General features: G+C 41.0%; 4 protein-coding genes across 5 annotated transcripts; 2 read left to right on the top strand and 2 right to left on the bottom strand.

Moving 5' to 3' along the window:
- Positions 1-12,909: 12,909 nt before the first annotated feature.
- aldh1a2 (aldehyde dehydrogenase 1 family, member A2) lies at positions 12,910-33,448 on the bottom strand. Of its 2 annotated transcripts, XM_071525511.1 has the most exons (13): positions 33,300-33,448; positions 24,025-24,129; positions 23,465-23,605; positions 23,022-23,151; positions 21,419-21,480; positions 20,479-20,607; positions 19,453-19,566; positions 16,199-16,301; positions 15,209-15,393; positions 14,796-14,960; positions 14,485-14,642; positions 13,265-13,339; positions 12,910-13,032 (listed from the first exon to the last, which is right to left on the bottom strand). In XM_071525511.1, exons 1-13 carry the CDS (start codon positions 33,414-33,416, stop codon positions 12,960-12,962), a joined length of 1,557 nt encoding a protein of 518 aa, XP_071381612.1. In that variant the 5' UTR covers positions 33,417-33,448; the 3' UTR covers positions 12,910-12,959. The 2 variants fall into 2 exon arrangements, with proteins under 2 accessions (XP_071381612.1, XP_071382366.1); XM_071526265.1 differs by lacking the exon at positions 19,453-19,566.
- A 3,830-nt stretch (positions 33,449-37,278) lies between these two features.
- Positions 37,279-47,024, top strand: LOC139647068 (aquaporin-9-like). Its single transcript, XM_071523266.1, has 6 exons — positions 37,279-37,380; positions 38,312-38,438; positions 41,193-41,330; positions 41,599-41,717; positions 42,628-42,845; positions 46,862-47,024. Exons 1-6 carry the CDS (start codon positions 37,279-37,281, stop codon positions 47,022-47,024), a joined length of 867 nt encoding a protein of 288 aa, XP_071379367.1.
- A 5,546-nt stretch (positions 47,025-52,570) lies between these two features.
- On the top strand, positions 52,571-61,131 carry lipca (lipase, hepatic a). Its single transcript, XM_071530486.1, has 9 exons — positions 52,571-52,652; positions 54,603-54,790; positions 55,688-55,867; positions 56,016-56,133; positions 56,277-56,510; positions 58,123-58,365; positions 59,477-59,591; positions 60,094-60,312; positions 61,017-61,131. The coding sequence occupies exons 1-9, from the start codon at positions 52,571-52,573 to the stop codon at positions 61,129-61,131; spliced, it is 1,494 nt and encodes a 497-aa protein (XP_071386587.1).
- Positions 61,132-64,815: 3,684 nt separating this feature from the next.
- Positions 64,816-69,768, bottom strand: LOC139647982 (disintegrin and metalloproteinase domain-containing protein 10-like; the record flags this gene model as incomplete). Its single annotated transcript, XM_071524355.1, has 8 exons — positions 64,816-66,394; positions 67,412-67,538; positions 67,718-67,938; positions 68,396-68,507; positions 68,649-68,832; positions 68,947-69,115; positions 69,254-69,437; positions 69,605-69,768. Coding segments are annotated over 8 exons (1,268 nt in total), but the record flags the coding sequence as incomplete, so codon positions are not given.
- Positions 69,769-72,089: the final 2,321 nt, after the last annotated feature.

The raw sequence follows: 72,089 nt of genomic DNA, 5'->3' as shown, positions 1-72,089 counted from the left end.
AGCTAGTGATTGTTTATTTTGTTTCTCTATCTCGTCTTAGCAACCCGTCTTAATGAGAATGTGCAGTTGCATGTGAAGCTCTGGTCCCCCCTCTTTTCTCGTCAGCTGTCACGGATAGGAAATCAGATGCAACGCTACTTTTGAGGGTTTGAGAGAAAGATAAACAGTCATCTAATTCAGTTTGTTTTTTGTAGCTTCACGGGTGTCATTTTGGAAAAAGGTATGAATCTCAGGTTATACAATTTACAGGCAGAACATATAAGCAGCTTTAATGTACTCAAATCAACCACTCAGAAATCCACTTACTTTTTTATGAAGTCCCATAGTCTCTAACTTTCAATTATTATTTATATCTATTTTAATGTTCTTCTTTACAACTGCAGAGGTAATGTGAGCCATAAATATCCCAAGTGTAATACAAAAATCAACATAAACGTTTCCCTAATTCTACACACAGGCCTAATATATGAAACATGATATGAATAGACAAACATCCTTCAACAGCTATGAGATATAGACGACAAAGCAGCCTGAAGAGTCCAATAACAATTCAGATGAGATGGATGGGTGGAAATGTAGACAGATATATGGGTGGAATAGACGAATGAACGGAAAAAGAGGTACAGTAGATGGATGGGCAGGTGGAAAGGCTATGCATGGATGAATGGACTTAGTAATGGATAACAGCTTTATCATTTCGACGAAACTGAAAAGAGCAGTCTCTATTTCAGTGTTTCAAAGAATCCTCTGAGCAGGGACCAGTGAGTTGGGACATGTAACAGCCTGTTACTGTGTATAGTGCGTGCGGTTTGGTACGTCAAAGCAGAATAATACATGTTAACTCACTCTATAGGAGGGGGAGGGGATATAAAGAACATTCAAATGAAACTGCTGTCACCGGGACAGAAAAAGACACAATCAGTGGTTTGGAGGCAGCAGTGTGTGTGTTCCCCAGGCACCGGTGGGAGGTCAGGTGGTCTTCTGTGCTCTCCAATCAGGCATCACACCACCCCGCCAACCGCCCCGACGCCATTGTGGGACACAGAAGCTGCATGACTGATGCGACAAAAGAGAAGACATTGATCTTCCGAGACAAGTCCTGCTCTCACCGCACTGTGTTGCGAGGTAAAGGAAATGAGTCGATCCTCTCGAACAGACCGCAACTAAGCTTTGCCTTTTATAACAGCATAGTAGCGCTTAATCCACAGCTCCGGGAGGAGGGAAAGCACGGGAACAAAACTCTATTTGTGTATGAGGCCTTGTAAGATCCAGGGAGAGTGTGGTAATAGTCTCTAATAAAGACTAATAAAAATATCCTCATCTTTTACAGCGTATACGTAGGGGCCTAAAAACTGTAAGTCGATTTGTGAAACTGAAATATGAATGTCGAAGGCCATGTTTGATGGTTAGTTAAAGTATCCTGCTAGAGTTTAACATTTCTAAAGAACGTGTGGCCAAACCCATCAGAGCCCACAGCACTGACAGGTGTGGCATTTCTAGTGTACCCTTGAGCATGGTACTTTAGCTCACTTATCACAACTTAATTCAATTGCTCCAATAAAACAATCCAGCTGCATAAACATGTTACAGAATGTGTGAAATCTAAAACAGAGAGCATCTTTAACGCTCCCTGGATAACGCCGTCTGCTACAGGGGCCAATAAATCATTTCACTCTGTAATTTAATGATTTAAGAGCTCACTATTCGTCACATTGTCAAGTGGCACCATGCTGGGCCGAGGTGTCGCTTTCTTATGTGTCCATTACCGTGAAAGTCCACTCTCCCAAATGGCTGGATGGGAGGCCCCATTTGGGGTGCTTGGTTGAAGCTGTGCCGGCACTCCAGTCTGTGCTAAAGGCCTGGGCTTTTTACACCTGCGTGTGACACAAGGGAGGTTCTCCAACGAGCGGGAGAGCCAGCCAGCTGTGCTCTCTTGTGGTAGCTCCAGGGATAGCCTGGAAAATGTCACTCCTACAATCTCCTTTTCTGTAAGCTGCCAAAGTCACTCTATCTGTTCATAATTCTCTAAACTTTTATAAAAAACGTTTTACAACTCCTGAACCTCACAAACATGTTGTGACTCAAACTGAAGGTCCTGATTCAGCTACATTTGTTTTTTTGGGGTTTTTTTTTATGAAACTGCAGATGTTCTATCATTGTTGAGTAGGCGCTCTCACTTAACATGCAAAACTTTACTTCATGAGGAGATGAGGTCACGAGATGAACATTCCAGCCGGTTTTTTGGGTGGAGAGGGGGTTGGGGAGGGGAGGGGGGCAGGAGGGGGTCCTGTGAGATGTAATTGCTGGCTAAATCACCGTCTCTCTGGGGTGGCCAGCCTGCCATAGAGCAAGGGTCTGCACAGTGTCCTTCCCTGCTCTGGGGCCAGTCTAACACGTACAGTGGCTTTCCTCTGTCTCCCAGGAGAAGCTCCACCAGCCGCTTCATCAAGGCTGATTGCTGGAGACGTTCCATCCACAGCAATATTTTCACCTGATGCGAAGCAGACCGGTGTCCTGCAGACTGACGGAGGCAGAGAAACGAGAAGATTCTCCTTGTTTTTGAAGCTGGAGGGTCCAATTTGGCTGGATAGCATGGTGAAAGAGTTTGAAAAATACGACTTTGTTGCTGATAGCCATTCCCAAACACATACATGCACACACACGCAAACACACACACACACACACACAGACACACACATAGACGGAAACATATAGATGTATATGTTGAACCATGGTGTCACACAGGTCTTTTGGGCCTTAGCTGAGCTAATCCTCAGCTTTGTCACTTTGATGTGGCGTGAACACCCCAGCCAGCCAGCCAACACTTCAAATGGACACAGCAGTCCTTTGGGTTACAATAAAAATGAATTTTCCAAAAAAGTTTTCTTCTAAAATGTTTGGACCCCTGAGAGACGCCCTGTAGCTCTTCTTGTTTACACAACACCTAGAGTTGCTCCAGCCTTATTTACACAGAAATCATTTCATCAGAGCACAAAAAATCTTTATTTATGACCCCGACAGTGACACAAGAATAGGTTCAAGCCCTTCTCCATCTGTTTGCAATCCCAGCGTAATGCTATCATCACCTGTTTCCATGGTCCCGGCTCACATCTGGCTTGCATTAAAAAAATCACACAAGGTGCATTTTTTCTTCCCTCTTTGTGTGTGCTTTACTTTAGCATTTGGCTCATATTTCTGAAATAGGCTACAACAACAAATTAAGATCTGAGACATGGAGAAAAAACACTTATTTCTAGCAGCAATTTGCTTTAAATTTTAGAACCAGACTCCCTGGGGGTCTGAATATATTAGACACAGGAGTTTAAGCGCTCACTAAGGTTTATTGCAATGTAGAGCTTGTATAGTAAGATAACAGGGGGTTCAGTGCTCCAAGCTGGCAAAGAATGACTCCAATTTGTTTGTAGTTAAATCCATTTGCTTGTAAATAAACCAGAATCCCTTCTAACGTATGTCTAATTTGAAGGTAGTGCTCTATCATAAATAGTAGTACCGATACATCTATTTAGGGAACAAAATGCATTGTAATTAACATTGTAGCAATGCCAGAGTCTTCTGTTCTAATGTTAAATTTATAGATATACAGTATATATATATTCAGCTACAACACGAGAGTGGTCATGCAAAGTTAGATGTTGTTAAATGATATAGTTGCATGTTTGTGGTTGAGGAGTAAGGGGAGCAGTATTTGCTATACGATGCCATAATAGTAAGGACACACACCATAGGCTGCAAGTGTACTGTAAGAGAAATCCTGCCCAAGGAAATGTATTTCCCTGGCTCATAACTGTCTGGAATTTGTGTATCCGCTCTGTCTCTCCCATGGACACCAGCTGTGCAGCTGGTGCTTGCTGGAAACTGCAGTTAGCCTGTAGTCGAGAGGGATTTTTAACACAATTCTCCCATGTGCATTCAAGGAAGCAGTAATGTCATGCAATTGGGGCCATATTATCATTGTGTGGATCCTGGAGAGTGATGTCAGAGGAAAAAGGAAACTAGCTAACTCCCAAACCAAAAGAGCAAAGGTTAGAGTCAGGTTGGCAGAGACCCAGATTGGCTTAAAGACTTTCCTTATTCTCTTCCCCTTTTGCTTTCCTTAAAAGCATAGTCACTCCCTCCAAATGGGTTGCATGGACAGGATGCTGCTTCCTTTGGCATATCTGGTTATGAGCTGTAATTTATTATAATGGAGTAATAGTTGTCATTTTGGGGTTAAAGATAACAGCTTTTTCAAATGGAACATTCTGTGAGATGGCTCTGCATTGATGGGACACACTGTAAATGGATGAAATTGAGACAAATGGATGGATGGACAAACTAATTCATTCCCTACATTAGCGTGAGCTTTTCATCATCTGTAATGAAAAATCAACACTATCTAATCTATCAGGCGGAAGATCGTTTTGGATCGTTTCAAGATGTTAATATTGTATGACTATTCTGGAGGGAAAGATCAAAGCTGACTTTTTTTTTTTTAATTCAAAGCTCAATCTCCTATAGGAAAAGTGTTCAGCATTAATTTATCTGAAGGAGTCTGCTGAAATGTAGCCTACCATATGCTACAGCAGAGAGATGAACCATACCATAAAGTACAATGAAACACTCTCATAAAAGTACAACTTAACAAAATCAATCCAGAAATGATGCCAGTTCAATATTACCCTGGGACGTTTCATTTAAATTTCACTGCTATCCATTTTATAGTTGTGAAATCACACATGAGGTATCAAACCTTGGAGTTTTGTTCCATTTAGCACCATCATGGTTTCGGTTGAATGAGCTGTGGCAGTGACTCAACCTATCCTAACCTTATCAGTGACCAGTCATGTTGGAATTAATGTTTCTTACCACAGATGCATTGCAACAAGTCCAGCCCAAGTTTGACCCTGGTTAGGGGAAATGAGACTGGAGTTACAAGAAGAGAGATTTTAGTGAAAGTATGACTGTGTCTTTGTGTGTGTGAGTGTGTGTGTGTGTGTGTGTGTGTGTGTGTGTGTGTGTGTGTGTGTGTGTGTGTGTGTGTGGGTGTCCACTCCAAAAGAGATGGTTCCCTTTCAGTTGGTGCCAGACAGCACAATGCATAGGAAGGGGTTTGAACCTTTGACTCCATCAGTTTAAGTTTAAGTCTCTACAATCACACCAATAGGCCCAATCTTGTATTGAACGTCAAGAGTTATTTTATATTTATTTTTTGAAATTGTACTTGTAATTGCACTTTGGTCAGTTATAGTTGTTTTTTCAATGTGCTTTATAAATAAAGTTGACTTGACTTAACAAAATGCGCACTGATACCCTTATTCATTGTGTTCTTTACTTCACTTCAGGCCCTGCAGAGACTTACAGATTTTCTTTGGTTCCTGCAGCCGGCCTGTTCCATTGTTGTGAGCGTACTCCATCAGCAGGACACTGACAGTTTTGCCTCTGTGATTTGGTGTTTTGGGTGCATCTCCTTGTGATACTACCTAGTTGTCTGCTGATTTGTCTTCTCGTAAGAAGACACGCCTTGCCAGTAATACTAACAATGGACACTGCTGTGTGTGTTCCTAGACAGGATGCCGAACCCTGTCCAAGAATCGCACACACGATGTCTGCGCGGTCTGTCTTGGCCAAGCCCACATCCAGCGAATTCTCACTGATGCCTTCTCGTGTTTCCATTACGCCTGCCTAGGAAAGAGATATACACAAGCCCTTGGACTTTGTGCTTTGTGAGAGACAGCCAGCTCCCTTCCCAGTCCCCGTAGCCCCCATGTTTGTAGAAGAGATGTCCGAGCGTGCCGAGGCACCAGGAGCTAGCATCAGATGGAACTAGAGTCCTCTTGTTTGAGATGAGTACAGCTCTCAGCCTCACCAGGACGAATGAGTTTCATCCTGATTTGGCTTCCCAGGTCAATGGCGCATCAGACTGCTTCACAAAGCCAGCTCAGGGCAAACTGTAAAACTTATGTCATTGGACTGTGAAGGCTATTACCAAAGCCTACAGTGTGAAAAGATGTTGGGCTGCTTGGTAATGTACTGTATGTGTCCAGTCCAGTGATGTTACAGTACACGCAGGAATGTAGACTCTTTCACCCAGTGTGAGGAGGCTGATCCATCAAGATATTCTTAAAACAGATTTGGTGGTCTGAGAGGGAATTACATATCAAAAATATTATTCAAATGCTCATACATCTAGGTCTGGATAACTGTCACTCCTTATTTGCATGTAGTGTTGTAAAATGCTTGTGTAGAAGATTCATAGCATCATGTACAGCCATAATATTTTTGACTAACATGCAAACCCCTGGATAATCTAAATGTTAAAAAATCCAAATGTAACCATTAATCCACTCTAATCGGTAATTAATCGGTAAATTCTTCAGCTCCACTACAACCTTTGTTTAAGATATGGTTTGATTTTATTTATTTGCATAAAGATCAATGAATTCTACATAATTTTGAGGCTTTTTTTTTGTGTCTTTTTGAGTCGTGATGTATTTTAAGTTTTACAGTAGATGTAGATAAATTCTGGCTTTAAGTGTTTTCATACAGTGTTTTCAAACAAATGGCTCTGTTTTGTGTTAGAATGCAAACTACACTGCATTTTAAGAAGAGACAGACAGACAGAGAGATGATTCGTAGGCTACATCACACTTCTATCAGTACGTCCTTCTTGAGCCGGGGATGGAAACTATTTCAACATCATCAACTGCTGTGAAAATTGTGATCATCACATTGACCACACATCACCACACCATCATGAATGGAAACCACAGACTCAGGGTTATTTTTGGAGATCCGTCTTGACCAAAATAACTTGAAACATCTACCTCTTATTTACCCATTCAAGAGTATGTTATACTTTCAAGTTTAACAGCCATGCGATCAAGCCAGGCAGCCTGTCTTTCAGTCAGAACCATGTGAAGTGCATCTTGCTGAAGGTGTACAGGATTAGGTGTCTCCCCCTTGAGGAGGGAAGTATTAAAGCCTCTCCCGGGGGTCAGTCTGATGGGTGTCATCTCCTACCTCTCTGCCCCCATTGTAGTGAAGAAAGCACTGCTCAAGCTTGGCAATAGACATGTCAAGCACAAATTTTATGATGACATTCAAAGCTGCAATGTCACCATCTCATTTAAGTCCTTATGGTACAAATGAGTCATTTCATTAGTCCCAGAATGTATTTGGCACACCATGGAAAACCGATAGATCATTTCAGTCATTTTATTCTTAAGGAAGTTATATCTCATTGGTTGGATCTAAGAAATTGTGCTGCAAAATTGAACCCTTAAGACTATTGAGCAGATGGAGAGATTAGCATGCAAATGGCTCCCATAGATCATTTTTCTGAGCATAGGGTAATGGTTAGTGAATGATACTTATCAAGCTCCATAAGTGCTCCTTCCAATAAATACATAGTACAGGTCATTTATATTGGGGTTCAAGTGTTGATGGATATGGGATTACCACTTAACCTTGGAGTAATTCCAAGACACCGCTTAAATCATCCAATACATTATATATCCCATAACGGCTTGACCAGTCTTTAAGGATATCACTTCTTAATGCAAAATATGTTTTATGTTATAAATTAAACTTGAGGTGTTAGTGACCTATTAATCATATAGATGTACTCATGACAGGGGATCACTGTCCTTTTATTTTCATAAGGTTGTTACCAATGGTACCTTTTACACATAACAATGGCCGTATCATGATTATGATTAAGATTATGATTATTATTATTAGGACTCTTCTGTCTGTTACCCCCGCACACTCGGGAACACATTTTGTCTTTATTTTGTCCATTCAGGAAGCACAGTGGACTTAAAAATACAGCAAATGGGTTTCTTGAGTGGGAATCGTTCCAGCTCAAACAGGATCTAATCTATCACTCCCAGGCTTCACCACTTGCTAACAGAACAGGGCATAGATACAGGAAAGTTGATTACATAGTACATTAAGGAATGGCCTTTTATTCAAGACATAATCCTAAGTCAAAAAGTAGCTTCAGACTGTTGACTACTGACTAAAAGCCTGTCTAAATCAGTGGGATTTCAAGCATGATGCACAATAAAGTGATCAATAGTCTCCACTGTTAATAGAAAGCATTCTGAAACACAAAATTGGTAGCAGAGCTGCCACCAAATGAAGATTCAGTGTTGTTGTTGTCTTTTAGGTGTGTCATCAAACCTGATACTAATTTTTCAAACTCCTTTTTTGATCACCACAATTCAAATTCAAGGCTTTGTTTTTATATATATCCTTTTTTCCCCAAATTTTGTGCTGCTCACTCATGACAGGATATAACTTCAATCGCTTTGCAAATATCAGCTCTCAATTTAGTTGTATTGCTTTTCTGGGTTTCAAAACCATTAAGAACTGTTTAGAGCCTCTAAAGCCTCTAATAGCGCACAAAGGAAAAGAAAAAAACCCTCACATTCCATACTGTACATTCACTGATTTAGAAATATTTTCTTTAATTTCAGTCTAATCTTGTCATCTTCAGTCTGACGAACACATTCTCTTGTCACCGCATCACTCTGTGGAGGAGTGTGTGCTCTGGAGAACCGATCGCTCAGTGAGCCTTGACTCACGCTACACTGGAATGAGAGGTATGTACAGAGACTGTTGCACAACGTTTCACTGAGGAGGATCAGACCTCTCCTGCAAACACACACACACACACACACGCACACACACACACACATAGTGCTGCAATGCAATACATCTCACTAAAACTCGGTTCTGCACACCAGCCAAGATGAAACAAAAAAAAAAAAATCCTAGTGACAAGTGAAGAGGAGCAGAGGGCATTGATCATGATCGACCAGACACAGAAAGACATCACTGTTTGGTTTGCTAACTCGTGTGAGAAAATATTATGAAAGAACAGATAATAAGAAAAGCATCACTATCTTGCTGGAATATTAACTGAAGCTATAAACATGGCTTTTGAAGGATAAGGGTCCATCTGGACAAAGGGTGAATGTCCCTGTCAGTGTGTGGTCTGTTTCCAAGCTGATGTCCTTAACTGCGGGGTTATGCTTGTGCACACTAAAAAATAAGGCTTCCAGAAGGGTTCCCAGTCAGGAGGTGCGGTTCGGCTTTCGTCTGGACAAGCGTTTGTGCTTGAGAGACCGGAGAGAAGGCTCTGGAAGATCTAAAAACCACTGTTTCTAATTATTTACTTCAACATTACTCCAGAAAGGTTAATCAAGATATTCTGCTCATCTTGTATTATTTTAGTGATTCTAAATAATTCCAGTCTCCACGTTGAACTTATTATAAGAACGCTGAGGAAAATGTGATGGAAAGTATGTTGTTTATTTAGGTCATCAAAACAATGAGTTGTCTTTGAATTGAGAAGATCAAAATACATTTGCAACTTAATTTTATTTTGCAATTCTTTTTTTCTTGGTATTCTTAGTAATCCTGTGCATATGAGCCCTCTAAGAACTAAGGAGCTTCACTGTAGTGGTTCTTCATTTCACCTACATGGGTTCTCCTACTGAGGCAAGCCGGACAACACACAAAAGGTCTAAGATGCACTTTTTTACTTGAGAGTGTGTGTCCATAGTTTGCGCTGACATTCCCTGTTGTGTTAACAGAGTGCTGCAATAAGGCGATCACTTTTTCATCTTCCCCTTGGAAAGACTGCAGATACCAACAGGGAGAGGAATTGTGGGAAAATCGACGCTGATAATTCAAAAGACAATTGCCAAGGGAAGGCTGCAGCGCGGGGTGCTCACATCTGCACAGCTCCTCTCCACCAACACGACTCATATTTCTGTTGTTTTATCCCTTCTCATTGGGCGCTTGTCCTCACCTCTCTCTTTAATCATTAAATATTAAATTTGCTACATGACAGATTGCACTGAATTTATCTGTGTGTGTACAAAGAGCAAATTTAATTCCTTCTTGTGAAGGAGCCCTATTTTAAGGCCTTTCTCCCAGTAATATACATTAACAAGTGTCCTGAATGATCCTTTAATACAAAATACTGTAGAAGAGTGTTATGATTGTCTTTGAACTGATCTAAGTCTCAATTTTAAACATACAAATAATTGCCACTGTTTGTCTGTTGCCTCTGCAGTTTAGCTGTCTTCCAACAATATAAACTACAGCTACATTTCTTGTTATTGATGTGTGTGTGTGTGTGTGTGTGTGTGTGTGTGTATGTGTGTGTGTGTGTGTGTGGAGAGAGGGGTGTGTGTGTGTGTGTGGGGGGTGGGTGTGCGTGTGTGTGAAAGAGTAAATCCTTGTTTTTCTCAATGAAGCAACAGACTTGGATCAAATATGTCGTTAAAATATTTTGTGGCCTTTATGGCATTTTTAACTTGAGTTTTTTGGGGGAAAAATGAATATTTTATTAAATCTTTTAATCCACAAGTACCACAATATTTACTGCCTGAACTCAGTTGACTCAGCGGCTGTGTTTATGTAGGTGGAGAGTTTCGTTCTTAGTAACCCAGTTCTGAGTTAAGCATGTAAAGTCACAACTTGTGACAATTTGTGTGTAAACTATTCTCTTATTATGAGAAGCCTGGTTAAAGCTACAATATGCAACTTTTTGCCTTAAGGCTTGCTAGTCCCGCTCTCCTCCCTCTCAGCTGGTCAAGTTCCCAATAGTTGTCACTCATCTTGATGAGCTGTCTTCCTTGAAACAGCATCCATCCTGAGGCTGAGGTAACCTGCATCCATAAAGCCACCACAGGCGTTACAGAAGCAACCAATCTGCAATTTAAAAAAAGCAATGCTGATGTTCACCCATGTTTTGTCTTTATCACTGTACTTTTCTATTTTGCACCATTGTTAGACACAACCCAGCTCACCTCTGGCCACGCCCATAAGACACAAGTCCCCAACAAATGGTTTACGCCCCCAAACATTATGGAAAAGCCAATTTCACAGTGGTTTTGGGTTTGTACATGCAGGGTCACAGACAGACACAGTCTGATAATGTTTAATATATCCTATTTATTTTCTATTATTTTAATGTGAAAAAAGTTGCATATTGCAGCTTTAAGATGCCTGGCTTTCTCCAATATTATAGTAGGTCATGTAAACATTTTATTCCTTTTACTTTTTCGCTGTCTGCACAAACTCAGACTGAGACTGTCACCAAATCGCACACATTTCTATTGAGATAATTGTTCCTTTCCCATGTATTAGGAGTAATCTACTGTTGCTCAGTCAAAGAGGTTAGTGTTAGCTGGCAGCCGTACCTTTCGATGGGTATCGAAGGTTCATGTAAACAGTTCAGTCTGAATTAGACTTTAACCAGTGTATGGCCACTAGTTGGGTTACTCTGCATGCAAATGTATCCTCTGAGTCACTCGACTGAAAAATTATATGAGCACTTAACCTATTTTTTTCAAAGCAGTTGGATTTTCAGCATGAGAACACAATGCAGGTTAATACACATAAGTATGTGCCACACAGCTTGCACTGTAATTTTACACAGCAGCTCAAGATGTGTGATAAGTGTGCTTGATCACCATGAGGTCATGACTATACCTGCCCAGAAGGTGGAGCCGACACAACGAGAAACATAAACGCCTCTGCATTCTAGTATTTGAGATAGTATAAGTACTGTTTCAATTATTTGAATTACTTCGATAACTCAAATACATGCTTTTGAAATTTACAAATATTTCAGTTAAATCATCTGTTTGGGCCAGTTTATTTGCAGATTCCTCAAATACATCAAAACAAGCATTTTCAAATACAAATAATTAAATAATACCTGTGTTTGACCCAGTTTGTGTGGCTCAGCAGCAGAGTTCTTATCACCCAGCTGATCATTAACATGAAATGAGACGTGGCCCGCTGCTGCCCTTACTGTGTGCTGCCCAACACGCTCAGATGTCAAGTCAGAGTGAAACTAAATTGTGTGACCTCTTGAGGAGCTGAGAGAGCTGGGACATGAATACAGAGCGACTGACGCAAAAGACACTGCTGCATCACAATAATATCACATCCTATGATAATGTAGAGAACACACAGTGAAAAAGTTGTACAGGAAAAAAGTTTTTACTGAAAAAAACTATGGTCATTTTTAGCTCTTATAATTTTATAGCATATGATTGTATAAACATGAACATACATGGACATCAATGAAGATCTGTTACATAATGTTTAAAATACATCTACTCCTCTTTTAGCAGGTGAGAGTAAAATGTTTTTAAGAGGTTAAAATCTTGTTTTCACGTTTACGTCAGTCAAAGGTTGACATACAGTGTTAAGTCATAAAAGCTAAAATATAAACAAAGACAATTAGAAATCAATTTTAATTCTGAATTAACATTTTAAATGGACTCATCCATTCATAGCTGAGACTGAAACTTCAGTGGTCTTGAATAAGCTGACGTGCTTGCATAAATTCTACCTGGTGAATCAAAACAATGATACATACAATTTAGTATGAGGTTTTGATGATGATGCCCCCACAGTACAACAAAACCATACTGCCTCCCAGCACATGACATGTTGCTAACGTAGGACTGAATGGAAGTGCGGTGATTTTGTCTCTGAGCGTCCAGCATCGCGGGTGTGGACGGGGGTGCAGCGGTGGGGGGACGGAGCGGGGAGTGGGGGGGTTACTGGGGTTCGAGGTCGGAACAGCCTCCCCCATCGTCTCTTCGAGTGCTTTAGTGTCGTTAGTGGAGGAGGCATATGGGGGTCGTTCAGTGGTTGTTGTTGTCTATTAGACTAGAGACGGTCTGCGAATTCGAGGCAGGTGGAGACAGCTGGACAGGGATTAGCTGACTGTCCGTGGCAAGCGAGGCAGTGTTGATGGAGGGACTGGGGGCAGCAAGTGGTCACAGCCTGTAGTTACCCATGGAGATGACTAGTCGGGATGGTTAATGTGGTTTACCACCGTGGAGGGACTGGCCGGGGGGGGGGGGGGGGGGAGCGGTCAGCGATGAGGAAGTCACTACCTCCTCCCAACAGCAGCGGCTGCCTTAAGAGTTCTTGGGCACCATCTTCATAGTGATGGTCTTCACCTCTGAGTACTCCTTCAAGCCGCTGTCTCCCCTGAAAACACACAACGGGTAATTAGTGCCAAGTCCGATTTAGACAGCACCACTGAAATATAGTGTTTACACTGTTGCAGAATTTTGGAGTAGAAGTGTAGAAATATTGTAATTTCCTCTTACATAAAGATTTATATTAACCAATTTTGGCAAGTGGAGTTTCAAAGCACGCAGTCAATATTAGTAATATCTTGTGTATATTTAGTGGGCCAGCAACCAAAAGTCATACTCACAATTCACGTCCATTGCCAGACATTTTATATCCTCCAAATGGACACTGTGTGCTCAGGGCATTGAAGCAGTTTATCCTAGGAAATACACAAAACATAGATCATTCTTCTGCATTTGACTCATGTGGTTTGTTTAGTTATTGTATAATGTTGCACAATGATTTTGTCAAAAGCAGTAGTGTTACAGCTGCATTCAGTTAAAAATATAACTGCAATTCCCAGAGGAAAGAAATACCCTAAATAAGATCTCCTCTTCCTTTCATTTACTTCTAGACATAGCTGAGTTTTATTTAAAATATTTATTATTTATTTTCGTACTTCTGAACTTCTGCTCCTGAGAAACAAGCCTTGGATTGTCTCACTCTGGTATATCATGCTTCTCACTTAGCTCTTTCATTTTTTTCTCACATCTTAGTATGCACTTATTCTATTCTAAGTCTCCAATGGATCATTAAGCAGAAATATCTCTGATATTTCTCAGCAATCTGTGAGTGTAGCCATCTACAAATGAGATATCATGCTTTTCTTATTTGTCTCGAGCACTTCTTACAATACAGATGTATGTTCTCATGTGCATCTCTTTATTGCTCCTCAGGGGGGTTCAGGAGAAAGAATTTAGATGTTGAGATATGCTATATTTCTCCAGAGATACAGACAAAGTGATATGAAGCAACAGATCTTTCCTAGGGGTTGTTTATCTAAAAGTATGTCATCAGGCAGCATTCGAGAAATCTGACCCATCCCCCTGCTTGAAACCCTCTGGAACTGATGATAGAAACTTAAATTTGCAGTAACATTTAGAATTTAACGCTTTTATCAATAGAAAAAGATCTGTAGTTGTTAAGAAACTAATTGCAAGCAGCCTAGTAAAGAACAAGTGAAAGGAACATCAATATGCTGAGAAGAAAAAATTTGAAGTTGGCTAAGAGAAAAATCAAGAGCAAAGACTGGGCAAGCTTTGGGCCTGGGCTAGTGAGGGGAAGGTGTAGCCTGAGGACAGTGTGTTTTCAGTCTATGAGGAGAAACTGGAGGTAAATTTGCAGTTCTGACCCAAGCCAACAGGGTGAAGTCTAATCAGGAGATGAAACTTATGACTAGATATGAAACAAAGGGCTGAGGTGCATCGCTGGTGAGAAATGGCCAGATTCTACAGATGCGGTGAAAAACATATCTTTCTGCAATATTACAGATTGCATCTTAAGATGATACCAGATAAAACTTACCACACAGTGCCAGCCTGCATGGCTGTGGATATGGTCATGGCCTTGTTGATGTCATTGGTGAATACAGCAGCAACCAAGCCATAATCTGAGTTGTTGGCTCTTTCAATCACCTCGTCAATAGTCTTGAACTTCATGATCTGCTGTACTGGTCCAAAAATCTGTAAATAGTCAAAAATACACTGGGCGTTTACACATTGTTACACTACTATTAGTCATATACAGGAGGGTGTGAAGCCGCAAACCAATGATATTGCATTACATTCTTAGCTATTAGTTAATTCTTAGTCAGCCATTGTCCACTATCTTCGTACCTCCTCTTTGGCAATGCGCATGTCATCCTTCACATTTGAGAAAACGGTGGGCTCGATGTAGAACCCTTTCAGGCCCAGCGCTTTGCCTCCACACTCCAGCTTGGCTCCTTCACTGATGCCACTCTGGATAAACTCCAACACACGATTCTGCTGCTCCTGACTGATCTGTGGGAGGAGAGATGAGAGATAGGATGTGAGAGGTGGGGGGGGGGGGGGGAAGAGAGATGAAGAGGGAGATAGTGAAAGAGAGAGAAAATTTGGAGTGAAAGATGAAATCAGAGAGAAAAGGGGGGAGAGAGGGAGTAATGGAAAGAAAGAAAACAGAATTTATGCTCAACAAAATACAAATTCTAAACAACTGGGTGTTTTCATGATGTATACTTGATATGAAATGGCTTTGTTGTCGTTCTCACCTGTGGACCCTGCTCAGTAGTGGGGTCGAAGGGGCTGCCGACTGTTCTCCTCTTGGCCCTCTCCACGCTGCGGCGAACAAACTCGTCATAGATTGGCTCTTCCACATAGATGCGAGAGCCTGCCGTGCAGCACTGGCCTGCGTTGAAGAACACTCCCTGGTGGGCCTCCTCTACAGCCAGATCCACTGAAGAACAGGGTAAAAAAAGGGTTTTAGTTCATGAACACCTACATTGAACTGCTTGTTCATTAAAAAAACAGCATTATGGAAAGCAGTATTAAACTAATTATTATTAAAAAAAATCTCATGGGATATTGAAAGAAAAATTTGTTAAAATTGAATGCTAATAAAAAACGACCATTATCCTCATTTGGTTGATATTAACTTCATTTGGTAAAAACTGCCTTGCGTACACAACTGTGTAGTACATGAAGTATTCTCTTGTGTAGTTACTTAAACAAGATTTCCCCCCATAGTTATAGGCGTTATTCTCTGTGCAAATCTGATACCTGACACCTGAGAGACAGGACCCCGCTGTTGCGCACGAGGGGTTAACGGAGCCCTGTGATTTATGGGTCTCGGCTGAAGCAGCCGACTGAGGCAGGTTCCATTCTCCTGATTTACAGGCCTTAGGGAGCCCCTCTCACGGCTGCTGAAAGCATTTGAAAGCCGTGGCACCCCCAGTTTGGTGAGCCACTTAGAGTTTACATGAAACCCATCCATCCACTAGTTTTCAGAGCACTACAAAGCTTTTGAGCATGGCAGGAGTCTCAGTCCATGTATGTGCATCCACTTTCTCAGATTGAAGTTCCTAACAATAGAACACATAACTAAACAAAACACTCTTTGATAGAGGTTAAGTCCAACCCTCTGGGACAGGCTATGAGCTGAACCAGCAGTCTTTTGCGAACACCTGTGTCCATCTGGTGGAGCACCTATTAAGGGTGACAGGTAAATGGAACAATGAATAAAACAGTGTCAGAAAACTTACAATCAGCATCTGCAAATATGATGTTGGGATTCTTTCCTCCCAGCTCCAGCGTTACTCTCTTCAGGTTACTCTTCCCAGCTGCTTCTTGGATCAGCTTGCCAACCTAGGGAGGAAACAGAGCTGGGGTTTACTCACAGAGATGCAGGCCTGTGGCCAGATCAGTAAATCAGCTGGAGCCATTAAATAGCTTAAGAGGTTGGTTAGCTCCAAACAGGGAATGCACCGGTAGGCCAGCTGAAACATGAGTTCTGCAAACACACAGACTGAATATCTATTACAGGGTTTTGGACAAGGCAACAGGAAAATAAAGTGATGTTTCAGCACTGAACAGCATCTTATGTCTAATGAAGGGCAGGAAGAACCAACCACAAGTTGTGTGGGTGGTGACCAGTGATGATAGTAGATTGATCTAGCTAGCTGAGAGAGGGGAGTTGTTTGATTTAAAAAGGGTCTGGTGTGTCAATATGGAAGAGGACAGCGGACTTGGTGTGGTTCCTCTCAACACCCCTATTTCCCAATTCCTTCCTTATGGAGAGTGATGATATCACATAACCGAAAGCTTCAGACACAACTGAGATATTTAGGAACAGCATTCCTTGTGCCGTGGCATGAGATTACTGAGAAAACATATCATTCATGAGAATTATTTGAAGCTACCCAGCTGGTATCACATGTTTTATTGATGGAACATGGTGTTCATGTGGCCATTACACTGTAAAAAAAAAAACAATTAAAAAAAAAAACCTGCCTCAATGAGTCAACTAGTCCAGTGTTGAGTCTTAAAATTTTAAAGTATTTGTATTTTCTTAGAACAAGGGGTGAGATCATATCACTTCCAGTGCAAGTCCTCCTTTTGCAGGAAATTCTTCAATCAACATGTCATTATCATGATAGGAATGGAGTGATTTTCCTTATTTCAAGATATAAAAATTCTTGAAACAGGTAAAACTGCATTGGGAATTATCTCAACCCGTTGGCAATTTAACAAAACAAGATTTTAAGACTGGATAATAGGCTAAATGACGATGGCCATTTCTTTGCAGTGTGTTTCTTAACACCACGGGATACCGTATACTTCCAATAGATAACAAGCCTGAGAAACCCAATAGGCATCCCTCATAACCCTACACAAACAAGCATTGATCTTCCTGTTACTCATACAGCCTGTTTTGTTTTCCAAGAGAGAGACAAGGACAGGATAGAGGGGAAAAAATTTCTTTCTATGGCCAACCAAAAACAAAACCCACCTCCAACATGGAAAAGAGAGAGCGAGACTCATCTTCTCTCACTATCTCCTCTAATGTCTGCGTCTCTCAAAGATACTGGTAGAATAGAATAGAATAGAATAGAATAGAATAGAATAGAATAGAATAGAATAGAATAGAACAGCCTATTAAGTGCTCTGCTGTGACTGGTACCATAGCTGTAGAAAAGCCTCACAATGCTTGGCTGGGCTTCACTGTTTCTGAATCTGTTCTGTCTCTGTCTTTGATCAGAGACACAAAGAGGCTGACTAAGAGAGGTTAGCGTGTGTTTACTCAGGGGTGAGGGGAACATGCTGGGCTGCGAGCCTCCTCCGTGAGGAGTCACAGCCACATGTGTGTGAGTACAAGGATGAGTTGTGGTCCTAACATCCACCTGTAGCTACAGCGGCACCACCTTCCAGCCTGTGAGGAGATGCTGTGTCCGCTATCCCCCCCACCCCCCCCTCACCCCCGACTAACTCCAGTGGGACTGCTACTACAGTACGGTGACTCACTGTCTGGGCATCAACAGGCTCTTACAGCACTGGCTCATTCGCTCTGTAATTGACTCCAGATCACAGGAAACAACAGAAAAACTAGTTAAAAAAACTAGGCCACTCACAAAGGAAATGTTCACTCAACACAGATGATAAAACAAGGAAGATGTTTGTGTTAGAAGGTGGATGTGTGCATGTGTGTGTGTGCGTGTGTGTGTGTGTGTGTGTGTGTGTGTGTGTGTGTGTGTGAAAGAGAGACACAGAGATAGAGGCAGTATGAAAGCGCACATGTGCTATTTTATACTGTGTTGTAAAATCACAATAAAGACACTTGAAAAAGAATTAAGTGGAATATTAAAGATTATTGGCACGGACCGATAAATGCCCTTTTCCTTGTCACTTTTATGAGTTTGTTTATTCAGTCACTCATCGTGTTTATTAACACTTGAGAGGATTTCTACATCACATATATTATATCATTCGCACATACCTGATAGAGATATTGGAATGCAAACTGTAGGATAAAAAAAAAAATCACCGGTCCCTCAATCTGGAATTCATTCAAACCTCAAATTAAGATAAATATTCCTCATCATGTTTTCAGTATTTTGCTTTGGTTACTGTGTCTGTTTGCCTCCTCATCGCTGACAGTAATCTATGATGTCTATACCTATGTGTGCTTATCGAAGGCTGTTCACAGCCCATATATACACACTGCTGAAATAGTGCCCCTCTCTTCTGACGCACCACCAGAGTCAAAACAGACTTACTATAAACCTCAAGGCTATTTCAAGCATTACATAAACCTGGCTCATTTACTGAAGATACATGTGAAATACAGGCTGGTCACATCAAAACATAAATTCTACATTAGGATTGCTGTATGTGCTTTTACTAAGGGGGTTAGTTTGTGGTTAGAAATAACAGATGTTTATAAAAATGATCTGCAGAAATGGAATCTGCTGTCACTCTGGCCGTTCCCACTGGCCTGAGGAATGCAGTCTGACCACAACACCTCAGAGCGCTCAACACCTAACATGGTATGCCCTTGATGATTTGGCTTTCCATTAACTTCTTCCCGGCTCTGTGAATCCACAAGGGTTTTTCCTGTGTGTGTGTCCTGATAGCAAGTTCAATGAAAGGCACAGTGGAGGTACATTACTTATTACAGCAGAGAGAGCGAGACATTGTCAGAGAGACATTGTCAGAGAGATGTTTGTATGCTGTTGACGGTGTGTGCGTGTGCGTGTGTGTGTGTGCACATGCAAGTGCGCGCACGTGCTCTGCGATAAACTCTGAGCTCTCTGTCATGGGGAGTAATAACAGGGCATGCAGCTTATGTAAGACCCAATTTGTTTGTCATTTAGACTTCAATACAGGGGCACACAATGTCCCCTAATTACACAGCCTGCTCTTATGCTCTGCACATGTTGGTCACTGTGTCACTTTGGTTAGCTGACAAAAGCAAGTAGTAAGCAACTGTTGATCTGAGCCACTTTATTGGGGAAATTACCTCAGTTGATCCTGTGAAAGCCACTTTGTCTATGCCCATGTGCGAAGCAATTGCAGCTCCTGCCGTTGGCCCAAATCCTGGCAAAATATTGATGACTCCCGGTGGAAACCCAGCCTGTCAAAACAATATGAGAGGAAACAAGCGTTAGCGGAGATGACAGCAGAGCCAAGCAAAACCACAGGCAGTGTGGGGGAATCCGGACCCAACCCAACCTCCCTACCAGCAGACCCAGAGAATGGATAGAACATCAAAAAGAAGAGGGCAAGAGACACAAAGTCTCCAGAAAGGGGCGAGGCAGAGAGAGAACAGGGAGAAGACATGGAGGATGTGGACAGTGGGAGCTGTATGACATGATTGGGTTTCTCTGCTATACAGTACTATGTGACACTGCACTGTTCCTTTTGTGTTTGGCGTATTCATGATTTGCCCGAAATCACCTGTGATACACAGGCAATGAGCTGCGAGAAAGCACACCGTACAGGGGGGTGGGGGGGAGTTTTATTTTGAAATTCAGCTTTCATGTGCAAGATATTATGTTTACACTGGGGAAAGATGTTACAGCTAGTACAGAGACACATAGAAAATCTGATTTTTCCCCATACTTTATTGTCTTTATATCGTCATGAATACGTTGCCGGGAGAGAGACAAGACCCACACACACCATAAGTCAAAGTAACGTATCGTTTCCACCAGGAAACGTATTTTGTAATTAGCCAATGCATAGATCCCATGGAATGCTACGCAAGCTACGTCTCCCATAGGGTCTGACTTGTTGGGCTGCGCTGTTCCTATTCTGTTCAATGTATTCATGATTTTAACCTTATGGTACACTCGACGTCTACACTACTCCTGTCACTCCTTGTAGTTTATGATGACTCTACTGTCTTCTCTGCAATGTATGTGACGTTCTGCAACTGTCATCTAATGTTTCAGCAGCAATTACACAGGTTAAATTCCTCGTGAACCCATTGTACTTGGGAAAATTAGAGCGACTGTGATTGTTTTGGCGCTGTGCTGTCATTTACCTCCTTGATGAGCGCTCCCATGTAGAGGCAGGTGAGTGGGGTCTGCTCAGCAGGCTTCAGGACAACAGTGTTTCCGCAGGCTATTGCCGGACCCAGCTTCCATGCTGTCATCATGAGGGGGAAGTTCCACTGTGTGTGACACGTACACACACACACACACACACACACACACACACACACACACGCACACACGCACATGCACAGGAAAAGGACATCATGCATCTGACTGACACACTGGGTGGTCACGAGTCAAACTCAATAACTCATCGCTCTCAGTCACTTACTCTCATTTTCACTCTGTCTAAACATAGTCAAGTGAGAAAATGTTCTCGGCACTTGTACAGTATTTTCTCTTCCCACAGTATTCTGAGAAAGCAGGGAAATTGCAACATATGTGCAATAGACCCATATCACTGTACAACACACAGGCCTGTGTTATTTCTGCTTTACACAGGAACCCATGGGGCTCAACACAGAACCACACACTTTCGAAGCTGTTGCACAATCAACGCTGTTCTGAAGAGTCTATTCCTCCTTGATCTTTTTCTCCTTTCTCACCATTCTCCTTTGCTCCAACTCACTATGTAAAACCCCTCAACTCTTGTCTCTGTTTCTCTCTCTCTCTCTCTCTCTCTCTCTCTGTCTCTCTCTCTCTCTCTCTCTTTCTCTCCCTTTTTCTCTCTCTTTCTCTATCACTCAACCACCACAATTTTCTGGATTTGCCAATGGATTTACCCAAATACACACTGACCTAAAAAGCGCAAGCCCTGTTTGTTGCAATATATTTCAACAAACAGGCCTCGGTCTCTGTCCCTCACCTCCAGGAAACCAATCACCAACATCCCTCTTAAATTCAGCCCTTTCACTGTCATCTATTTTTCTTCGTGCCTGTATGTCTGTCTGTATCATGTGTCTCACTCCAAGGAAAGCTCATACTCACAGGGATAATTTGTCCACAAACTCCAATGGGCTCATATCTGGTGAATGTTAGATACTCTCCATCTGTGGAGGAACACACGTGCAGACAAGCAGACACACACACACACAAAGAGAAAACAGGGTCATTCATTTGTACCTTAAGTAATCTTAAGCTTGGAAAACAACAATGCATGAAACGTGTCACTAGTTGATATCCCCACTGTCATGGACGCAACGTGTTAATTTCGAAATGAAACTACACACATCATTCTTGGTTACATTACCCTGATGAGAGATTAAATTACGCTTCAAACATCCAACAGCAAAGGCATGTGTGTAACTGTTTTAGGTCATAGGGAACCATGGGTGTTAAGCTGGAAGAGTTTGCTCATTCCTCTTGCATTACTCCAGTAAAAGGAGGTACTTATTGAGGGTGTGCCATGCTTGTTCATTCCCCACAATTCCACTAAAAACAATTGACATTGAGAAATGTGTGTAAAAATGCAAGTTTGATTATTACAACAGTCCTTAGCTGATGAAACTTTGCCTCATGTTGCATTTAGACTTGGGTGGTAAATGGTAGATAGCAAGCCAGCTAATCATTTTCAATTGCAGTAAAGGCTCCTATATTTCAACTTTATTTCTGTGATCCCAAACTGGATGTTGTGTCTTTCAATATTGAGCCATTTTTGTTTGGGGGATAAAACTATAACCTATTAGACATTCAATTTGCAGGAAGAGTTCCACTGTGAGCGCTGTTTGTTTTACCAGTAAGTATGAGGATTGCAGATGCCTTATCTTTCAATTTGGAACATGTAATGTAAACTAGATAAAACTGTGTAGCCAGAGAGGCTCAACATAATGAGACTCCCCATTCATGTGATACTGTCCATAATGCAAAGTTAACACCAGAATCTGCACACAACATAGAAGAGGAATAGAAGCCAAAGTGGACTATAGAAGACCGCCATCCTTCACTTCACCCTGTCAGGTAAACAAATACAATGAATGACAAGTCCACCTCATACAAGCTACAGGAATACACTTGTTTGTTTGCTCTGAAATTCTACTAGAGGACTAAAGCTTGAACCAAAACCCTGGGAAAATGCTGACCATAGTTGGTTTGGCTGCAGAATACAAGAGAAGCTTTGAGTGGGACAATATAGTGGTGTCAGGAGGTTGCCAATGCTTTGTCTCTTTGTTACGTTTTTTTTTTTTTTTCGTTTTTTTTTAGAAAAGCTGCTGTGCTTCCTGTTGAAACAGCCAGCCAGCATTCCCCAGCACCCCCACCTTCACCTGATTCACAGGCATGCGATGAGCTGCACTGGTGGCAGCCTCCCCAGGACAGCGAACGTTTGTGTTTGTATTGATAAAAGGCCAGGGAGTGGGTCTTTTACCTCTGTGCCGATCCTAACTGTTCATCTCCAGATCGTCCCTAGAGAGAAGATTGCTTCTCTGCTTATCGTCACCCAACCAGTCTTTGCTAACCCACCTACAATCCTCCAATATCTTTCTTCCTCTTCAATAATCTGCCTCAGTTCCATTTCACTGAAACTGAAGAGTGACCCTTAGAAACTCCTCTGTATGCACTTGAAGGGAGTTAAGGGGACATGAAGTGGTCTTACCCATTGGAATGGAAGTGCCGTGGATCTTGTCTGCATATCCAGCAAAGTATCTTAGTGTCTTTATGGTTCCTTGGAGGTCCACAAACAGGGTGGGCAGGAAAGGCTTCCCACTGTCCAGTGACTCAATAGTCTGAAGAGAGATGGGGGAGACGGTTGAGAAATGTGTGATATAACCTTGTGATCCTTATATAATTCCATTCTGCTCCAGTCTTTACACTATCCCAAGGGTGAAACGGGACACTAAGATAACACCAAACTTCAAATATAGCCCCTAAGTTACAGTACCATGTTCTCTTTAAGTCTAATAATCAAGTAGTTAAAATGATTTATTGTCATCATAGCCATGTGGAAAGTAACTTAACCTCTCTCAACCAAAATAAAAAGCCATGTAATTCTTTCATGAATAACAGGCTCAGAGTAATGTTAATAGTCTGTCCACTTACTGCTAGATAGACGCTGTCCCGCTCCACCAGGTCAGCCAGTTTGGACAGCAGTCTGCCCCTCTCAGATGCGTCCATCCTCCGCCATACCGAGCCCAAGGAAAAGGCGAGGCGAGCCGCCTGCACTGCTTTATCAACATCAGCCTGGGAGAAGAAAAACAGGGAATCATTTTAATCATATAACCTTATCCAGTAAACAGGTGTTTTTGCACTCCCTGAGACTAATGCAATCTGTCTGTCCGTTCCAGAGGAATCTCATTGCATCTGCCATTAGCACGCTTAAATATTTTGTCCAGTTCATTTATTCCACCCAGAGGTGATGAATTAGGGAAGGACCAGAACAACTGCCAGCTCACCAAACCACATTAGACTAAACTCATACTGCATGTTTGCTTTTCTTAATTTTTTGGACACAAACAGTTCACACATGCAGAGTGAAGGAAAAGGATGCCAGGCTGTAGGGAGAAGAAAAACATTTTTTATTGTCAAAATATCTGGAGTAAGATAACCTTGTTTTCATTGGAAAAGGCAGGCAGAAGATGTTATGCTGTGCAGTAAAGTACCTTCTCTGCTTCCTGGACCTCACAGATCTGTTCCCCAGTGGCTGGGTTGTAGACGGGGAAGACCTTCCCACTAACAGAGTCCTGCCACTCATTGTTGATGAAAATCTGCAGGGGAGGGAAAAACATGCAGTTTTTAGTAAACAGATACAAAATAACGGGAAACGGAAGCGCCGATTGCACAAGCATGACTCTCCAGAGCTTAATCTGCTATTTCCATCTCTTTTTAATACTGGTGAAGGCATGAGGGGCCACAGTGAATCTAGATGGGATGTGAAGGGGTGAATGTAGTTTCTTCATAAGAATGAAATGAAAACTGCACAAGTGGAAATACTGCAGAAATCCAATTGTATTTACTGCAGAAATCCAATTTGAAAATGTTCTGAGCTCTGAGTGGGAGATAACGACAGCGCCTAATAAGACGCGAGGAAGGCCGACCTTTGTTATTTTAAATAATTGTGATTTTGCATAATCAGCACTACATTGACTGCAGTGAGGTGCTTGTAGTGAAGACTGTGAAAGCCTAACAGGCCACAGGCAGCAGCCCTTGCTGCCGGTACTTCTAAGGTCTTGTGTAAGGGATATGGGAGAATCTCTGGAAATCTGGACAGAGATTCCTGCCTGTCCAGCATTGCTCTCTGGGGAGTGCTCCACCATCCAGACAAAGGGGTGGGGGGCAGATAAATCCCTATCAGACACCAGACACCCCCACTCCCTCCCTCAAGCACAGACACACGTTTCACAACATCGCTGCTCGTTTACGAGATCATAAAACACGTGCCGCGCTTGGTTTCTGTGATGCGTTAAAGCAAGCCTTCCGTTAAACAACCGCCTGGGATTCCAAACAGGACACATTCAACATCTATTGAGGACCAAAAAGAAAAATAAATGTTTATGGCATAAGAAAACTGGGAATTATCTCAAAGAAATGTTTTAGAGAGTGTTTCCAATGATGAGTCCATCGCGAGGTGATGAAAAGCGGAGCAACATACAAGGTGTGAGGTGAAATTGCAAATATAACTTATGTAAGAGTTCGGTAAAAAAAAAGCTCCTTCCTCACTGACATGTTTAGATCCATTAGGCAGACTACTCACACACTGTTTTTAATGGCTGTCAGTCTGTCTGATAGATAGAGTGTAAGGAGAACATCTGCTGGCACAAATCCCTCTGTGTATACATATGCTCTTACCGTCCTTTTACTTTAGAGGAGTGCAGATACACTGAGAGCGAACCTGAGAGCAGGGTTCAAGTGTCCCGCTGGCCCAGGCCTCCCTAACTCTCCAACATGTTTACCTCCATAAACTCAGAGCTGTAAGTACTATTTAATTGGCTGTAAACTGTTAGACGTGTTTACTTTCGAGCAGGTATAAAATGCCTTGAGCGGTTTGAAAACTGTTCAAGTCGCAGTGCACACAGCGCTCTGCCTCCTTCCCCCCTTCTTCACTCCCATCATGGCGTAGAAGAAGAAGAAGAACTCTGCATATGAATAACTCACATGCAGACATTTAAGGTGTTCAGTATCTGTGTACCACTGCGCAGAACCATACTTAACAGACTCATTCCTCTCCTATTCCTTTGTACTAGCCCCCCAACTCCCGCCACCCCACCCCCAACCCACCCACACACACACACACATACACACACACACACACTGCCAATAGATAGACACAGACCAGAGGGTTCCCTCTCTCCCAGCCCGGTATTCTCAGGCGCCTTCCACCTTTAATCTGCCGCTCATTAAGGGCACTTCATAAAATTGTCAGTAACGATAAGGAGCAGAGGGCCAGCTACAAAAACAGAAAGTCCTGTAGAGCACAGAATTAGTTTTTAAATTTATAGGGGCCACTGTAGTGGGGCACCCTAAATCAGAGGAGCCCCCTGACAGCCTCAACGGTCTGAGCAAGAATGCAGACCATGGGTAGCTTTATGCATGGCGTAACCCCTCTCACAAGACACTGCTAAAGGAGAACGGATGAAGCACGAGAACAGTGGACCAGGCCGCCATCTAAATCACGGCCAGAAAAGGACAACTGTCAGCCGCCGTTTGGCTCGGCCCTCTCTGGGCTCGGACTGGTGTTAGACTTTTGTCTCGTTCCATTGAGAGACTTGATTAAGATGACAGGACTAAGTTATAAATCAACTCTCAAGGTTTCTTAAAATTGCTTTTAGGATCATTTGGAAGAGGGGCAAAGAACACAAGAATGAAAAACCAAGTGCAAGAGTGCACATTTTCAAATGATAAATAGTGTTTTCTTTCCCATTCCCTGTGGGGCCATTACTATCACCTCACATGACGGTTTCATGTTTATAAAATTCAGTATTACCAATGAGTACAAAGAGTTAACTTGGAACCCAAACATTGTAAGGTATGATAAGAACATTTGTGAAATCAACTATTTTCTACTGCTTTCTGCAATCAAGGCTTACAAAATGCAACCCCATTATATAATTTATCCCACATTTTGTATTAAGAATAATCTGAAGAAAAAGCAAAGATCAATATAAATTGTTAAATTAGAAATGTCCCACGTAAACATTGTGCACTGCCTGCTTTATCTCAAAAACTAATAGAAATGCATAAAAACTGGCAAAAAAAAAGCGGTGATATGTGATCCCGACACAAAACGAGGAGGCCTGGTGCGGATGGGAGCAGAACAGTAAGCAGATAGGTCAAGACTTTATGCATGGGCCACAGGGCAGCTGAAAGCATTTAGCAACTCCCATGCTTTCCTGCAAAAGCTGTCAGTCATATCATCCAGAGAGAGCCTGGCTATCTGGATGATAAAAAGATGAGACACGAACATGTTTAAAAGTGAGCATACATTTTTCTGCCATTATATGCTCACAGTTTCAAATTAACTACTAATAATTAGTTCCTACTTAGTTATTCATTCATATAAATGCGGCATTAGAGTTAATTTGACAGAGATGCTGTAGTTTTATCTGCCATTGTGAAAGATTTTGTACATTTTAATGAAACATAACGACTTCAACAGATGCACTGCTACAGTGCGTGCTGTAGTAAATTGGTGGGATGTTAATTTAAATGAAATTTGCATGTTGACTTAAACAACCAAACTTCGCTGGATTTCTTGTGCTAATAAGTTTACTCAATTGTTTTTTTGGGAGTGCACAGCAATGGGAAGGGATAGCAGAGTATGCCAAAATACTTACTGCAGCCAGCAAAACATCTGTTTGGCTGCTTGCTTCTTCTCACGGCTCAGATGCTTCAGGCTGAAGGAATATGTAATGGTACTCAGTTCTTGTCTTTTTTTGGAGGGGGGTTATATATGTGTGTGTTTATACACAACACGCCAAGAATCCAAAGCCAGACGGATCCTACCCGGGCACCTGCAACCCTAGTCTGCGCAGGAAGTTTCATATCCTCTCCTATCACAGGACCTCTATTTCCTTTCTGTTTCTGGATACGTTTCAAAACATTTATAATTACTACTGTTACAAGTGAGCGGAGAGCATGTGAAACTGGAGACCAGCTGGTGTTTTTTCCCCCACTCTTCTCCACATGTCTGACACCGTGGAGCCTTCATGTTTTTCATTCACACACCCAGAGACAATGCCACCCTGCGCTCCTGCGTTTGGCAAGGGCGACCTCGCTGTCACCGACTGGCAAATGTCTTTGTCTCGCCTGTGTGTGGGCAAGTGGTGAGAGAGTTGTTCACCCTGACTCTAAAGTTATGTGAGAAACAAAACTTTAACGCAAGACTGTGATTGGAATTAACTTCTCATTCACTTCTTCCAGTAGTCAGAAACCGTGGCAGGCAGTGGATACCAATGGTGTGCCAGTTGAGCTGTAAAGCCTTTAGTAGGCCTATATGATGCTAATGTCTTAATGCCATTTTGTGAAGCCCAAGAAGGGGCATTACACATTACCATCGCTTTTTCAAGCTGAATACCTTTGTATCTAACTGCATGAGAGGGAAAACATAAATCCTGGACAGATTCTGATCCAGTGGGTGCATGTTTCATGACTTAAGCCTCTTTCATGGTAAATCATGTCAGTAGTTGAAATCAATCCCAAGGTGCATCCTGAGATCTTCAACACGGACCTGCTGGCTGTTATCGGACGCTAAGGTTTTGACAGTTGGTCCATTTTCCATTTTTAAATATATGAGCAGAGCAGAGAACTTGTTTAATCACTAGAGAACTTGTTTTATCACTAGATTATTTACTAGAGAGAATATAGTAGAGCCTTGTTCATATAAAATCCACTCTTCAAATTGCTGAAAAAGCTTTAAAGACAAAGCAAAATACACTGACTTCAAGACAAATGCTACATTCTAATTTGCATGCACCAACAATGAAATTAAATCACTGCACAACTGATATTTTTCAGTTCTGGTTTGGTGAGTGAGTTTCCTCTCTCTTAACCATTCTTTAAATTTCCATTCAAAGAAATGTAGAAGAAATAATGAAGAACTTTTAGTGTAGTTTTAGTGTTTATGTATTTTTTACTCATGGGATCAGTGGAGAAAGAAGAAATCTTCAGGAAATACATGCATTGATGCTTTTGCACCTCTGAGTAAACATCTAGAAAAGCACTTCTGTGTCTGCTCTCAGGGGAAAGAGCCTATTCAAACAGATTTATGAAGCCCAGTGTTTTTCATAATGACACCATAAGGATTTACACGTTCCTTGTCAAGCGGGCAGCAGACTGAAGGTATGGGAAGTTAACAGGGTAACCTCCCTGTCACCGGTCTTCCTTAAACAGTGATTAAGAGACAGGGGACACGATGTTGACGTGTCTGCTAAGACGATAATTTACACTCACTGCACAAGTAGGCATTTCACACCAATGGACATATTAATGGCGGTGCACACTTACCCTGTCACAATCAAAGATGTGTGTTTTAGAGTATGTGGCCATGTGTGTGAGAACAGGGAGATTGTGTAAGCAAAGACTCAGAGAGGGGGGGAGCGAGAGAGAATTCTAGCTGTGCTTGTTGTGATAAATCATTTAGTTGCACAGTATCCCCTAACTTTGGCTCTGTTTGATCTTGATCGCAGTAAGATGGTGGTTTTGAAGTGAAAAACTCCAGAACTGCAGGTCAGGCTCTGGCGAGGCAGGGCCACTAACCCACACAGTGAGACAGGGTCATAATTTACACCCTGGTGGACAGCACCTAGCATTGGGGAGCCCCAAGCCTCCATCTGTACTATCTCAATCAGTGACAGATTGATGGGGCCTCTTATTCATCCAAACTGAGTGGATGTCTCTGCATAGATTACTTTACAAAAACACGGGTCTTCAACAGACAGGTCTTTGCACAGGTTCCTATGGTGAAAGTGTACTAAAGCCACCATGAGCAAAGCAACAAAGAAAATTTATAACTGTGGATTAGATTAAGAGATCTGTATGAGCACAATGAACAAGGCCGCTGAATTTGGTCACTGAATCTGGCTCTGTATGCCTGTGAACGCTTTATAGCCGTCATACAGGTTTGCACTGTTTTTCTATGTTACTGCCCTATTAGACGGTTAGTGATAAAACTAAATCTGCATTACAAAACAAATTTTTTCAGCACTGATTTCAGAATGCGCATGCTTATCAGTGAACTAAACTACAATCATGCCACAAGTGATTCGAGTTTAACATTAACTTTTGTTGCTTCTGTTCTCGTGCTTTACAGTTATAGTGGTGCAGTTCAATCAACATAAAGACTTGGAGTATAAACTGACTTTTTTAAACTGACTTTTCTGTTGCCTTTTTGCCTCAAACTCGGATTTTACAGACTGTTCTTTCAAAGCAAAAGCAAATGAACCAGAGGTGTGTTTTTTTCCCAATGCTGTAAGATTTATCCCGCTATAAGTGTCTGATTTAACAACTCATAATCACTGAGTGGTGTGAGAAACCACCAAGGCCACCGCAATCACCCAGTAAAGAACTGGGTAAGCTTCCTCTGTTTGCCTTAATTAGACATACAACAGAGTTTCTCTCCTCCACTTTTTCACAAGTGAAAAACATCAATAAATAGCCATCAGGCTTCTCTAATTTATGGCTTCCTTAGTGGTACTATCAACCTTGAAACTGTTTCTGTGTCTTGCTGCCCAGCTGTTTGAGCCTTCTAGCAATAGCAATGTGGGGGCAGGGGATAAGACACCCGAGAGAAAGATTTCTTCTTTGTGATTTCTTCTTAGCTAAAAGAGAAAGGTAGAGTGTACCGCTTCTGGTAACAAAGCACAGGGAGATGTAAGTAGACTATTCACAGGACCCCCATCTGCATAATTTTATATAGATGCACACAGCAAGGAAGATAGCTTCACTGACACAATCACACAAAGTGTCTTTGACGGTGAACAGTTCATGACTCGGTGAAAAGGACAAGGGGCAAGCCTCAACTGCAATAATGCCTTTTTTTATCTCATACCTCTCCGGAATCGAAGCAAACCTGTTAAGTAATGATCTCGGCCATATCTATGTTTCCAGGGCCACTCAGGTGTAATCTTTGCCTTGCAAAACAAAGAATGGTGATTTTTCTGTGCAGTCATGGTGATTTTTATCAATTTATCAAGATCTTTGAGTTCTTATATAAGTAAGAAAAAGGTTTGTATCGCATAAAAACTTAAAAAATAAAAAAAACAATATGTGATGGAAATCTGTGCTAGAAGCATGCAGCTCCATCCACCAGGCTGGTGAACAGCGTTCCCTCTTCCCCCAGCAGCCAGTGGGGTGGAGAACAGGAACAGGGTGTGAGGAGAGCCCAGGGGTGCCCATAAATCAGGGCCCTCCTGCCCCCTGTGTCCACCAAGCCAACAGGGACTGGATGATCCAAATTCCTGGGGGTTAATTCACCAAGTCGCTCCCTAAATTTTCTCCTGTACACCGTCGTGTCCATTGCTTTAAGCAGCACTCGGCACTGTGAAGGAATGGAAAGCTTATAACGTGACAGAGCGGGCTTGTACAATCCCAGCTCTCCCTGCTCATGCTAGCACTCTTTACGGTGCTGCAGCAGTGTGCCCTTTGCACTTAAAACATTGAGGTTTGTGTTAACACAGAGCAATTATAGCACTGAATGAACTTACACCACACTATCATTAATCTGCCCTCTATGAGACCTGCCCTTTAATCTCACAATCATAAAAACACTTGTTCTGCAACTAAAAGACTCTTTCTATGGCAACAACACGGCAATATATCCTGGCTGCTTAGGCTGATGAAGAGTCTGCAAACTGAAATCAGCTTAGCACGTGTAAAGCTTTACAAAAATCACAGAAACAAGGTACATCAAAACTGTTGTATTAAACGGCCTTAAACTACTGACTTAAATTTACTTTAAAGTGTCCCGATGAGTCCATAACATGTGAAAAAAAACACTATGAAGACATTTCACAGAGATGTTATTATGGGCAACAAACAGGCTACAAAATAATTCATAAGAGGGCAATTTTCAATAGTCTGTGTTGGCTAATTCAGCATTTGTGAAGGGCCAAAAGTCACTCTCTATAGCTCTAAATCTTTAATAAGTTAATAATTTAATAAGGTGATTGATTTATTAATGCTTCAAATTATGCTATTGTGTAGGTAGGCATATTTATTTATCTAGATGGCAAAATGTTGAAACACATCATCGCAAAATATAGGGCCTATACATCCTCAAATATGGCTAGATGTTTTAATTAATGCCTCTCTGATTAATGCCTCCATTTAGTTAGAGTATATTTTCTACATAATTTGGAAAGGGGAAAGTGTCAAGACTAATGAATAAGAATAATGTTCTTTGTTTGACTCAAACTGCTTTCTCCAGCTGTTTCTGCATCCCTTTTCTCCCACCCACACACTGCTGAGGAGGTGGCCAGAAACTGCTCTGATAACAATATCAGGACATTTCTCTCACAATATAGACTTTTTTATGTGTGAGATGGAGCCACTTTAATCACTACAGCACATTTGTATTTATTGCCATATAATAACAAGAGACGATGTAACTGGCACCTCATTCAAACAACAGGCAATTCTTTAGACTAATCTGAGAGTTGTCAAACTTTGGGAAATCCTAAAAATGTTGTAATCAGTAATGTCATTAAAAGTAAAGGCTATGCAAAAAATAGATTGTTTTTGTTTTTACACAAATTCTGTATTTCCCATTGATGTCCATTGTGAGTGTGAGTGAGTTTAGATGTCACTTCACTTTAATATTTATAAAACATTGATTTAAATATAGAGCTATTCAACTCAATACCACAAGAAATGTTTTGAACTTAAACATAATAGAATAAAGCCTATTATAGAAAAATTGGATTTTACAGTATGTTTTGATATACTTTATTTTCAATAGGCCTATTGGATTACCTACTTTTTCCTTATTTCCTTTAATGAGGCCACTTTAACTGAAAAAATACATTATTTTCCTATGGGTCTCTCTCATAATTCACGCAGCAGCCTAATTGAATATAGGCTTGTGTCTTAAATGTCCGTTTTTGCATTTCAGGTGCTATGCGGAATAAGAAAAAAAAAAACATAGATATAAGAACACTAAAAAAAATCTCCCCACGTAACTGTGTGATATATTTAAATGTTTATTGATTGGCATTAAAAGCCTTGGTTCTCTACGGCTGATTCTTAAAACTCGATCAAACCGCGACACACCCTTTGATCAGTATATTGAGCCTACTTGAATCATCAGGATAGTTGACACAGCAAGGTTATTTTGCAGCCTGCCAAATCATATGCTAGGCTAAATCAATGATTCGTCTTGATTATAATCTCGATGATTTCATCTTTGGTGTGCAGGCTTTGGACAAGATTAACTTCAATGACTCAATGACGCAATGACTTACAGCTGAAAAATGTGACTATCCACTGCATTTTTTTAACAATCAAATGAGAAATTATTCAAGTAAAAAGATCTCGGGAAAGGCAAAAATCAATAAAACTCACAATATATTTTTGTATCAATCTACGTTGTCATATTGTCCAGGAGGAAATGAGGATTTGAGAGAAAAGACTAAGAAGGCTGAGCTACACTGAGCACATGGACATGGAGAAACTCTGAGATGGGATTTTACAAGATGCAGTCGTCAGCTTATTAGGTCTGAACTGGAAGTTACAAGTTAAGTTAAAAGCAGCACAACTTTATCACCTATGCGTACCGCCTGATTTAGGCTATGCGGTTTGTTACTGCAGGCTATACTGCCGCTGACAGACAACTTTTTAGTTTGGTGAAGTCTGTCAGGACATCAGACATCTGCGAGTAAAAAGCTGTCGTTACACACAATGCAAACTTTCCGTGTCCGGGAGCAGAGTTTAGTGAGAAACCGACCTTGGTGTGCTTGATCTCCGGGTTGGGCACCGGCGAGGGCATCAGCTGGAGGGATGCCATGAGAGCAGCGGGGTCGCTCTTCACTTCTCCTGGGATCTCGATCTGACTGGAAGTCATCACTCCGTCTCCGCTCGTCTGCTGCGCGTCTTGCTTTTTTCAACAGATTTCTGATTAGGACTTTGGATTCCTTCCTGGGTTTATAGCCAGGTGTCAGCCGCGGTTCATTTTCATTGGGCAAAGAAAAGGGCTGTCCTTTTGAAAATTAAATTCGCGCATTTACATAAACGACCTCAGCCATGCGTGTTAAGGAGGAGAAACACATCCACCCCACCCACCCCACTCCCGGTAGACTGGAGTTTCCACTGCTTTCACTTACTAACAACGGATGTTTTAAAGGCTGTAAAGAAACTGAGATTTTGTCAAAGACTATAGCCTTTAAAACACAGAATACTATGATTTAAACCTATTTAAATATAGTGATGTGCATTAATCTTACCAAAACAGTTTGGGATTGAAGATTATGCCAATCAAGAATGAAGTTCAATAGCTTTATCTGCAATTATAAATATAATTCCTCTCGGCCTGTCCATACGCTTAAAGTAGCCTATAACTGTTCTCTGTTTATTGGGCTGTAAGGTTTAAATGATTAAGACGTTTTGCAAAGTTTTGTAAATGCCCATTTTTGGTGAAACAAACAATAATTATGTTCCAAAACCCTTAGTGAAGCAATATTCTGCTATTAACATACATGATCTTCACATCTGCGCTGAGTGTAAACAAACATGCTGGCACCTTCATGTTTAAATTGTTTTGCCTTGGTGGACAAATGTCACGAATGTGTAAAACTGTTTGCCACAATCACCATCCAGTCTGCCCGCCTGACACAGCCTCCCCGCGGTCTGAGATGTTATGTAAATGCGGACTAACGATTGACACTATTTCCTAGTGTGTTCATGAGAGAGATGTGTCCCGCAGGTGATAATTCCTTCTAGCACCCTCTTTAAATCTCTCAATAAACATCCACCGCTTAACTGCAGGCCGGCTCAAGTGGCTGTCTCAGCAAACCAAAGGAATTAAAGTAAAGCCACACACACACACACACACACACACACACATATTAACACAACAACTGCATGTCCTCAAACATTCATGAACTTATCCAGGTAGATAAATAGCCAGCCAGTAGTTAAGGCTGCAGCGCGTGTTATTTAACTCTTTATCCTACAGTTTTGAATATCAGAAGAGCCTGTCTGTGCTAAACTATGGATTTAAAGCTTGTCAGATGTTGAAAAGTAGTTGCATCCAGTGAGAAATGCCGTTTCCATTTGGTCAGTGGGACGAGAGGAATAACAATTCAGTTTTAATGCAGGCTTATTAAAATCCTCTAAGAATAATCTTGGCAACCCACGGCCTAGTGGAAAAGTCTAATAGCTTTGTAAATTTAGGATCTTATAATCTGAGTTGCATGACAGGACAATGGAGTGCGGAGACAGATGCGGGCCTATAATTTGCAAATCCCCGGAGGAGGATGCTTTTTCTCCATCAGCACATCGCCCCTTTTTTCACAGCATGGGCGACACTCTCAAAGTGTCTGGTTCACATCAAAGAGGACATGCCTGAAAAAGTGACATTGATTAATGTATTCAAAACATCCTATCCTCTCCCTGTCGCCTCACCTTTTCACAAAGCGCAGTGAATGGAAGATACGACATACCGGGAGACAGTGACAAACTTTAGCCTGCAATTCAAATGCATTCATCGAGCTCCCTCTGTTGGATGAACCGGGTCTCGGCTCTTCTGCCGGACAGACTTCATCCTGGACCAACAATATTATGCCAAGATGAAACGGTAACGGTAACATGAGATTATTACATGATCACTACTAATAAACAAACATGTAATTAAAGTGTCAAACTGAGAAAGTAGCCCTGTTTATGATATTTTGATCTCTAAAGATTCAAATCCTCGAGCGGGATGGGAAAGTCTGCATGGGGCAAAAACTTTCTAATGGTCATACATGAGAGAAAAAAAAAAGAAAAGAGAATTTCTCCCCCCAAAAATGCAAGGGAGTCTGGGGACTTTGCTTCTCCAGTAAGGGCGTTAAAAACAACACTTTAGAAGATGAGAAGAGGATTAGGAAACCGAAGAAGAGTGATGGAAGTTGGTGGAGGATGAGGGAGGTTTTAGAGGAGAATTATGATTTTCAGCTGTTGTCTTATCAGCAGCTGAAGGAACCTGACACACACACACAAATTCATGGTAGCCTATTTATGGCCTGTCAATTTTAAACTATATTTTATTATCTCTGTTTTCTATTTTTATCACAGACTTCTTAATGTAAACTAAACTAAATGCTGTAGGCCTATTGCTGTATAATGGTCACGATCCACACGCCCCCTAAATGGATGGAAAACAAAAAATAAAGGGAGACAAATTGAATCATTGGAGTTCTCATTAAGCCTCCTTCATTACATTTTCTTTCAATGTAGTTTTGGTTTTTACTGTGGCGAAGTTAGTTTTATAGTCTATTAGTCACTCAGAGATTAAATTTCTATCTTCATTATCATTTAACTGTTCGAGGGGATTGTTAAGCACATGGCTATATTCGTAAGGAGCGAATGAAAAACAGTCTTCACCTTCTAGTTTTAGTTCTTTTTCACTATAACCCTTTTCTTTTCCGTGTCTGTACACAATTTATCCCTCACTAATGGACTGCTACTTTTTCCCAGTTTTGCTTACGGGCTTTTATTTAAAAAATACTTGGCGAGATTATAATGCCAAAATTTGATACGCACCATTTGATACTGACGAAATGATTGCTAGCAAAAAAAGTATCAAATACTAGTGAAGTTATAAGCTAATGTGAGGCTGTTCACGTACAATAGAACAACAAAAACAACAAAAATAGCAACACAATCATCTGTGTTTTAATAAATTGAACAATTCACATCAGGTTACAATCTTTTTGTTCAAAATAGAGAGCGTTTTTCATAATGAAACCCCTCATGTAACTGAAAAGTGTGTGGTCTGTTGACTATCCTCTCTTCATGATAGTAGTAGTTGTTTTGGGGTTGGTTTTTTTTGGGGGGGGGGGGTTACATCCCCCTCTTCAGCTTAGTTTTCGCGTTGAATTGCTGAATGGCCATTTTAAAAAACTAACTTTACCACAGTGTCTAACGCAACAAAATAACCAAAATTAACTCAAAAGTAGCCTAGTAGATTTTCAAGGAAAGGCTTGATTCACTAGGCTAACTGACGGGTGATAAAACGCATTAAGGCAAAGCATTATCTCTACGCTATATACAGTAAAACAAAGCCCCTAAACTACCTATAAATCTAACTGTTTACCTTTTAGTTGATAGCTTTTTTGTTATTTTGAAGGTGATAATGGCTAGTGGTGATAGACTATAGCCTATGTGAGTGCAATTTTCATATTCTTTTTATTCACCATTTCATTTTGCATCCCTAACGAAAAATCACTATATTTTTTTGGCACTTACAGTGTGTTTGTACTCAGCGGTGAGTTTATAGTGACCTTTGCCAGGCTATTTGTGGCATAGCCTATCTCTTATAGTGGGCTATTACTTAATGCTTTTCTGTGGCATGATATTTTTTTGCACGAAAATAGATTTTACAGTTGTAAAGTAACCTTCTAAGATGTGGTTACCTTGTTTTTGTGTCACAATGAAATAGTGCGCGTGATGACTGACTAGCTACATAGATAATAGCAGTGCAATTCGCCTAATCTGAAACCTACGCCCCAAAAAGTAGACCCCTTGTGGTTATAACGGGAAAATATGAAGAGCAAGAAGATGAAACGGGCTTAACTAACGGGCATGTCAGCCTGGTGAGGGCTACACGGCACGAGCGCACCGAGTGAGTGGGAGGCGGCTAGCCTACATAGACAATTAGAGAGACTCACTCATACTTGTTAGCTGTTTGTTCTGGCCGGAGTGAGACATCAAGGATCTGCAGAAATATGGAACACGAGAGCAAGAGAAAAATAAAGGAGAGATTTGCCCTGAGGCAGAACATCTTCAAAGAGTTCCTGGCTGAATTTCTGGGGATATTCGTCCTAATAGTGAGTAACCTCTGCACCTGTCATCTGCCTAACGTAGCCGCTTTAAAGCTTTGAACCAGTATGATAATAAGGTGTCAAAGCGAGTCTCACGGGACGGTAACTGCTGTCTTCTATATATGTCTCTCTCGATAAACAGATGTTGCCGTTGAATGGTATATTCTGAAAATAATTTACATTCTCTTTGATGTGCTCATCTATAATTTCCTCCTGACAAAGATTGCTTAGAAAACTTAACGAGATGTGAGTGGCACGGGACTGTTTTTTTTCTCCCGCCTAACAACTCATTCAAAAGAGTAATTCAACAGAAATTATAAACCATTACAAATGTCTTTTTGTCTAAATTGTCGAATCAATTATTAAGTTATAGAATATTTGTTTAATTAGGCAGTAGAATGTAATGGTGTGAATGTAAATAGAATGTATTAGATCACCAAGTTTAATTCTCAATACAGATTGGTAGTTCTTATGTTGTTTTGCTATGTGCTTCCCTGTCATTCCTTTAGAGAATTGGCTGCTTTTCAGTGATTAGGGGTTTGTAGTCTAGACTGTCCTGCCCTCCACCTGTCACCTCTGAGCTCCACCTGTCACCTGTTCCTCTGTCTCAGCAGGCTTAATGGGACTGTGTTTCACTGATGCCACATCAGTGGGGTGGTGCAGCTTCCACCACAGGCCCAATTTATTTTTGGATGACTGCCCTTCTCTCAACACTTTTTTTTGTCTGAATTACTTCTGCCTTTTACAAAATAAGTGGGAGATTCATTATTTTCCAAGCTTCAAATTAGACAAATTGTCGGTGGCAGTTGAAGACTGTTGCTGGACAAGAAGGCTAGTGTTAATGGCGGGTTATAATTGGAATAATTAAAAACAATGAGTCTTTCTACCTCCACCCAATGTTCTCCTCCTGTGTTTTTTGTCCCTGTCTGTGTCCCAGCTCTTTGGATGTGGGTCGGTGGCCCAGACGGTGCTGAGTAAAGGGGCTCTCGGGGAGCCGCTGACTATCCACATCGGCTTCACTCTGGGAGTCATGATGGCGGTCTACATGGCAGGAGGAGTATCAGGTACTTTACACATACTGTAGGAGCTCAGGCTGATTCAGTGGCCTTGCTTTTTACATTTCTAAATCATGCAGTTCTCACCCCAGAGTCAACAGTTCGATTCTGGGAGTGTGTTTGTTGTCAAGTAGTTTTCTTCTCTAAATTCAAACTTTTTCTCAGCTGACTGGGGTTGTTGGTGAAATAGAAATGAGGAAAACGCAGTAATTTTTCATTTCAGTCTACAAACAATTTGTCCTTAAATTCCTAGAAAAACTATTGGGTTCAAAAACACATGCAGGTGGGCGTCCTGGTGGCTCAGTGGTCTAAGGCATGTACCATGTAAAACACAATGTCCTGGGTTCATACCCAGGATGCCGTGTACCTGGTACATGGACCATGGCCCGGCACCTTTGTCATATATCACCTCCCTCTCTCTCCCAGTCTTTCCAGTTTCTCTCAACTTTGAACTATCAAATAAAGGCAAAAATACCATCAAAAAAACACGTGCAGGTAACAAAGGTCATCACTCATTGTTTGTCAGTGGCGGAGATGCTTTATCTTATTGTGATCTTTGGCCGTGGATGTCTGGCTCTCTTTTTGCTCTTGGATACTAAACATCCAGGTTATTCTGTGTCACTGGTGCCTCCGTCTATAATTACAAGGTATCAAACATTCATAAAAAATAATTCTGCAAAAAGGAAAGTTAACAGTACTGCTCTTTCATCATGGATCAATGACACCATTGCATTAGCTCAGTGATCTATGCTTGCACTGACTGAACATGTAACTACACAGTAATGGACTGTGAAGACCAATGTAGGTCATTGTTATGAACGTGCAATGTTACATAATGGAGAACATTCAACATATAGCATCCTGTGTATCACAGTGTGCGATGGTTTCTGTACCAAAGGCAACAACTACTGGAGCTGAGTACAATAATTTAAAAAATAAGGGTTGGTGGAACGAGAACTATATTATGAGAGCTATTATTTGATTACACTCTCCCATAGGCTTTTCAGTATCAGTGGCATAAGTGTGCATGTGGGCTAGGTTTAAAGGCTGGAGGTGTTGTGTCCTAATGTCCAAAGGGGGCTTTAGTGGGTGCATTCCTTGAGGATTACAAGGAAAGCCCTCAGTGCTTCGCCAGCAATGATAGGGATAGGGGGAATCACTTCTAAATGTCACAGTGCCTCGCATGGGCTGGCTGAGCCAAGATGGTGAGTGCCTGTTAATCAGCAATCAAGGGTTTCATTATGATTGCAATGGGCCGATGAGTTGTAATTTTAAATTATCACAGTAATTTCCATCACTACTGGGAAGGGAGAGAACATCGTCAAAGGTAAGCTTTTAATTTGAACTCAAAAGAGATAACCTAAATGCTGTGGCATATGAGCTGTAATCACCGTTATATGAGCCAAATTGAATGTGCTTATAACCTTTAAAACATGCTGGCACAGAGAGAGCACAGACGTTGTATTTCTTGCCAAATAGTCCCAGTGTAGAACATTTCCTCTTTCCCTACAGTATCTTATAGTACATCAGAGGGTTGGAAAACTCATGTTTAGGGTATATTTGGAGAGATTTAAATGACTCACTGAGAAATGTCATTTCTATATAGAGAGTTTATTATGGTACATAGTAAAACAGGGCTTTTCATCTCCCTCTTACTGTAGGCCTATGGCTATTCTGATCATTCTGACTCATGTAACAGTGTGACATCCCTCCCCATGTTTAATGAAGGGGACAGAGTTGTAAAGCTTCAGAGGAATAGTTAAAGCATGAGGAGGAGAGTGGGGTTAATATATGGAGTGGTTTTGCTGCATGACTGGGCCATTCAACCCTGGGGTCCATGGAGCAGTGGGAAGCCTCCACACTGTTCAGTGACATCTCTGATGATGATCATAGGTATTGGACTAATGAGCTTTACTGGGGCATGGGTCTCTGGAGAGGAGGGGGGTCAGGTGTGAGAAGCCTTGCTTTCTAGGCTTCCCTGGCAGGCCGGCCCCGTCCGAGAAGAAAACACAATTCTTTTCACTTTGTAGTCTCATATTTTAAATGACAGTGTACCGTAAGTGTGACACATCATGGTCACTCTAATGACCTGCAGTCTACGCGTGCCTTAAGCAGATTCAGGCAGATTATGTCAGATGCAATTCAGACTGGCAGTTTCAGCTGGTTGTCGTGGTCGGCGTTCGTGAACAGGATGGGGAGATTAACAATGGGCGCATGGCTGATACCCCCAGTGGTGTTACCGCGGCGAGGTCAAAGCCAAGATCCCAGAGTGTTAAATGAATGACCCCTCACTGCCAGCGTAGCCCAGGAAAATTTGGCTGGAATGTGTCCAAACATGCCTTTGTAGGTTTGCATAGAAAATACTCTGAAGGCGCTCAAACTCCATGGATATTTTGTGAGAACTGCCTGACAGCTGAGATGATCAGTGAGCACCAACAGATCTGAGTAACAACCAACCGACCACACCCTGTCACCTAAAGCTGTTTTTTACCCATTTAACCCAGCTTACCTCATCTTGTAAGAGAGGTAGACACTTCAAGAGATTTTGCTTTTGCTTTTGAAATGCTTGCTGAAGCCCATTTCTTCAGCTTGGCAATTGATGTCTGACATTTGATGTTTCTTCTGTTTTGTTTTGTTTTTTATGTTTTTGTTTTTTGAGTTACGACTGCTGCTGTTTTTAGTCATCCCCATTTTTGTTCTCTTACCCACCTCGTAAAATATGTCACAATTTTAAATCAGATTTTTGTCTGTCCATTGCTCCAGGAGCCCATGTGAACCCTGCAGTCTCTCTGGCCATGGTGATCTTGGGCAAGCTGCCTATAAAGAAGTTCCCTGTGTATGTGGCTGCACAGTTTCTGGGTGCCTTTGCTGGATCCTGTGCTGTCTATGGCTTGTATTATGGTGGGTGAAGTGTAAATGTCGTCACTGCCCTGCAGCCAGAACTGTGTTTGATTTGAAGTAGCAAATGGTAACAAATATCATTCTGTAAAGAGACATACCCATTATCGCTACATAGTACTCTCCCTCACATACACATACACACACATGTGCGCACACAGATTAGCTGCGTTTATGAGTAAAAATTATATAAATAGACCTTTGATATAGGTCATGCTATAGTGATTCATATAATATGCAGCATGCCGAGCTTTGTTTTTTTTTTCCACAGATGCGTTGATGGAATATACCAATGGAGAACTCGTTGTCACCGGTGTGAATGCCACAGCCAACATATTTGCATCCTATCCTGCCAAACATCTCTCAGTCCTAAATGGATTTGTAGATCAGGTAAAGTGTGATATACCAACATGTATATGTGTGGTTTCATCCCAAGAAAATGCAATATTCACATGGAGAAAACATGAGACCCTTGCAAACTGCTTTATAACATGAAGGTAAAGCATGTTTTTGAATCTTATTGAAGTTATTAGCTTTGGTGTGCTTTTGCCTCATAAGAATAAGATTTTTTTGTTTGTAATCATCAGTATTTTTGAAATATTGACTGATAGCAAAAAAAACAACAACCTGAAAACATATTGTATTTCTGGAAGCTTTTAGAGCATGCATGTGTGAGCATGCATTTAGTGCAGTCATGGGCATAAAAGTAAGCATAAATGGACATGTGTGTTGTTTGCTGAAGTATGAACAATGCTGCTCTGATGCTGAGAATAACTACCAACTGTGCTGAATGCCCACGAGTCGAGCAGGCATGTGCTAGTTTGTGTATTTGTGGACAGAAAGGGGACATTAAGGGGTCAAAGTAGAATTTAACTATTAACCAAAATAACTAAATAAACACTTTTAAATCCTAGGTTTATTTAAGGTGTGATAGAGATGAATCGTATCCTTTGATAATGCCACGGCATGGTCTTTTCATAATAAACAGCCATATGGGGCTGTATTTTAAAGCTGCCTTGTACAGCCTTCAACCAGGGGAAAGGGGAAGCCCCTTAATAGGCTTAGGCAAAATAACAGAGGGCAAGAGTCAGCAGACAACAGATGATGTAACTGAAAAACATCCACTCAAAACAATAACAACAGAAACACGAAAAACAATAACTTATTTTACCCATCCATTTGAGCAAGACTTTTCTCTTTTGAGCAACACTTTTCACTATTCATTATGTATTGGCGTATCCATGAATTATGTGGATGCAACTGATGTGATGATAATTGACTGATGCTTATTTTTGTGCAGGTAATTGCAACTGGGGCACTGATCCTGTGCATCCTAGCCATCACTGACGGGAAGAACATTGGTGCTCCAAAAGGCATGGAGCCTCTGTGCATCGGGCTGATCATCATGGCCATCGGAGTGTCAATGGGCCTGAACTGCGGATATCCAATCAACCCTGCAAGAGACCTCGGCCCGAGGTTCTTCACTGCTGTGGCTGGGTGGGGCATGGACGTTTTCAGGTAATTTACCATGCCCGTCATTGACGTAGAAAGGTTTACAGATATAAAATAACTTAAGACACCGCCTAAAGTGCAGGGTTGCAAAAATGTAAATGTTTTTTATTCATTTATTCATGCCATTTGCACTTTTTAATTGTTTGTTTTGGCCTCCATAAACTGTAACACGAAGTAGCCTACTAAATTGGGATTAGTATCTGAAATATTCATGAAAACTGGAAGAAGGTGCAGCAGGAAAGCCCTTTCTTGAGCATGCCAGCTGCCTGAGAGAGCAAGAGGCCCGTTATGCTGCTGCTCTTATACCCACTGGAGCCTGGGAGTTAGAGTAGTGTGTGATGTGAGAAACTCGGGACCTAACCAAGTGGCTGCTTGGCCTCTTTCCTCCTCTACAGGAAGAGCAGGCGTTTATAGCTCCATCACTGCTCTCTTGACAATCTCAATTAATATTTCAATGATCACGTGTGTGTTCCCTGCATTTTGAAAAAGGATTGTGGGATTTAAGTGAACAGAGTGAGATTCTATGCGCATTGTAAATATTAAATATTCAGTGCTTCATGACTAAAATGGCACAATGGTGTGTTCCTCAGTCTCTTTCTGGATCTCTTTCGTTCTCCTCCATTCATCACAGCTGTCCTGTTTATTTTTATTTATACTAGATAAGCTGCCATATTTTAATCAGTTTTGGAAGCACACAAAATATTTTACCTAAGTAATGGCTGAAATATCCTGAAAGAATAATATGTAATCCATTCAGAACCCTACCTCAATGTGCAGAAATTAATTTACCCTTAACTTTTTCTTAAAGGATAACTTTGGCAATTTTGGACCTATAAACAGTTTGTTTCTTACATACCTGGAGTACTTAGACCCACAGAGAATGTTGACTCCTCAGTCAGCTGTTGAAACAGCGAACTCCGTCGCCTCTTGCTGCTAACAATGAGCCAAATGGGGTTTGTCAATATACCTCCAAATAAGCCAGTTTGTGAAAAAAATATGGCGACCAACCGATGTATTTATATCCACAGCTCAGAAAGCAGCAGCACCGCACCATTTCCACTCAGTGGATAGTCTTCTACCAAACTCATGTCATATTTATTCTCAACTCTCCTGTGGAGCCTACAAACGGCTTTTTTGGAGATATTTTGACAAACCCCATTTGGACTCATTGTTAGCAGCAAGACGCCTAGCAAGGAAGCTCGCTGTTTCAGCCAACAGCTGACTCTGGAGCCAGATGGGGAACATGGTAAAAGGCCCTTTCCAAATTCATAAAATACATGTATACTGGATTAGCAAACTCCTATGACCCTTCAATTATCTGTGAAAGGGTAAAAAATTGGTCCACTGTTACGCGAACAGGACGAAATCTGCATTGTTCCTCCTGACCCCGAGTTTCATTGGCTGGAGTCTCCACTCCAGAACATTGGCTTAAGCTTTCCTTGAGAGTCAGAGCAGTGAGATCCCTCTGCTCCACTTTTTTAATGATGGGGATCTCCACCGCTGTCTGCCAGTTCAGAGGCTCTGTTCCCAAAATACACGCGATATTGAAGAGGCGTGTCAACCACAACACTCCAACGACATCCAAAGCCTTAAGCATTTCAGGACTTGATCTCATCCAACCCTGTCACCTGTCCTCTGAGGAGCTTTCTAACTAGTTCAGTGGAGATGGGCTCAGACCTTCCAGATTTTTCCAGCATGGCCTCCTGAACAGGAGAGTCTGTCACATTTAGGAGTTCCTCAAAGTGTTTGTCCCCAGGTGAGGTCAGCATTTCTCCGCCCCTTGCTGAGAACAGCCTGGACAATGTCCTGTTTTCACCTGAGTCTCTGAATGGTTTGCCAGAACCTCTTTGACGCTGCTAAAAAGTTGTACTCCATAGCCTCTCTCTAAACTCCATACAGGCTTCTGCCTCTGCAATTATGTACAACAGTTGCAGCATTTTTGGTTTGCTGGTACTGCTCTGCTGTCCTTTATCAGTTATTCTCTCTCATATCTACTATTTTTCAGCTGAAAAAATAACTTTTAGTGTCTGCTATCCATTTAAGATAAACAGTCTGGTCCAACTATGATTGGTCTGATTTCCTCCCTTTTATGATGGTTTACTCAAACTTGAAAAGTATGATTTCTATGAAATCCATACAAGCAAATTCTTTACTTCTAAACTTCTAAACTGTGTCATACAGATATTCCCTGAATTCAGAGTTCATAAGGCAGAGCCAATTCAAGCCTGTGATGTCCCTATGAGTATAAGCAATGCAAATAAGCAAATCTCTGAGAACTATTTCTATAATCTATAAAAACGTGATTTCGTTACTTTAAAGGGGATGAAACCCTAAACTCACTTTTTTAAGATGTTAATCAATGTTCAGGGCAATTTTATGATGAAACACATCCATACTTGTTCTTGACAATATATTGCATAGTGTTTTCCTGGATTATATGTGCAAATCTTTTGGGGGCGTGACTCCACATTGTCACTCACACTCCCCGATCCCCACCACCACCATCCTGTCGCCAGCCACAACTTCGTATTTTTCAAAATTGCGGAGTGGGCAGTGGGAGACAGGCATTTTCTGTCTGTTTAATCACTCTTTAATAGAGGGCATACAGGGATAGCAAAGTAAAAAAGCAGACTGAGCGTAAAGGTTGTGTAATACTTTTGAGTATTTCGAAAAAAAATCATGAGGAATACTTCATTAGTCTTGCAAATGATGTTTCCACTTTTGAGGCTGTTTTAATTGTTCAAATATTTGAGACCATATTCAAAAACATTTTGCCAAGGTATGCTAAAAAGAAAAAATGTAAAGTGGTTGAAGGCAGTCTAAGGTCTTGCTACAGGGCAGATACCTTAACCCCAACCCTGACCCCCTTAACTCTCCATACCATAGCTATAACTCTCATCAGATGTCTCATATGACACTACAAATATACTAAGATTAGTGTGCTCTAATGCATATATAAGCCTCTGGTACTCTCAGGTTTACATCAAGCATAACGTATGTGCTAAATCTGACATAATCTGACCTTTTAGATTTGTGATATAAACACAGAAAGTCCCTGCAGTTCTGTAATCACAATGCTAAGAGAAATGCATTAAGTCAGATTTCTAAATCAAGAGAAATGCAGGGGGAAAAAAAACGGGAAACATTTCAAATGAAAATGTATGTGTTCTACTCAAGCCAGGTAGAGGATTTCTTTACTGTAAATCCCATTTCAGGAAGTAGTAAGTGTGAAGAGTGCCGCTTGGCTCCGCGGTTCGTCCACATGGCGTCAATGTGACCCGGTGTCTGTCTGTCTTATCATCTTAGCTGTGGCCATAGATTAAAGTCTATAATCCAGCAGCCTCCCTTCTGTAGTCTACTTCCACTTCCTGAATACTTGCTGGAAATAAAGACGACCTGCTCAGACACTTGTTTACTTTCCTACCTGTGCCACGGTGCGTCAGCTGAGGCCCTTTCACCTACAGTAAAGGCTCAAAACAGCCACAATGACCAGCGGGACGCTAATCTCCCTCTGGCAAGGTAAAAGAGTCATTCTGAGGTCAAACAGATCAGGCACTGTCAAGTGAGAATGAGGACATATGCAGAGAGCTTGAGACTTTACTGTAATCTGGGATAACTGGTTATCAATAGGCTATAACTAGCACCAAGTAAGATGGTAGTAACATCTTTTAAGCATAAATATAATCATATAGAAACACATTGGAGATGCACTTTACTTCACTGAAATAAAAGGGGACTGAGATTGAAAAACTTGTATCGAGACATGCTTCTGTATAAATAACATATAAGTTATGTTGTTCATTTGCATTTTCTTATTAAAAAGGTACTATAGCAATTATTGCAAAGGCGTACGTACCATTAGGGATGATTAGTTACTTTCTTATGATATAATTTTGGTGCAGCAATAATTTATGTGGAGTAGTCTGTGAGTGAACAATACCGAGTTTCAATATAGTCTTTGGTGCAAGGTAAATAGCTCATTGTGTATGTGTGTGTGTGTGTGTGTGTTCTTGTGTCTGCAGAGCTGGAGGTTGCTGGTGGTGGATTCCTGTGGCGGGGCCCATGGTGGGAGGAGCGGTTGGCGCTGCCATATATTTTGTCTTCATTGAGCTGCACCACCCAGAGCCTGAAAAACAGGAGGAGAACAACGTCAAGGACAAATATGAAATGATAACTATGAGTTAAACGGGGGAACGAGGGCTGCAAAGCAACAAAGTCATGGCAGCTGTCTCCCTTTCTCGTCCTCAACAGGCAAAAATGTTCATCTAAATGAAGCAATTTCTATCCCTCAGTCGCTTTTTTGAGAATTTACATTTGATAATGGTTTAATACAAGATGTGCATCACAAATCATACAAGGCATTTAATATTAGGAACATACAGTATATTACCTAAATGACTGTACACTTTAAATTTAGAGTCATTTATAAAATATGCATGAATGCTTTATGAAGCCTTTCTAAGATTAAGTTTAAAAAGTGATAGTCTTTTTTTTTTTACCTTGTCTATTTATAGAAATCAGGCTTTCTGTGCCCTGGATATTCTTTCAAATATCAAAATATTGAAACTGTTTCTAGCTTAGATTTTCACTATACAAAATATCTCAGGCATGTCCTCTAATTACGTGATATTATAAACTTGTATGGAGAGTCTCTTCTCCATGATAGTTTAAAAGCATTCCCATAGTGTCCTGTTTCCTAACTGGGATATTCACCTCTGGTTAGAAATATTTGCCAAGTTTCTATACAGCAGTTGTACTTTTTTACTACTCACTATGTAAGAAAACGGGCATTAAATATATTAAGCACAGCTGCTAAAACTTTGTGAGAATGTAGGAAATTATCATATTTTTAGCCAATGTGCTGTAATGATGTACTTACTTAATGATGTGGAGTGTGTTCCCTACTTTGTTTCACTTCTTTTAATTGTCATAGGTATATGACTTGCTCCCCCTGCAGTGCAATTCCTAATCACTGCATGTGTGTAAATACACATTCATGGACTTGTGCTCTGAAATGCTGATACTGGTTTCTCAGCAGTAGCTTTTATATTATAATACAGTTATGCAGAAAATTCAGCCTTAAAGTATTATACTGGAATATAGTTGTTGAGTTTTGCACTCATCTCCATTATTTCTCTGCTGTTTCAAATCCCCCAGTTGGCCAGTGCATACGTGGCATTTTAACACCCAAAGTTGCATTACTCTGTTGGATAACGTAATTGCATTACTGGTTAAAAACATCCTTGTTTTTGAAAAGCCATAATTCAACATGAAAAATGTAAGTGTCCGCATCCTGCAGACACTTAACTTCTGTAAATGCCAGTGAATTCCTGGATAAGTGGTGTTTGAATCGATGCAGGTATGAGGACCAATATGCAACCTCTGGCAATAATTGTTTACATAAGAAACTCTTCCAAGCCTGTCCAGGGATTAGGAAAAAAAAGGTATAATAAGAATATATTTGGCTTGGTTTAGGCATGGCTCCAAGTCTGTAGTTGGTGCTGACTTATGCCAGCATCGGTAAATGACATCACCACTACGTGACCTACTAGGTACGCTGCCCAAATGCTAACAACAAAGCTATTCAAAGGGAAATTGACAAATGTAAAATAGAGGTGTGATGAAGGGAAAAAATCCAATAGGTGGAAAACACTGGCATTTTCCTTTAATAAATGTGGTTTGAGTTTCAAACTCCTGTGTATACAGCTGTGAATTTGTCACGAGAAACACAATACAATGTCAACAAGATGTATTTTTAGAATAGTATGGCTTGTAACATGTGGCCCAGCATGGAAAAATGGATAATATTCTGTAGGTATCACTGTGAGATGCAGCATTTCACCCCATTGCGCATTGGCTTATGCTGATGAATCACGTCTTATTGTTGTCAGTTGAACCGCCACTTTGAAATACAGAAACTGTGAGATTATACTGAACACCAGGAAGGTGGGGCAATTTATAGGACACTCGTTTATCAATGTGTGAATCACCCAAATCAAAGAGTTTTGCTTTGTGACCTTGTGTTAAACAGAAAAACAATCATGCCATTCTGGGGAATAAAGCCAGTGCCACCATGTACTTTCCATCCAACAGAGATTGTGCTGTTTATTCTGGGTTGAACATGCAGTATATATGGAGTATATGTAGAGTATCCTTTGTTCCCAGAACTGCTTCCCCCAAAACCATTTTGACGCATGGCACACTCGTTGCATTCCAAACCCTGTATGTGGCCTACTTTTGAACTAGATTTAATGTGTATGTTAAAAAAGCTGTTGAACGTGTTTGTTTCCATAAATCCCTTCACTTCCTAGTCAGTGAAGTGGTTTGTATTTTGCTACTCATCCAGTGCTTTCACCCTTCCGGTCCTTTCCCCGTCCTATACAGTGATGTTGGTATGACTGTCCTGAGTTGCAACCTGTCAGGACTAACTTTTATATTTTTATTGTTTTTTGCTGTTGTTTTTGTTGCCTGTTTTATGTTGCTTTTTATAAGGCAGTTTTCCAAAAATATTTTTTCTTGAATGCTAACCTTCTAGCAGCCGTCTTTCCTCAAAATCTATTCTTACACCAATTCTCTTACTTACGATGGAATAAAGTTTGTAAAAGTAATAAGTGTGTTGTGACTTGTCGTGTTTGTTCACACATTTCCAAAAACAATAAATGATGTTTATTGTTAATTGATGTTCAATTATTTTATGTATTTTCATTGACGTACACATTTTCTAATGTATACTTTTCATCACTTGACTATATTTCACACACACACACACACACACACACACACACACACACACACACACACACACACACACACACACATTGAGGCTACTACAGGCAAAATGAAGCATCCCATTATTACAACAAATAAATGCATGGGTTGTTACTCTAAGCCAGAGTGCCTCAATCATCCATATGCAATCCGACAAATAAATGTGTGTAAAATTGTGATCATCAATATGAGCACCAACTGCAACAGGAATGCATAAAATTTTGAAGGAAGACAATTGGAAAAGCTTATGTAAGATCATGGAGAATAGATGAGGTGTGGTATTTCAGGCTCAGTGGTTTCAAGGCGAGGCGCTTCCCCAGAATGCATCCTGTCTTTGACATGAATAATAACCTGCCATCACATTAATGGGTCACACCAGCTATATGAGACCGAAACACATAGAATAAGAATTAACTGCAGCTGATTCAGCTGATTTACATGCATTTTTCACCTTAATTCAACCTGAATGCATTCTCACAGAACTGGATATATTTTCCAATTATCTGAATGGGAAACACTGATGTATCTGCATGTTGCATGTTTGGTCATTCCCTTTCCCACATAGAAGCCAGAGAAGACACACACACACACACGTACACACACACACACACACACACACACACACACGTGCACACGCACACACATGCACGCACACACACACACACACACACACAAATGTTGCTGTAGTTCGGGCTTCAGGTGTGTGCCCATGAGGTCTATCCTCCTGTTTACTAAACTAAGCATGGACAGAATAGCAGTTCCTGTAAGACATTTTCTTTACAGCTTCTAGCTGCTGTTTCAGTCCAGCAGCAAAAGAGTTAAAGTCACAGTTTGTTTAATGTGAAATCTGCAGGTGAGCAGTTTGGAAGAGCAAACATCACGAACCTTTGCTTTTCCAAACACTGTCTGTGTGTGTGTGTGTGTGTGTGTGTGTGTGTGTGTAGGTATGTGTGTGTGTAGGTGTGTGTGTGACTGTCTGTGTGTGTGTGTGCTATGCTATAAGGAAATTAAGTTACTAAACTAAGTTAGAGTTTATATAGAGAGACCAAAGATTATTCAAAATATAATGCATTGATGTGCTGTAAAGACATCTTGGCATCCAATCAAACAGAATAGTGTGAGGTTTGTCTGTTTTTTGTTTTTTTTGCCATCAACTTGATTTCCACCCACTCAAATTCAGTGTCATGACATTTTAATGGCAAGGTTGGTGCTCTCTGCCAATCAGTGTCCGATGTCATCACATCCAGTCAGAGTCTGTGTTTGAATTTTAGAACGACCTCACAACTTATTGATTGCCACTAAAACAACATGAATCACACGATGGTATTTAAGTATTCAATGAATTTGGGGTGCAGCTGAAAACCAGAGATTGCAAAGTGACTTCCCATTGGCTTTAAATGGTGCAACATTATCCATTGGGGCATAACAACATATACTGCAATACATTATGAATCTAATAGTATGAGACTGTTTAGGAGACATTTGTTTAGCACTAAGACTTAAACTTCTGGTTAATGTTATTATGTAGAGCTCAATAGGGAAATTAACTTGGAAAAACCTTTCAGCAGCTAAAATTTAAACCCTTTGATAGCTGCATAAAGTTGGGCTGGTATCAGTTTTATTAGTGGGAAAGACAAAATTGTAAAGATTTTTAAAAGTTAATATAGGCTGAACCTCTTATAAAAGCCTGTAGTGTAACTGACTGTATAGGTGTTGTATCATTACAAAAGAAACTGCTAAGGATCTCTATGAGACTATGTGTGTACTGTGTTTACACACATCATTTACCTCACATGTAGTGTATAGACCATGTATAATGCACATGTATAAAGTTATTTGTAAGTGTATCGGTTGCCGAGGTTAAGTGACACTGTACTTGACCATTGATTTATAAGTCAGTCGTTTCCATGCCTGTGATTGGTTATTGTGTCCCGGTGTAAAAGTACATGATTGAGTACAAGATGACTGGTGTTCAGATAATGGCTGCCAGCCAGGAGAAGCTGTGCCACTCTGTTCCAACAAATGTTTGTAGAATGGGATTAATAGCAAGGTTGAGTTTGGGTTTTTTTGCCAGTTGCTTATTTTAGAAATAAGACATGACAACATACACAAGGGTTCTTGAGACAATCTTGTGAAATGTAGGCAGTAGATGTCACCTATAAAGTAAAATCTCCTTGATTAAAGATACTGAACATACATTGATCAATAAGCTCCTCAAATGTTTGGTTGAAATCTCTGAATTCTGAATAATCTTTGTATAATTTGACGTTTTTAAATATGCATCTCTTTGTTAATATCTCAAAATGAGTTACATTTCTTACAGTTATTATACTGTAACAAAGTGCCACTTTTCAACAGTTTAGATAAGTTCAAAGACATATTGAACCAATGCTGGGAAATCCCAGATCTAATTACGCCAAGGCTATAGTACAGTATAGTATAGAAATTTTGGTTGTGTAGCCTCTTTTTTGACTGGAAACCGGTAGTCCTACTGTATAAAGCAACAAGCACACAAGAACATTTCAACATGTCAGTAACACTAGATAGGAGTCTAAAGGGAGGATCTGGGGTCATTTAGTATCCTACCTCTCACTGAAACCTCTCACTATCAGCACATTGTACCAGACCCCCCCCACACACACACACACCTCTGGTCTTTCACAATCTGCTGGAGCTATGCAGCTGGGCCCACAGCCAATCAGGACAAGACCAAGTCCCCCTTTATCCATAAACTGTTACTCCTGTGCCTCCCCTGCCTCTCAGTCCGGTACAATGTGTACTCGTCTCTGCTTTGAAGCCTCATAAGACTTCCTTGAAAGACCTCTCCTTAAATCCTACACCCATAGACAAAGAGTCTCATCTACAGGCTCTACCTTCACTAGATATATTTACCTTCTCTCCTCCACACTGGAGAGGTGTTGGGTCGAAGGGATTAGCTAAGTGCTTGTGTTGATAGTGACACCATGGCTGTGCTCAGAATCCTGTGTTGTTTGCTGCTCACATATCACCTGAGTGAGGGGAAGAAAATCAAGGGAAATCGAACAGGTGAGTGAATTGTCACATTTAAACGATCACAGGAAAGATGCAACATGTTCACAAATGTTTTTTTCAGTTTGACTGCCTTTCTATTCACATGAAAAAACTACATTTGAATGTCAAAGACACAACGTTCTTGAAGAGTTTGGCTGGTAGATTGAAATAAACCATTTGGACCTATCTCATCATGACAAAATACAGGTCTGATTTTACCCAGTGTTTACCCAAAAAACTTTTCCGGCCTCAATATAAATGTAAAATGTATAACTTATATTTAGCCATCACATACTGTCAGTCCTCATAAAAAGCTCAAACAATACATTTCAAGGTAAAAAAAAAAAAAAAAATGCCTTTAATCCATTAAATCAAGATGTAATTAAAGTGAAGCTCCTGATGGCAATTTTCCAACAGGGGGCACCATGCTGCAATCACAAACTGCCCAGCTGGAGACTGCAGAGCATGTTGTGGAAAATGTAGAAGACTGAATTAGAGAACGGTAGTTGACAGAGCTTTGTGCTGAGAGGAACATATTGATAAACAGCTAATTGACCCATGCTATTTTTTCCACTTTAATCACAGTTTTTTAAATTGATCTCTTTACAAGTTTCATATCCCACCAAAACTGGGAACACAAACACATTTGGCTTCAAAGTTTACAAACAATATATATATTTTTTCTCAATCATATTTCCACATCACATATAGTCAGTGTCTTAATGTTGAGTTAATCTGACAGTGAAAAAATGTTCAATCTAAAAAATAAAGATAAAATAGTAGAGAGCAATATCAATCTTTGAGCCCCATGTAGCTTAAAAGCCCACTCTGAATATGCAGAGCCTCTTTAATCACACCACACCACAGGCAGGCACTGCTGGAGCATTTTTTAACCATTTAATCAACATTATTGGCAAAGCTGGATAGCATTGATTACAATGTACTAAGTCCACTTAGAAACCATTGAATATAGAGTGTTTGGGTTCTGTTACTAATGAGCCAGAGCCTGTTTTTATTTGCTCTCAGACAGATTCCCACCCCATGTTCATATAGCAACATAGTTATAACAGTCAAGAGACAAGGTGAAGAGTGGGATTTAATGAACTGAGGGATTCCTTTCATTGTGGATATTTTAGCAGCATGGACTTCACACACCAGCAGCCAATGCTGAGCGGATGGTCAGTAACCATCAACGAATGTTCGCTACCTGGCTGGATTTCTAAATCTGCCTGAAAATAATGAATGACAAATTATATTTATGCAAACTATACTCATAAGGAATGGTAATTAAAAATGTCTTTGGTCAAAGATGTGTAATTTTGTGAGTGAGTGAGGTTTTAAACTGAGGCTCCAACTCTGTTAAGGGAGGGAGCTGTTATGTAACAACTTATGACAAGAGAATGGCAGAGTTTCACTTGAAAGGGTTTTTCTCTCTCTGCCAAAGAGGTTCACATGACCTGGCAAGATGTCTCTGAAAGGCCATCGGCAGGCTACAGTCCAAATGAGTCACAAAGGAAGGGATGATATACTTGGCATTTTCACCGTTTGCTCTCAGATAAATAGTATAAACAGAGGGATTCACAGCATTATCAGTTCACTAAAATGTATTAATGTTGTTTTGAGGAGATTTACTATTTGCTCATCCAAAATGAGAAAAGGATTAGAATAAATCAGCGCTTAGTAACAAAGAAAATCAATGCACAGAGAGAGATAATCCCTCGTTCTTGCCTGGGCTGAGTACAGTGCATGTGCTTTTTCTGGGAGGCACGTGAATTAATACATTTACATCACTCTGCCATGGACAAATAAAGTTAATCTTAGTCCATACGTTTGTAATAATTCACCTCAAAGTAAATATATCCAGTCCCCCAGCATGTCTGATATGTGCAGCTAATCATCCAGAGCAAACAGAAAACTCTCTCCTTTCTGTCTCTCTGTCCTCTCTGTATGTATTCCCATGTGTAGACGACACAGAGCAGAGGGGGGTGCTGAGGATGAAAGTGCCATACGTCGGTAATTCAGTCTTCAGGCTGTTTTCAGAGGGAGAGTCTATGGAGGACAGCTGCACACTGGACCCTCTGCAGCCTCACACTCTGCCCCTCTGTGGCTTCAACAGCAGTCATCCCCTCATCATCATCACTCACGGATGGTCGGTAAGGACAACTCCCACTTTCCGCTTACTTCAGTGACTTGGAAACCACTGGATACAGGACATTTGCATATGGATGAGCAGACGATGACAGAAATAAAACATGGAAGATCGCATAGTTGAACCTAATTTTTCAGTCATAGAAGTTGCATAGGAGAAGAGGAAATGAATCCTGAAATTTACTGAAATACCAAAATATGAATTGTCATGAATTGTCAGATATGTGTATGGTATGATAGTTAGAATGAGCTAAAAGTCCAAAAAGTAATTTTTTATTTCATTGTGACTTAAAGGTATAGTGTTGTTCATGGTCCTCAGGAACCAGAGTCCTGCTGGTTTTCTGTTTTACCTGGTAGTTGATTACATTCACCTGGTCTCCCAGGTCTCATTCAGCACCTGATTACACCAGGTGAATGTAACTAACTACCAGGTAGAGTAGAAAACCAGTAGGATTCTGGCTCCTGAGGACCAGGATTGAGAACCGCTGGTATTGATCTTATTCACATGGCGGCCATTTTGAACAGTCAGGGTGGGAAACTCTACCTGGAAGACTGGCATATAAAACTAGTGTTACTTCAACATATAGTAAGTGAGGACGTCAGATAGATAAAACAGTTAAAATCAAATCAAATTAGCTAGCAAATTATTAACCCTGGGAACAACGGTTATTTATTGATGGTTGGATTTAGGAAGTTAGTTAGCTAGCGAGCTTATTTAGAAACAAAAAGCTGATGAGCCACCCCTGGGGTCAGGTAGATAAAACCCGCAGGGCACCGGACCTCAAGAACTGGAACTGAGGTCCCTAGATATTCAGGGACCAGAATTGAGTACCTGGGGCATAGAGCGTACCAGTGTACTTTCTCTAGATGAGAGACAGAAAATCAGTGTTTTGTTTCCTAAGGTGGATGGCATGATGGAGAGCTGGGTGCTCAGGCTCGCCACGGCCCTGAAGACGAAACTAGGAGACGTCAACGTTGTGATCACCGACTGGCTCTCCCTGGCCCACCAACACTATCCCACCGCAGCACAGAACACCCGCGCCGTGGGACAGGACATAGCCTACCTGCTGCAGTCGCTTCAGGTCAGCAGATAATATGCTGAATGACACTTTATTTTCAGCATAATCGCCATGTATGTGCTGAAATAAAATGTGTTCATTTGGTAAATTTCAAACTTTCAGAAGAAGCAGTATAAAACACGTGTCTTAATGTGTCATAAATCACCAACAGGAGTACTACCAGTTTCCAGCCAAAAAGGTTCATCTGATTGGCTATAGCCTCGGCGCTCACATCTCTGGATTTGCTGGAAGCTATCTGGAAGGTTCACAGAGGATTGGAAGAATTACTGGTGAGGTTTTGTCAGTGAGAGAAATGTTGATGGCAGTTGGTCAAAATGAATGTTAATTTCCATAGGACATTTCAGATAATCCATCAGTTTATCTGGTGGTCCTGTAACAAGCCACTTCTTCATTTCAAACGGTGTGTGTCCAGGTCTGGATCCAGCGGGGCCGCTGTTTGAGGGCATGTCTCCCACAGACAGACTGTCTCCCGATGATGCTGATTTTGTGGATGCCATCCATACTTTCACCCAGGAACGCATGGGCCTGAGTGTGGGCATCAAGCAGGCTGTGGCACACTATGACTTTTACCCCAATGGTGGAGCTTTCCAGCCAGGATGTGACCTGCACAACCTTTATGAACACATATCCGAGTATGGGCTCCTTGGTAAGGTAACCCACACGGGTCAGAACACCTAAGAATAAGAATTAGAAAAAAATAGATTTAAAATCACCATATTGTGGGTTGTCTTCAAACAAAGGGAAAATCAACCAAAATTCAGCGTCACTGTTCGCATACTTCTGGTAATTTTAATGTTAACTGAATCAAAGACTGTGTCAATTCTGGTTTTGGTTTGATCCCCAAACATTAACATTGTTAACTAAAACTAAAACTAAAACTATAAGGTGTTGTATAGAGAGAGAGAGAGAGAGAGAGAGAGAGAGAGAGAGAGAGAGAGAGAGAGAGAGAGAGATAGATATTTAAGGTATTTAGACCATAGAACAATAAAACCATTGTGGTAAGCTGTGCTAAATCAAATCTAAAAATTATAACATTTTCCCAAATGCGGAACCAGGGGAACAAAAATCTTCCCAATTTTGTGGATTTGTTAAAATTCATAGGCTTTTGGTGTCCTATGTAAAAATAATCCAGGCAGTAGAGCATCACATTTATTCTTCATCACCTTCAGTGGAAGGGAGGCAGAGTTGATATTGTGTTTTAAAGGCCTATACGGACGCTCCTAAGTGAGATAGCGGTAGTAGATGTGAGTAGTTGTGTTTAAGAGGCTGGTAGTTGCTGTCCAACAGTAGTGATGCAGAGACACAGACTCCCTGTCAGGTGGAGTATAACAGAAGAAAGGCAGAGGTAAGAGAAGGCTTTCCTCCTGCCTGAGCACAGACATGCCTCTCAGACGGCTGGGTGCTTTTTACAAGTGTAATTAATTACTGAGGAAGCCTGTATCTGAAGAGCAAATGCATAAATCAAATCAGGGGAGTGTTCTGCTCATTAAACACGGCTTGTTCATTTGCTCTATGGTAACACTGGTTTTGTTAATCAGACTTGCCACCTCAAAACACAAACAGAGAACATATGAGAAGCGAGCTCAGTTTCTTCAGATTTGCTGGAGTTTTCACAATGAAATACATTTTAAAAAAATATTTGGGTATCTAGGGAAACAATTCATCTTTTGCTGTCTGACAGCTTCTCCTCCGGTGTTCAGCCATATGAATTTAATTCCCCTAAATCTAACATAAGTGGCCCTGGGATTTATGGTGCTTCTCAATCAAAAACATGTCCGCAGAATATAAAAGTGAGAACCACATTAAAGCATCTGTCATCCTCATGAGTTAATTAGTAACATGCGCCTTCCTCTGCTCCTACCATCCTTCAGAGGCTCTGCCTCCAGGCTACAGGAATCTCCTCAGGAACTTGAGATGTGTTCCTGCTGAGAAAAAGGCTTTAGACCAGACCAGTATCAGACATAATGAGATGCTTTCAGGGGATGTGACAGGAGGACACTCTGACAGAGGTCTGGCTTTGGGGATAATGAACCTAATCCACAGATAATGGCCAAATAGAGATTATGACAGCCTTGAATTCTCAGGAGAGTTTTGTAATAACCAACTGGCACATACATCTGTGATAAGTCTTACCCAGCATATGGAAATGATCTGTTGAAACTGACATCAAGGGTGTTTCAGATAACTGAAAAGATCAATATGTCAGTCAATATGTAAGACTTTTTCTAAATTTCCACCACATTTCTGTTTGCTCTTAGGTTTTGAGCAGACAGTGAAATGTGCTCATGAGCGCTCGGTTCACCTTTTCATCGACTCCCTCCTGAACAAAGACAAGCAGAGCATGGCCTACAGGTGCAGCGACAACAGCGCCTTTGACAAAGGCGTCTGCCTGGACTGTCGAAAGAACCGCTGCAACACACTGGGCTACGACATCAAGAAGGTCCGCACTGGCACCAGCAAGAGGCTGTACCTCAAAACCCGCTCTCGCATGCCCTTCAAACGTATGTGGTTTTACCTCACATTTCAACCAAAACAACAGCCACATACACTACCAGTCAAAAGTTTGGACACACCTGATTGAATGTACTATGTTTTTCATTATCTTAAAGCCATTTGATCTAAAGGCTTATGCTTAAATACTTCAATACTACTTGTTTTTTTAGGCAAATATAAATAGTGAAGTTGATGCCTATGTATGAATTTCTTTCCAAAGCCTTTTTGCCTTTCCATCAAGGCAAAGGGCGGCTACTTTAAAGAATCTAAAATATAAGATAGTTTGGATTTGTTTAACACTTTTTTGGTCACTGCATAATTCCATTTGTGTTATTTCATAGTTTTGATGTCTTTACTACTATTCTAAAATGTGAAAAATAGTAAAAAATGAAGAAAAATGTGTGTGTCCAAACATTTGACTGGTGGTGTATGTATCTCTGGTCTAAACAAATATACTTTGTGCTCGGCTTATGTCACTGTGTGCCCCAAAACAAAAAGTCCTACAGTATTGCATAATTTCCTTGGAAATTATTTAAATGTTACAGGGAAATGTACCCTAGTATGATTTTGGAGATACATGTTGGAGATAATGATGGAGAGACAAATAATTAAGGCAAATTTTAGAGAATTAAATGTACATTAGAAAATACCAGTGTTGGATAGGTTTTTGAAGTTAAAGTAGACTCTTTTCTTGTGCTGTAATGAGGTAAGATGTGACATGGTGGTCTGTTGGATAGTTTTGCAGTGTGGGCTTAGAAATATGATATTGTGGCTTCACTGAAACAGACTTAATCTTTCCTCTGTGGAGCACAGCCAACAAAAACCACTTTATAGCTTCTCTTCCTTTGAAACCAATTAGCCAAGTAAGAGTTGTGCTAGCTGATAGTAACACCATGCTGACTGTCTGGCCCTCAGTACTGGAAGCCATTAATATTGACTGGGATAACACTGATTCAAGAGGCTTGATTGTTGTAAAATAGTTAAGTAAAGGTGCTTTGATTTTAAATATAGAATAGAATAGGGGATTATTGCCCAACCAGGTTCAATCAGACAAAAAGTCATGTCCTATTGGCAGCCTGTCATGGTTTCATCAGTTGACTTCTGCCTCCCTCTCTGCAGTCTACCATTACCAGTTCAGGATACAGTTTGTCAACCAGATCGAGGGGATTGAACCGTATCTTACCATCTCTCTCACCGGAACAAAGGAGGAAAGCGGGGATCTCCCCATCACCTTGTGAGTGCCACTTCCCATCGGTCTTGCATTACATGTGTTATGTTGCCTTGTGCCGAGTCGTTTGTCCCTTGATGATTCTCCACTCGGTATATACTCAGTCCTTGATACATGCAATATGCAGCTGCGCTCCGAACTCTATAAGAATGAGAGCAAGTCAAGGATAGCAGCTGACACACATGGCAACAGCTCGTGCCGCTGCATGAAAGAACTATAAATGGGGATGGTGGAATAAATAATTCACTTGTGTGCGTATTATAAAGGGAAACTGTCCCCTGACAACTGCGTTATCCTTCATGTTCTGTATATCAAAGAGCCTCAGCCTGAACATTACAGGCAGAGAGTCTCATGTGTCGTCCTACTTTAGTTCAGTATATCACAAGCGAGGGTCTTTGCTTTGAAACAAAAAGCTGTGATGGCCTGTTGGTGGAAATCCCCCACTCTAATAATATAACCTTCTCTGTCTACTTCTTGCTTTCTGTCATTTTAAACTCTCCACCACCAGCATTGAGGAGATTTCGGGCAACAAGACCTACACCTTCCTGATCACCCTGGACAGAGACATCGGGGATCTGATGTTGCTCAAATTCCACTGGGAGGGACTCGCTCTGTGGAAGAGCATGTGGAACCGGATGCAGACCATGATTCCCTGGGGTGGCTCGGGCAGCAAACCACTGCTCACTGTGGGCAAGATCAGCGTCAAAGCAGGCGAGACACAAGAGAGGTACGTTGCTTCATGATGAGGGTGTGAGGCTGAATGCTGTTCAGGCAGATGGATAGAGTCAAATGAGGGGCGTTAGAGTTCAGAGTGTGAAATGGCAGCAGCCAGACAGAGGAAGCTCCATTTCTGTTAACATGTCTTTTTGGCTCTGGTCCTCTCATTATACCTAAACGGCCCACCCACCTGGAAAATTAGAGACAGCAGGCAACACAAGAGGGAGATGCATAACATGAAATGCTTTATCTAAAGCAGCTGTCACATATCGTGCTATATTGTACAGTAAACTGTGCTATGCAGCCAAATATCATCAAAGGATTAAGGCCTGCAAATGATCTACAAAGGATTGGAAACTAGTTGAAGTACACTCACCTTTTTTAACATTTACTGGCATAAATCATGACTAATGATTTCAAATGCCCATATACACAACAATTCAAACAAACCACCGGATTGCCTCTGTTTTCCAATAACAACTTAAAGCAGCAACCGCCTGTTCACAGCATCCAGTAGAATCCCTCTACAGGATAGTAGACTTTTAATGCCACCTAGTGGATTATTTCCCCAACACACATCATTTGAAACATTTATCATCACAGACTGACTGCTCTCTGCTACACTTCTCCATTCAAATCACATCCAATTTTAGCACTGTTCCAATAAAGAGTAACCAAGCCATATCAATAACGCACAGGGTTTCTGTTTTTTAGGACAACCTTCTGTGCCATGACAAACGACGGACAGCATGTTGAGGTGTCTGAAGATAAAGTATTTGTGCGCTGCAAAGAAGACAGCCCGAAACAGCGCCGGAGAAAGCACAGCTAATGGACTGTGATAGCCTTTGTGTCTGTGCATCAGCAGCTGCAGGAGACAGGCTACAATATCAGCTGTGTATCTGTTCAACAGATCGAAGATCTCTGATGGCAGGGCAATTAAATTTTACCTCACACTTGTGAAGTTCACATCCGGATGAAATTCTATGAACTCCTCAATGCGAGTCTGTGCAGTTTTAGGAAGGAAATTTGAACCTATGAATTGTCAAACAAGTTAATGGTATAGTTTTAGTACTGAATAAATAAAGTGTGAAAGTTTAATAGGAAAATTGGATCCCTGGAACACTGTTTGAAGCTGGAAACCAACTGTGTGGCTGTGGCGTTCCACACTCCCACCACATTTACAACACACAGAAGTCTCCTTTAGGTTTACTGTTGGATCACTTTGCTTAAAAGTTTTATTATTTGGTTATGTGATGAGATCTGAAATACGCTTGAAGCATTTATTTGTGATTTTAGGACCAGTAATTTCACTTCTCACTGGAACTACACAGTGCAGCTTTAAGAACCACCCTATTTTTAGATTTCTGTCTAGTTTATTATTATGGAATAAACATAATAATGGCCAAACTATAGGCGGCACATGGAAAAAATTTTACTGCCAAATTCCAAAGGCCTGACAAATTATAGCTGTTTCAGAAGCAGTGTTCTGGATACTACAGATTTAAGCCTTTTAGGGCTCTAAATACTTCAGAAGGTTTGCCAGTTCAAATATTGACCATAGAGAGTGAACATGTAGTCAGAGGTTTAATTTTATGCACATGGGCACTATGTTTTGAAAGTTAGTTTATATCATGTAACCAGACAATTTCAAGTGGGAAGTTCAATGAGTTTTTGATGACTTTAATTCCACAGGATGTGTGAAGCTAAGACGCATTTTAATTTAATGCATGTCATGGAAACAGAAGATGCAGTGGCTTTCCACAAACTGGAATGTAACGGAGCAAGTCCCCTCTGTAAGATCCAATGTGTCCTCATAAAAAAAACATTATCCATATCATCCTTTTAAAAAAGTATCTAAATGCTGTTTTTGAATAAACACAATTGAATGAGCATGCCTCTGGACACCACTGGCACTAAAACCTTAAATTAGTCTTACCAATAAAAAGACAAATACACCTCCGTTTATCAAACCAGAGCAATAAAGATGCACTCTCTTCTTTTCTATCATTTTTTATGGTCTGATTTTTCCCAATGCATGTACAGTTGGTTGTGTGCAGTATCTGTAGATTATGTCTAGATTGACACCAAAAAGTCCAAGATGATAAGAAAGGACCGACACTGGCGACTTGGCTTGGAAACAGTGTTCTAAATGTGCAACAAAAATAAAAGTGTCTGAATAAGAAAGCCGCTCCAAGGCTCAAGAGCTCAGACAGCAGGAGAGCAAGCAGTAAGCTCAAAAGGCAAAACAGAAAGTTCAGAAAGCAGACAGTAACAACAAACACAAGGCAGTTCAGAGCAGCTGACAAGTGGCGAGTGCAGAAAGCACCAAGCTCAGGCAGCAGGCTGTGGAGTCAGAGACAAGTAAGCAGGCTGTAACTGCAGAGAGCGGTGAGAAAGCTGGAAAGGTAAGCAGTCAGCTCAGAAAAGTTGGAAAGTCAGACCTGATGAGAGTTGAACCCTATCCTGCTGAACCAGGCAAGTCAGCACCATAATCTGACCCATCACTGATTTATGCTACACTGAAAAACAATTCAGATGTAAACAAACTTACAAATTAGCCTGAAGATGCATTCATTGACATGAGAAACTGTCAGTAGATCAGCTAGGAGATCAGTCAGTCTGCCTTTTGCCATTATGTACAAACAAGGGCAACAGACATTTTGATCAAGTCTATTTTTATTAATGCATTTCAAGTACTTCAAAAGAAATTACATCTTTGCACAATACTTTTGCAATTTTAGTAAAATTTTCAAAGTGAGCATAATGGGAAAATAGAACCAACAGAAAAAAAAAGTCAATAAAAACAAAAGACCATTGAAGACACAGTATAAAACACAGAAGACATTAAAATCAGACAGTAGTATTGGACTTATACCATTTTGGATTCTCTCTGTTTACATCACTTACACTTCAGTGCAGATTTTATCAACATCGTATAGCAGGAAATGCAAAAGAAAAAAATTTCATATCCCAGAGGATTAACCCTAAACGCCCATCTATTGCCCAGATCAGACCATACCAACAGAAAAAAGATAAGAATGACAGAAGGATGATTTAGCAAAGCATTTCACACTAAAATAAGCTTTACAATTTGCAAAAGAAAATGACAAACATTCTTTATATTCCCACCCAGGAAAAAGTGTTACCATTAGCACCAAATAGACTAATTACATTTTTCTCTTTTCAGAAGCTTTGTTGTTGCACATGGATATGGAGAACTATTTTGTTGTGAAAACAGAATAGAATTTCCCATGTACCCATTTGGGAGAAAACAATGAAGGCATTTCTCTGTGAGGAGGCTTACTTACCGGTATGTCTCTGTTGAGCTCTGTGATACACTGCATAGAATCTATCTGACGGATAATGAGACATTATCCTCACACCTTGCTATGAAATACAACGGCAGCTATACTGGATACAACTCTTTCCAAGGATTAGAAAAAAAATATTCAGTCTGTCTTCACTCCAGAAGTTTTGTTCTCTCCCAAATTAATTTTAAGAAACTATACATATATTTCTATATTTTGCCAGTAACACAACTCAGGAGAGTATCCTGCATTCGCACCCGACTGTCAGTGAAGGTGACCTATGGATTTGACCGGTCAGAGGTCGCTGGAAACTCAAGTCAAGCAAAATTAGGGCTGGGCAATAACTCAATATTATTGTTTAATGTCTTTCAATAGAATCATATTGTGATGAAGTAATAATAAAGTTATCATGATACACAATTCTGTTGTCTAATTAATGATAAAAAGCAAGTACAAATTAAAATGTCTCACAAAATGAAATCTGAAAAAAACTTAGGGATTATTATTTGAAAGAGTTTAATGCGACATTTGATTTTGCATAAATTGGCAGAAATTTTTATATATCAATATTTAAATAATTTCTTATATTCATTTTGTCCATATCTCCCAGCCCTATGTCGAATCACTTTGTTTCCAATCCGCTTCCTCAACCCTCTTTAGATTTCAGCAGTCCAGACTGAGGAGAGTCTTTGGATGAACTGCCACCTCACTACAGGTTCTGCCTTGGTAAAGATCAGTGGCAATGAAACACTGACTTCAATCACACTCTGCTCTGAGTAGGCACGTTTTTTAATGTCATTACACAGACCATGGGGGGAAAACAAAGGTCTCTAGTGGGTAAGAAAATCCCTTGAGTAAATCCTGATCATGAAGGTCAGGATCAGGAAGAGAGAGGACAGGACAGCGGTGGGTGACTGACACACAGAGATAGTTGATTGTTTGCCCTAGTAAATTTTCAGTTAACACCAGCTGAACTCAGCTGGACACTCACAGCAATTAAGCCACAATAAAATTAGAATTTCTAGTTTTCATCAATCGATTCAGTTCTTCCACATATACAAATAATCTGAACTGCAAGTAAAATCACTAAAAGCAAAATCCACAATCACATTAAAACCAGCCTGGTTCTTCATCTGGCAAACCATTTATCATTACATTTGTAATGCATGGCCGAAGCCCAGGAGACTCTACTAACTGGCTTGGAGTGGTTTTTAAAACAACTTTCTTTTTTTTTTTTAAGAACAGCCCCAAGAATCTGTAATTCAGAGGGGGACAACAGAACAAGTGAGAATACAGCCAGGACAATCAGACTGGGACATTGTGGCTTTCTATCCTACAATTACTCCCTACATATGGCCTACCTGTGTCCCCAGACTTCAGCCAACAGCCTTTGCCTTGAAGGAGAACATCTATCAACATCTTGGCCAACAGCCTAGTCTGCCAACAGCCTTCTGCACTAAAGCAATAGAATAGATTCCCCCATTTTGTCTCCCTATTCTCATCAATCATTCAGTTGAAATGAACAGACGAGCACATCTGTAGTATAAAGTGGTTGTTTTACAAATGTGTCACAAATCAGTGCCAAAGCAATGAGTCAGGGGGAAACAGCGGTGATACAATAAAGGTGTGATACAATCAAAGTTGAAAAAAAAAAAAAAAGCTATTCTCTTACCATTCATTTCAGCCTGCACCTTTATGTAAACGTAGCCACATAACATCTTCCACCTGCAAAACCATACCACACCAGAAAATATACATCCATCACCTCCACAACCCTCAATCATTTATCAGATGACTCTATAATCTTATTCAGCTTGTTGCTACATTCTACCAGGCTGCTCAGACACCATCTACATCCCATGGCAGCGACTGTGAACCACAGGGAGTGGCCAGGAGGGACTTTCTCCCTGGAATACACAGGCAGCCATCTTTCCAGCTCCACCCCATACACTTGTTTGCTGTTGTTTTATTAATCCTGAGAAAGTGAATTAAAACAGTAAATAATCATCAGACAGAAAATCAAATTCATATGAAACACAGAAAAAAAAAACTATACTGCAACGTCTGTACAATTGCACACAGAAAGAACATGTATGCTTTAGAAATAAAAGCTTCAGTTTTCCATTGTGTTTTGATTTAAAACAATCTAATTACATTGGCAAAAAAGAGTTTTCTTCCAATACAACATCTCATTCCTGGTTTTGATTGGCAGCAAAAAACTCATGGGACTTGCAGTCTTGTTATCGTGCTGATGATGGCAGCACCTCAGAGAGGAAAAACAGGAGAAAGGATAGCGTGAATGGAGGAGAGAAGAAGAGGATTCTACCACAAGGCTCCTCCTCTCTCTCCTCCATTCCGGTAAAAAAAAAGCATTCAAATGGAAAAGATAAAGACCACATAACAGAAATCAGTGATTTTCTCCTCCTGTCCCTCCTTGAAAAAGTTATCTTATTTATTTCCTGTAAAAGCTGTGTGAACCTCTGCTAATCTGGCTCTCAGAGCAGAGGTGCTGGGTGAGTTTGTTAGGCCCAGGAAACTTTGGGCTTTGTCCAGTGAAATCAGTTCAGTTGCCAGTTTTCAGAATGTTGCAATAGGTGGTGGTAAAGGTAACTCTTTGGAGTGAAGTGCTCCCATTATAGGCACTAGGAAGAACCAAGGCAAAGAGAAGACCAGTGTCTCAGCGTCTCATCTGACCCATCTGATAGTTCTCTCTGGGCTGGCGGTGGTGGCGCTGTGCCTGGGACTGTGGATTTGCGTTCTGGGCTCTTCTCCTTTTCAATGTACCTGAAGGACACAGACATCTCAGTAAGGCTGGACACACACTATTACTTTTACTATTATTACCTGCACTTTAACTGTACATATCACTGATCATATAATGTACCTGTACTTATACTCATTGCAGATATCTGTACATAACTAACTGCACATCTTTTATTTGTATTGTATATATATTTTTACATTTTTCTTATTAGATTGTATGTTGACACATGTGCCAAGAGAAATTCCTTTTACATTGTACTCTGATTGTGATTCGGCTTCCAACAGTCCAACAACTGTGAAAGCGAATGTTACTCCACAATGATTTTTCTCGTCACACATTCTTGTTACACCATCAGCAAGGTGCACACAGCAGATGATGAGACAAAGACAGGGATCACATACAAAATGTTCCTCATGCCATGAGGATCACCAACACAGCCTTATAACACACACAACTCAATTCTCAAGAAAATCAAAAACCAACAAAAGTGGGCTGGATAGCCAATAATCCTGATGAGCTAGGATTGCTGACAATAGTCAGAGAAAGCCTTGTGATCACAGATTTCAAGAGCTCCAACACAAAGGATCACAGTTTACTTAGAGTGGGAGTTCTCTGTGTGTAGCATTGAAAAGCTGCCTCACAACTTTACAAATAGTTTTGGTTAGCTTTGCAAATGGATTATGTGGCAAACTTTTCTTTTTTACTTTATTTTCTCAAAAGCAAACCATACTTAAACAGAATTCATGTTAATCCGAGGATCTTCCTGCAATCACTGTCAGTGAACATGGAGCAACTCTCTCCTAAAGCAACAAACCAGAAAACCAGGGCAGCAACATTAACGATGAATTGGAGCCTGAGTTTGCAGAGTCAGGTGACTGCGCCCACACAGCTGGTCGCCCACTTCACTATCAGTGGAGCAGCTCCAACTTTAGTCTGTGCAGGACTCTGTGAATCGTGTCGTGCCTCTGTTGTTTCTAACTTGGGGAGAGGTTTGCTGATCTTCACAGAGAGACACACACACATATATGAAGATGTACCTGGCAGTGGCTTTGGTGGGGGCAGCTTGGGGTTGCTGCTAGGGGTGTGGACGCTGCAGATCTTGATGAAGCCAGCCATTAGCATGATGAGAGCAATACCCATCAACAGCACTGCCCACCAGTGAGCCTGTAAAACACACACAAGTGTATTAGAGGGCATCTAAATAAAGGTCCTGTAACCATTTCAAAAACACTTCTTACAGAAATGCACAGGACTGTACAGGATATATGTGTGTCATTGTGTTGACCAATCTTTAGCTCCACTGGACAGAATTGCAAGTGCAATTCTTGTACTGCGGCACTCACCACTATCCACTCCGCAATGTTCTCGTAGAGTTCTGCATTGAAGATGGCCTTCTTTAGCCTGGCCAGGGGCCCGTCGGCATCCACCAGACGACACTTCATGAACACATCACAGTAGCCCTTAAAGTCATTGCAGGGTGAACCGGGCTGCAGTGTAGTGATCTTCTTGTTGAAAAAACTGGCCCATTTCTCTGAGCCTGTGCTGCTGCAGGTGTTGGGTTTCACTGTAGGCAGAGGGAGAGTGAGTGATCTCTTTGATTTTGATGATAACTAAGTCTGTCAGACTGGAGCTTTGCGCTCAAAAATCAGTAATAAAAAAATCAGCGCAATAAAATACTGATCTGTAAACACTTGAAGAAGTTTGACAGGTTAGAGCACAGCAAATATATCTGAAAAATATGACAGTCAAGAATGTGAACACATCGAGAACCAACCTCATCAATTAAGTCCTGCACAATATCAAGTAATTACTCAGAGTACTGTGTCATATTTTGATATGTCAGTAGGTCAGGTGATTGTATGGCGGGACAAATAAAGCATTGTTTTAGCTTTATTATAGCATTTTGTTCTGATGTTTATTATGTTTCCAGTGTGTGTTGTTGCTGCTGAACTGCCTTCTGGGATGAATAAAATGCGTTTGTGTGTTTTGATTCAGCGATAGCATTGTAGGCTGCCACTCACTTTTCTCCATGCAGCAGACATGGCACAGCTCAGCTGCCTCGTCCTTGCCCTCCTGGATGGCACAGGTGCAAACCTCCAGACCGTATTTCTCACAGATAGAACCAGAGCAGCCCTGGGCAAAACAGACGGGTCAGGCAAAATCAGATATGTCAAGTCATGAGTCATGCCAAGACATCTACAGCTCTACAAATCCTTTTATTTTAAACACAAACAAGCGCACGCTCAATCAAGAATGCAACTGATTCCAACTTACCCCATTGAGGCAGACTTGTGTCTCTCCATGGCAGGCGGTGAAGTTGGCCTTTGGTTCTGAGGTGGGACAGAGGGGAGTGGCTCCATTGCACATGCCTTCATGGGCACACTCTGACTCCAGCCTACATTTCTCATTGGTGCCCTTATAGCTGCACTCTGGTGTGCAACACGGGCCTTGACTGGGACTGTGAAGAACGATTCACAAATATGCAATCAGTCAACCAAATGTTATACAAAAAATACTTTTTTACTTTGAATAAATGCTACAAAATATGTGTGCTGATTAACTGTCTCGCTACATGCTAATGACGTCTGACCTGCAGATTTTTCCAGGCTTGAGTTTGCACTTCTTGCCGTCAGCCTCGTTGGCGTTAAAGCAGCACGGGTCTTTACACTGATCGCTGTAGCCGCAGTCACACTGTTCCCCTGTCTCCACTAGCCCATTACCACAGATAGGCTGACCAGACTCTGCAGACAGACACGATTCAGTGAGGACAGTATCTCTCGCTCTCTCTCTCTCTCTCTCTCTCACACACACACACACACACACACACACACACACACACACACACACACAGAATAGTTTGATCATAAGAGAGCATTTACCGACAAAACAGCTTGCCCTCTTCTTCTCCAGCACCTGGCTGATATTGCGGATACTGCAGATAGAGAACTTGTTATTATTGAGCTTGTCCCCTGATGTGGCTCTGGCGTACATGATGTAGTTGCCCTGCTCCTTCCTGTCCTGCATCTTAGACTCTCCTGGGGTGCATTCTATCCCAGAGTCGTGCTGTAAAAAAGCAGGTGAATAAGGTCAAAAAATAAAGGAAAAGAGAGGGTTGAGAGACATGAAAGAGAGCTAGATATAATATGTTGCACGGCTTGGTAAGAAAAACACTTTACACACAAGAGAGAGAAGCCTACTGGTAAAGGCCAGGTTCAGATCATAGTACTTACAGGAGAGCCAAAGTTGTGGCCAACTTCATGAGCGAAGGTGATGTGTGAGACCTTGGGAGGGACATGGGAGGCGTAGTTCTGCACAGTGATGATGCCTGTGTTCAGAGACTTCCTCTTCCCATCAGAGTACAGCTTACTCTTCTCACAGATTCCCCCGGAGCTTCCTGGGAAAGCAGAACAAAAAACAAAGAGCATTGGAATATCATACTACCCAAAAAACCAAAGAAAAATGCATACACACTGAATTATATTTGTATTCTTAACAATTGGCAACAACAGCAACAACAAAGCAGTGGGTAAAAAATCGAATGGAAGTAATATACGTACATTCTCAACCAAAAAAACAAAACATGCTTGCTCCTGTGGGATAAGGTGTGAATAGCAGGATCGGACAGTTGAACCGTTCAGCCAGGTACTCTTGCAGGTTAAACACACACATGAGCACACATACACACACACATCCGCTCACACACAGAGCAGCAAAAGAGTGACCAGGTGGTGCTGAACGCGGCTCCAGGGGAGAGGGACAGCTCGGCCGCAGCAGGGGGCCATGGGTCGCTGCTCCACAAGTCACAGAGAACACTACTCATGTACTTCCACACTCAAAGAAAGTCACTGAAGCATAAACTAACAATGACAGATACAGCAAGTTACTCTTGCATAGAAAATGGACAGATGTACGAGCCAAGTCTCTGCAGTGTCAGTTTCACTGAAATAAAAAAAAAAAAAGATACATATTGCGCTGCGTGTACAGGGAAAGTAGTTCAAAAACCTATTTGGAGGAAAGATGTAAAATTGGTGGTGTCAATAAGTAATTAAATACTACTAACATTACTAGTGTCTTTTTAATGTCAGAAACACAAAGAGGCAACCAAAAAAAAACAAAAAAAACAAAACAGCAAAAACTAAAAAGGCTAGCTACTGCTGTGGGGGAAGAAGGCCCAGTTTCTCAAAAGCATCTCATCAGTAAGATCGACTTAAGCTATTCTAAGTCAGCAGGGTAAGATGTTCTTTTGGGAAACTGGGCACTTTTCCTTAAGAGCTCCAAAAAGGCTAAATAGTTGGTGCCTGAATTGCAGGTGGATCGGTCACAAAAACTGCTAAATTAATTCATGAGGCAAAGGGAACAGTCAAAAATCATAATATACGCTGAACACAGACTGACTGCATCAGCAAAGAGGAACGCTAATCGCAAGTCACAGCTCACAGACAAGGATAAATGGATACATACAGGATAATTGTGAAACACCACAAAACTACAGGACATTTCCAGCACACTCTAAACAAAAACTGTACATCACGATCTTCTATTCAGAAACCACTTGCAACCAAGTCCAGGAAGCATGGCTGGAAGAAGCAGAGCCCCAGAGCCGGGCTGCAGGGAAGGCAGCAGCTTTCACTTCCCATAAGCCATACATCCAGTCATTAGCAGGCAACACCAGAGACAGCTGCTAGCCACACAGAAACATGAGACCAAAGCATTTAAGGCAATAAATGATGTGTGCACTATGTGTGTGAGTGTATATGACTGTATATGTGTCTGTAGCCCCTGCACTGAAGCCAAGTCAAATCCAATAAAGAGACCATTAGCTGTGCTTGACCAGTATCCCTGATGCCCATTTGTTCTCGACTCTGCTAACGCATTCAGCCCACAGCTCAGTCCCTCCCCTCTCCTTCTCCATCTCTTGTCCCGGATCGATTCATTCAGCTTACAGCATTGCTAATTTGCCCATATTGATCGCCTGAGAGTTTGTTGTTTTCTTCGTGTTGCGGGTGTGGTGTCTGAACTTAATCAAAGACACAGGCAGGAGAGCCAACCAAAACCACCGACATGATCATTCATGCATCTAGTGTCGGTGGGGAAAAACACACCCAGAACTCGACTATGGGGGACAGCCTGAGGCAGTGCACCTGACATAAATAACTAGCTGCAAACATTATCAAGTAAACATTGCTTGTTAGTTAATCATACATCAACACTATTGCTACTCATTCTGTGATAGATACAGACAGAGGGGAAAAAAATACAACATACACATTGATATAATCTGTTTTTTTGTGTCTTGCTCTTCCTGATGTTTGTCCTACATCATTCTGTTCTATGGTTGATTGTTGATCAGTTAGATCTAGTTATGCTCATTCTCTGTATAGTCCTTTGAGACATGCTTGTGATAAAGGGCTATATAAATAAACAAACTTGAACTTGTGCAGTAAATGCACTTTGTGTAGAGTCTGAAGAGTCTAAGGGGTTTTCTATTCACAGGGGTTTTCTACTAATATTTCAGGACAGGTTTAGCAAAGCATACACACAAAGCAGTTAAAGCATTTGAAATAATCATGACCATTATCCAAACTACAGCCATAGCAAATCTCTTAGCTCTCCTTGCCACTGAGGAGAGCTGGGTTCATACCCCAGTCACTCACTGCATTGTCATGTTATTCAAAAGCGTGAACATTCATTCAGAGGTAAGAGTCAAGAAGTCAA

This window comes from Centroberyx affinis, unplaced genomic scaffold (assembly GCF_046629955.1).
Source record: "Centroberyx affinis isolate AG114_WGS23_722 - 3 ecotype Tasmania unplaced genomic scaffold, CSIRO-AGI_Caff_v1 ptg000002l_1, whole genome shotgun sequence".
NCBI lineage: Eukaryota > Metazoa > Chordata > Actinopteri > Beryciformes > Berycidae > Centroberyx > Centroberyx affinis.
This window is presented reverse-complemented; position numbering and strand designations above follow the sequence as displayed.

Excerpts from the sequence above, each read along its gene's own strand:
- lipca (XM_071530486.1), top strand. The coding sequence starts at position 52,571 with ATGGCTGTGCTCAGAATCCTGTGTTGTTTGCTGCTCACATATCACCTG. Across the intron at positions 56,134-56,276 it reads GAGGATTGGAAGAATTACTG|GTCTGGATCCAGCGGGGCCG; the intron begins GTGAGGTTTTGT and ends GTGTGTGTCCAG. Across the intron at positions 59,592-60,093 it reads GGGGATCTCCCCATCACCTT|CATTGAGGAGATTTCGGGCA; the intron begins GTGAGTGCCACT and ends CTCCACCACCAG.
- aldh1a2 (XM_071525511.1), bottom strand. The coding sequence starts at position 33,416 with ATGACTTCCAGTCAGATCGAGATCCCAGGAGAAGTGAAGAGCGACCCC. Across the intron at positions 15,394-16,198 it reads CATATTTGCAGATGCTGATT|TGGATCTGGCTGTAGAGGAG; the intron begins GTAAGTTTTCTG and ends CCTGTTCTTCAG. Across the intron at positions 13,340-14,484 it reads ATGCAGGCTGGCACTGTGTG|GATAAACTGCTTCAATGCCC; the intron begins GTAAGTTTTATC and ends TGTATTTCCTAG.
- LOC139647068 (XM_071523266.1), top strand. The coding sequence starts at position 37,279 with ATGGAACACGAGAGCAAGAGAAAAATAAAGGAGAGATTTGCCCTGAGG. Across the intron at positions 38,439-41,192 it reads CATGGCAGGAGGAGTATCAG|GAGCCCATGTGAACCCTGCA; the intron begins GTACTTTACACA and ends CCATTGCTCCAG. Across the intron at positions 41,718-42,627 it reads TAAATGGATTTGTAGATCAG|GTAATTGCAACTGGGGCACT; the intron begins GTAAAGTGTGAT and ends ATTTTTGTGCAG.